Consider the following 72,089-nt stretch of genomic DNA (forward strand, 5'->3'; position numbering starts at 1 on the left):
ATGATGGCTTCACACAAAAAAGCAGCTAAAGTTTATGAGCCCTCTTGACATACCCACTGTGGTAAACACTTTACATAATTTCTAATTCTCACAATTCTACAAAGCAGATATGAATGTCCCCATCTCACAGACGAGGGAAAAACTCAGAGCAAACTGACTCAGGCCCACGTGGCTCAGTGGCAGCACGTGCACGCAAACCCAACTCAAAAATCTACACCCCTTCGTATATGTACCAAACCTCCTACCACCAATTAACACACAGCGGCGGAGTCAATACTCAGGGAACTCAATACACTTTTCAGCTTTAAGGTGCTCCAGAGGCCGCTTCTAGCTGTTTTATAAAATCCCGGCTCACTGACTTCTAACACTGGAAGAAAAGACCGATTTTGCCATTGTTTGCACAGCAAGTCTGAAATGTTCACAGCGAGATGACAGAATAAGTCTAAGACATAAGCAGTATAATTTTTCCAGGTAGACAGACATAATGGACATTGTGCTATTCTGAAGCACTAAGCAACGGAATCAAAACAAAATAACATTTGTTAAGCCTTCTTTTGCAAAAGGAATATTAAGACTGTTAGAAGGTGCAACAGCGCCACCTATGGCTAAAATGACCTTCCAGGTTGCCGGGAAAGATGCAACACAAAAATTGCCTGTAGGATCAGAAAAGAGAATCAGATAACTAAAAGCTTATGTAGCACATACTGCACTTTGCTTCGGGGGAAGGGAAGGGTATTCAGTATTTAATCTGATATTGCTAATACTCCTGAATATAAACAAAAGACATAGGTTCATGGAAACTCATCTTAGAAGAGGAAAGAATCCAGTCCAGCCACTTCATTTTACAGGAGGGGAAACTGAGACATGGGTTCTGTCCTGCAATCGGCAGCAAAGCTCTCCCAGGCCTCATGTCTTGCACTGTAGCATAAACCAACAGATCTGTACTAGGCCTATATTCATAACAGTCACGTTTGTATTTTTCCAACAGTAGGTTATCTAAGTATCTTGCAAAATAATTCTCAAAGAGCCAGGATATCATACAAGATTGATGAAATACAAAAATATTTATTTACGTAATAAAACAGCATGAGCTTTATTCTATTAAAAAAGTGACTTGTTAAATCAATGTTTTGATATTTTAAACCTGTTAAGAGTGCAGGAAAAAAAATCAAAATTTTGCTTAATCACAAAAGAGAGAAGCTTATTCCCTGAAAATGATCAATGTGGATTTTACTAAACTTAATGAATCTGGTCAGAATCCCACGAATTTAAATGTCTGTGTGGATGGTTACACGGCAACATGAATTCTGAGTTGTAACAATACATATTCTGTGTAAGTAATATTCAAGGTCGTCTGATTAAGGCAATTTAACTAGTCCCTGTCTCACTAGTATGATACAGATTTCATTAAAACTTCATACTACACTAAAAAAAAAAAATGAATCCTTGTTACTTTAAACCATATTCAAATATATCATATATATAAATATTATAAATATTAAATATGCATCAGAAATAAGCGACACTTTTTAGTATTCAGAGTTGATACTTCTAAAATATCTGTCATTCTGACAGCACATTTTTATTAAGCACCTCTTGGGTTCTTTGTATACAAGGCGTCTAACTCTCACAGTCAGACAAGTTAAACGATATTACTCAAATTTCACAAATGAGGAAATGTACTTAAGCCATGAAAACAACTTACATATTCACCATCAGGAAAGAAAAGAGTAAAGATTTTACTTATAATATTCACTGACAATCTTTTCTTCCATATTAAGACTACATAAAACCAATTCAGTCTTTGTAAGTATTTCTGTCAATAAGGGCCACTAGAGAAAAACAAGTAACATCATTAACAGTGGTCGGACTTTCAAAGCCCACTTCTCTTTGGCACTATAATTGCTTTTAATGTTTTGTTTTTTGTGCTAACAGACCACTAAATTAAAAAAATTAACTTTTTAAGTAATTACCTGAGAATTAAACATTTGTGAAAATGTACAATTTTAATTTGACACTCTGTCTCACATTCTCACTGGTGTCTCTCCTTTGAAGGCCTCATAAGGCTGAGATCACTAAAATCGGCCATTTATGGAGTCACAGCAGTTCGGGTAACCACTCAACGGGAGGCTGATTAGAGGAGCAATTAAGAATGCATCCTGTGCAGCCTGGGTTCCAGCACCGAGCTAGCCACCGCCAGCTGCGTGTGATTTGGGACAAGCTGCTCCATCTCTCAATCCCTCAGCTGCAAAAAAGGAGACACTGATACCTACCCTCAAACACCTGCTATGAAGTAAAACATGAGGAAAGCATTTTAGTGTTAGGTAGGTGTCCACTCAGAGCGAGTTTGGTCATTATGATGATGAGGATGGCTGTTAATAAATTAAGCTAGACCAAAAGGGAGAAATCACCTTAAAGGAGAAACATTTTAATTCAATCAGCATTTCCTTTTGGATGGATTGCAGAATGTTCTATTGATGTTTTTAATAAACCAAGTTTTGTCCATTAATTATAGATTTACAGGTTCATGGACAAGTCTCCAGAAAAAGAATTAGAGGCCTCTAACCTCTGAATACTAAGAAAGTAAATTAAAAAAAAAATCATTTGGGAGATTATACCTCATTTGGGAGAGTATGTGCTTAGCATGCATGAGGCCCTCAGTTCAGTCCCCATAAACTCCATTTAAAAACTTTCTTTTTTAAGAAATGGAGAATTAAAGCAAAAAGATGGAGGAATACAGAATTTTTTAGAGACTCATCTCAGATTTAAGACGGGGAGAAAACATCCATTTCTCAGAGGAAATCTTCAGAACTATGTAAACAGGATCTGAGATGTCTAGTCTTCTAACATTATTCATGAATTCATATTACCAAGTCTTAAAACTACCTGATAACCCACAGAGGTGATACTGATCGTAACACCTGCCAACACGGATCGAGCTCCCGCTAGGACTGCTCTGTTCTGACATCTCTGCTCCTGAGGCCTGACCAGGCTGAGAGCACTAAATTCGGTCATTCATGAGCATCTCGTGTAAGTCCTCCATGTGTGCTTCTAACTCTCCCCTCACCAGCCCCTCTGAGGGAAGCACTGTTATCATCATCCCCACCCGCAGATAAGGCCACTGAGGCACAGAGTCTAAACCCTTTCCAGGTCACATTGGCATTAAAGGACGTCTGTATTTCTGCTGTTTTGCTTTTGACAAAGTAATCTGAGATATCAATTCAAGGGAGACTGTTAAATAGTCAAGTCTGTCAGGTCTTCACCTCAAAGAGCAGATACTATAAATTCCTGATGTAGGATGAGGCTGCCGCCACAAACTGACTCAGCTTGAAATTAATATCCAAGATGAAGCAGCGGATTCACGTAAATATTCACGACTGTCAACTCCGCTCTCGGGTCTGGGCCCTTCACTGCCTGAACGGGGGTGAAATCCCCACCCGTGTCAGGGAGGGACGCGCAGCTCTTCCGGGACTCACCCAGGATTCACGGGCTGTTTCCCCCCACAGGCTGTCCTCAATGATTAAAAAGCTCTCAAGATTTTTACACCATGCAAAACTAAAAGACATTTCTGCAGATGGAGCACTTTCTCAGGCTTAAACCTTTTTTGCCTACACTCAGCAAGGGGCAAAAAAAAAAGAAACATGACTCTACAAAGTCTCTGACCCTCACCACTCACGGGAGTAGAACGGCCACAGCAGCAGATGAGTCTTCTCATTGCACGATGAGAACAAAATAAAGCCGCCCCAACCACAGGCACTCCCAGAGACAGAGCTCAGCAGTCTTCTGCACACTCACAGTTGTGCAGCCCTCACCACCATCTATTTCCTGAACACTTCATCACCCCAGAAGAAACCCCCTGTCACTATCAGTCATTCCCTAATCCCCCTCCACCCAACCCCTTTCAACCATCACCTGCTCTCTGCCTCTGCATGTGCCTTTTCTGGGCATTTCAGATCACTGAAATCAACAATATGTGGCCGTTTGTGTCTGCTTCCTTTCACTTAAAATGCTGTTTTCAAGGCTTGTCCATTTTGAAGTGGTATCAGCATCTCTCTCTCTCTTTTTTTTTTTTTTTTTTTGAAAACGTTAAAGTTTATTAGAAGGTAGTAAGTACTATCAAAAAGAGTACGGTGGAGCATAAGTGATTGGGTTTCAAAGGGAAAAGTGCGGGTTGAACAGTCAGGGAGGAGTTCCCAGAACAGGTGGCCTTTTTCATTTTCCTCTTTATTTGTTTTTTCTTTTTTATTCACTCTTACATGTGAATAATGTTCCACTACATGGAGATACTACATTCTGTTCTTCCATTCAGCAGCTATTTATGAATGAAGTCCAGTAGAATGAGTGTAAGTAGTGACTACCATGGATGGCATTTAAGCAAAGGGCAAGACGTGCTTTCAAAAAACAAGCCAACAAACAGAGGCACAAGGAAATTCAGTGCGTTTCTGAGCAAAGAGCATGCTTGCTTCGGCAGGACTACCGTGCAGGGCTGGGGCGGATACTGGCAAGTATCACGGTGAGGGAGTCACCTGATAAGACTCCCCACTGCAAGCAGCTCAGCCAATTCTCCCTCACACTGTATTGTTAGAGCCATGTTTCTAGGTTACTCTTATTTCAAGTAATAGTAATTTAACTACACATCTGATCATCTGCCTCAGACCACATTACCTAGAAGCCACAGAAAATCATTCACTGACCGGAGCAGCTCCAGGACATAACGGTGATGGATCAGGGAGTCCAGCAGCATTCCAGCCTGCAGGCACAAACCCCACATGTGCCCTGGTGATGTCTGGAAAATAAAATGCATGGAAATATCTCATTGCTGGTACACGACATCTGCCCTCAAATTGCCCCAAAATCATGCTGGCAAAGCACTACTCAAACTTTTCACTCCAAAAAAAAAAAAAAATGCTAAGAAGGCAAATTTAGGCCCTTCCATTAAAAGCCAGCAACCATCACTGCCAGTATCTGAGCTGGAATTCTCCTGACTTCAAAAACCACCGCGCAGTTACATTTCAAAAGTGAAAGTCATATATGTATTCCACGTAGATGATATTACAGTAGGATTTTTCTTTTCAAAATTTCCAGTTGCAACATTAGCACAAGAAAGTTTATGTTTCAGCTTTAAAAAAATCAATTATCCTCCACTTTCTTAATTTTGAACATATTATTATTTTATAAAGGGAGCTATGCTGCATATTATAAACCAACTGTTTGGTTTCTGCAAATAAGACCTTTATGACCTCACTATTTCAGAGCAAACTTTAATGATGTTTTGAGAGGTGGGGCCTGGGGCGCTCACAAACAGCTCTTTAAATACTGACAAGTATGTGCTCTTAAGTAATGCAAAGGCTCTAAATCCACACTAGCTCAGAAAGCAAAGAAACTGCACCAAAGACTTACTTTAACATTTTAATATATTCCTATTGTTTTGAATATTAAAGTTCTTAAAAGATATGATTTTTTTTGAGAAAGCCAACAGCTGTATTAAATTTCCTCTCACCAAGAAAGCAATCTTTATCAAGAATAAAAACCCCTATAGAAATCGAAATGACGGGACGTTTCTAGCTAAGTGAACATGCAGATCTGAACACAAACCTAAATCCTATCAGATCTCACTCGAACGAGCTCAACAAAGTCCTGGGCTACCCTGGAACTTAGCTCTTCTTTTCCAAAAGTTGGCTGAGCTAAGATCATCACACAAGGCAGGGAAGGAGAGAAGAGGAAAGTCCACCTGGCAGCCTCCATCTGTTTTCTTCCAGCCAAAAGTCGCCTCTAGGGTCGCCCTGCTAACAAGCCCTCCCCATAAGGAAATCCGGCATCCACACTGCCCCTGCCGTCCCCAAGCAGTCCCGACGCCTCTCTCCCAGCCTGTGAATGTTCTTCTAATGACACCCCCTGTTGGTGGCACCCTTCCCCTCTTCCCTGCTACACACACACACACACAGAGCCACAGCAGTCTTCCCAAATCACAAATTTGATTACATCACCCCCACTTCAAACCCTTCAGAGGCTCCCTGGTGGAATTCTAGCCCCACCCCAGACACTGCTTGCCCAGCCTCACCTCAGTACACAGGTCCCCAGTGACCTCAGGGGCCCCCTGACTTGCTCCTACTTCCCACTTGTCTCCAGGCTCATTTTGACTGTTTCCCAAGGAAGCCTTCCCTCCTTCCAACTACCACAATTTGTTCCTCTATTCCTAGAACATTCTAGGCTAAGTCAACTTCTGACAATGCTAAGCTCACAAGAAGCAAATACATTTTGCTTACTAATGTGGCTCCACCCTCTCTCCCCTAGACACACAGAAGTGCACGTGTTATGAATAAATGATTGACGGGGTGGGTCTCAAAGAGACAGATATACCTACTCTCACACGTCCCGACCCTTGTGTCTGTAGAATATCAGAAGAAAAACCAGAATTACCTTTCCTGAGGGTCACTTTCTGATGACACCCTTCACTGACTACTGTGTCAGTTCTAGTAAAACCCAAGCTCTTCCAAAGCCCTCCATCCCGGACTCTCTCCAGTGTCCTCACCAGCAGGGGCACCTTCCACCCTGGACCACACAGGGCACTCTCCCCGTTTCCCCAAGCCAAAAGCCTCCAGGCATCTGCCCGGGCTGCACCTGCCACCTGAGCCACATTCTTGACTACTTCTCCTGGCTGACACTCTGTCCTCACAAATGAATGTAGAGTCCATTTCTTCCAGGAAGTCCTCTCTGATAATGTCCTTTAGGTCTTGGTTGGGCTTCATCTATAGCAGCAGTACATGGTGACCAACTGGGTGTTTGCCCGCTCCTTTGAGACCACGAACTCTTGGGGGCCACGTGGGAAGGAGTGAGAGATTACAAGAGGGGTGCGGGAAGCAAAAAGCAAAAATCACAGCCCAAGTCCCAAATTCAAGGATACTTTCTCAGGAAAAATATAAACAATTTCACACGTGTGCAATTTGGCTACTGTTTTTGTGGCTTGTGGACAGCAAGAACTTGGTGTTCTAGTCCAAAACCCAGATTACATGCAAAGAAATGTATATATTCATATCCAAAGGAAACCAGAGCTGCTCAACAACAGTTTGCAGTTAGAATTGAAAGGAACTTTGATAAAGGCAATCTCTCTCTCTCTCTTCCTTCTTTTCTGGCATCATATAATTTTAGAAGTATTTGCGTGACCAAGAGATGGCTACAGCCCGTGATTCTTCACTGGAGTGTTTGGGGCTGAGGAAGATCAGATTACATTCACTGCGTAAATGCAATCACACCAACACACTGATAGGTGCCGTGGTGGTGGAGATGATGTTCCAAAACAGGCAACATTATTCTGTAAGAGAACTCTAAATAGAAAGTAAGAAATGCAATGTTCTGTAGTCAATTTCATTTGCTATATGGGTCATTAATTGATAGTATATCTTGTCTAATGAAACCCAAAAATAAATTGTCAACGTCGATTTTCTTCATCTGACCATTTTATGCTAACTTTGGATATTAAACCCTCACTCCATAAGTAAAACTCAGGCCTACACTGCAGCACAGTTACATCCCGTGGAAGAAAGCCGATCAAGGGAGAACTGGAGAGTTTCCCTTCAGAAGCTGCTAAGTCTGGTTTTGCACCTGTACGTGATTTGCAACCACGTCATCGAGAATGGAGAATACCTAACAACTGTGGGGCGAAAAGCACTGCGGTGCTTCAGAAAAATCAAAGAACGCTGAGCTTTGTGAAACAGTCCTGAGGCACTTAAATCGTACTTTTTCTGAAAGGCTCCAAAACTGACCCAATTCATCATTCCAGGTTCAACAGGGAGGTACCGGAATTAGTAGAGAAAACATGCCCTTGAAGTCTGACAAGGCCTTGCTTGAATTCTGCTGCAGCATTTACTAGCCACTAAACGGACCAATTCCTTAACCCTCTGAGAAGGCTTCCCGATCTGCAAAAGGGGGCTGCCACCGCCCACCTGGGAGGCATGGATGTGAATTCAACACGCAAGTAGGGCGGCCGACTGGTACCTGACACGGGGCCTGGCTAGTTTCCCTCCACTGCCCTTCTCCCCCTTTAAACTTGCACTGTTCCCCCGGTAAGGATCAAGACCACGGAACAGAATGCCCGATTTTTCTGTGTATCCCCGGATACATGACTTACCCTTAGGAGGCCAGAAAAACTGCTTCCTCCCCAGTCACTATCAACGTTCTTAAGATTCTGGGTATTTTTAACTCTATTTTCCAGGGAGACTATTCCAGAACTTTCCAAGCACCATTCTCCAGGTTGGCTCCCCTCCCAGCACCCATCCTTTCTCACTTCAGATACTCTGTATGATTGCCTTCTGTTCATGGGAAAGCGAGTCCGGTAGGGTGGGGACTCCCAAGGACTCCCCCCTCCCTCACAGGTGAGTGTGACTACCTTCTGCCCACTCCTCACTCCAACTCCAGCTTCTAAGAAGTCTACCCTCCAGGACCCTACAGACTCTGCATCTTCCCAAGACACACACGTGGCCACGACCCTCCCTTCAGATTTCTTCCTGGCTGGCCCTGCACACCCCCCGGCCCCTTAAAGATAAATGGCATTAGGCTGAAAATCGCAAATGCCGCTGACTGACACACCAAAGCTGCATGGTCTGGGCTTTCCTCCAACCCAGGCAGGGCCCTGCCCCCCCTCAGCCTCAGTCTGCAGCTCTCGAGATGATCTAATTCACATGCAAGGCTATGAACACCAGCTAAGAATGACGACTCCCAACGTGTATCTATAGTCCGGCTCCTTCACCTGAGCCACAATCTCATAGACACGAGTGCCTCTTTGAAGTCCTAACTTGGATGACAAATGGCATCTTAAAAATGCCTCATGTTCACCATTTACTCTGGAATTCGATTCCTGGCAGGTACCTCCCAGACTCCCCATTTTAGTAACAGCCCCAGCACCCAACTATGTGTTTGAGGTCACATTCAATTTCCAATGTTCCCTCCCCTAATCCCTGGCCTGGAATCAGTCCTATTATTTCCGTCGCTAAGCCCATCTCAAATGTGGTTCTACAGGGACCATGGCCGTAACCCCCCAAGTTCACAGCATGGTACACTGACTAACAGTCCTCCGTAGGGTGCTCCCTGGAGGGGGAGGCATCTCCTGCCACTGGTCACCTCAGAAGGCACTGTATTCTCACAAAGGAGGCCCAGGAGAAGGGACTCAAGGTTCTCCCGTGGTCTGAGCTTTGAAGGGCCCGAGGTCTGGGGGAGCTCCTAATTAGCAGACACACTTGCCAGTGAGCAGATGAGGATGGAGGAACCCAGGCAAGGCTGTTCTCACTCCAACCCCTGGGCTCTCGGGAGCCACGGGAAAGGCCTGTGTCCAGGGCACAGCCCGGCCATCACAGATCCCAGCCAGCATTATCCAACACGGACAGCCTAGACTCCATCTAATTGTGACACTTACTTCTGTTCTGTTCCCCATCCAGAATGTGATGGACTCATTCAGATATTATGGCCTGTCTCAAGCGATACAAATTCAGTGATAAATGAAGTGTCCACATTTGGACCAGAGCATGAAAGGAGAAACAAGGCCTCATGTTCAGCATGATGGTGGTGGCCAAACCCTTCCACCGAGTGAGATGAACCATGATGGGGGTGAGAATCCAAGGTCCTAGGTCGGCCAAAACTTCTTCCTTCAAGGTTGGCTGGGGTGTTGCAGACTCCCTACCGCAAACTAACTACACGGCCGTCAGTGGTGGACATCAGCTGCAACAGACACGGAGTCAGCTATTTATGCCAACATGGGTTAAAAGTAAAGGCCGGGGCAGGGAGGCCTGCACGGCTGCTGAGGCAAAGCACAGACCCGGCTCTGAATGCCCACTGGCTGGAGAAGAGAGGAAGCTACGGTCCCCTTTAGCGGTCGCTGTGTCAACAAGATCCAGGTGAGCCAGCTACTTAGGAGAAGGCCATGTTTTCCTGATACTCAGAAAAACCAGCCTCGTAAAGGGAACACAAGAGTGGCATGGATTTTAGACCCCCCTAAGCCACTTTATGAAGGCAAAGTAAAGTAAATGGCACAGGGATGTTGAATGCAAAAAAAAAAAAAAATTAAATAAGTAAACGGTGACTGCTTCCTCCAACAGCGTCCCCTGCAGCTGCACACCCATGAGCCTGCCACTTTCTCACCAGTGACCGCTGGCCAGGAAGTGCCATCACGCACGTCACACTGTGACAGCCAGGAACCGCGTGAAGAGCACGTTTGTGTAAAAGCAGGAATCGAGCAAGATGCTGCAGACTTTGACTTGACAAGATTAAATACTCCATGAAAAGAATCCCTCAGCAGCCGCCAAAATCAATTCGCATCTCACTTCTTCAAAACAATCAAACAAATTGAATAAGGGCGCATTTGTCACCAAATATAAGGAGGACCAAACAGGTTCCTCAAAGCAAGGATTTTAACAGGTATCAAACACCAGTGGGTGATGTGCTAACAAAGCAAATATTCCAAAAAATTAGAAAATAAAAAATGACTAGGATAATACATGGATCAAGGTAACTGTTAAGTTTTTGCTCTTTAAAGCGATGGAGAGAGTACGGAGGGCAATCTGGATATTTCCAATGCAGGGTGTGCACAGCCCACATTTTCAGACGCAACAACATGCTCACTGGGCAGTACAAGAGAAAAAGAATAAAGAAAAAGGAAAAGAGGAACAAGAGAAAATTAGAAACACACAAGAACAAAAATGATTTTGACAGCATGTACAAGAATTTATGTGAGTGTGTGAGGCCAGGGATGCTGGGACGGTGAGACCCACACTCACCTCCTGCTCCAGGGAAGGCAGGGGCCTGAGGGGAGCGGCGCTGCCGGGGGACCCCAACGTGATCAGCGCCCCTAACCAAAACTCCACCTATATGCGTCTAGGCAGCTTTTGAGCTACAAATTGTGGTCGCATTTCAGGCTGGACAGTTTTACTCACTTCCACCAAGAGTAGCAGGAGAGAATTAGACTGTTCCTGTACCAAAGCATTGTTTAAAAAATTAATGACTGTGGAATAGTAAAAGAAAAAATTGAGTAAAAGTGACTGGAGGAGAATGTGGTTGACCCGAGCTCACTGGCCACGTTATCTCACTGACGTTAAGATGCTGGCTGAGCCCTTATGGTACCAAAACAGACAGACCCACCAGGAGGGAGGTTTAATGCGCTGCTGTATTTTGATGCCGGGAGCCATGCCTGGTACACGAGGTTCTGGGTAAACAATGGTGACAGTGTCAACCACTATGGGCTAAGCACACATCCAGCTACTCCGCCAAATCCCAAGGGCAGACTTCAAAAGGCAAAAACAAGTTGGCATTCTCTGGTGGGTCTGCAGAGTCAGAGCCAAGCAGTTGCTGAGCAAACATGTCACCAGTGCCTCCTATGACAAAAGAGGAGGCACTGGCCTGGGGCTGGGGCAGGGCTCTAGGCTTCCACTGCTCACCAACCAATCTGTCCAGGGGGAGAACGTGGTCTCTGCGTATGTTGCACCTATGCACCTACCTTGACTGACGCCTGGGGGCTCAGCAGGAGGTGACATGTGAGGTGAACGGAGCCAGCCTCGGTGTAGCACAGTGCTGGCAGCTATGCCCTCAGCAGTGCCCAGGCTCCTAAACCTGACACCTCATCTCCAAGGAGCAGAAGGGGAGTGCGGGCATGAAGATCACAGGGCCCTGTGAGGACAAGTACAGGCCATGACATGCCTTGCCTCTTCCTTAAGCCATAGAGTTATGTCCGGGAGGAACAGAAAATTCATCCAGAGCCCGCTAGGCACCTCACACACGTGGGGGACTCGGGTCACCTCTGCCTATCACTCACAGGGCTGGTCTGGACATTCTTTTTATCAATTCTCTGGCATCTTCTCCTCCAACTTACCAACAACCAGAAAGTAGAATCTGATCTTAGTTAATTTCAAGAATCACAGAGCACCGCCTCCACAGTGGGCCCGGCAGCCGTGCCAGGTCCTCCGACCGTCACCTGTCAGACCGCCATGAGTTCTCTCCAGACTCAAGGCCTGAGGCCGTAGGCCGTGGGCACACAGCTTCCCTCACTCTCCCCAGCAAAGGGGGACCACCTCTCGGCAAAGGCATGTCACCCTCTTCTGCACGAAGGACAGCACTATAGATACACGGGGAAACAGAGCAGATGGTGGGGGGGGTAGGCAGCCCAGAAGAGCTCGTCTGTAATTCCGAGACAAAATGGGGCCGTTGACTTAATCACAGGGACAAATTGAGGATGAACATTTCCCTGTTCTTTCCCATACTCCGTGATATGCCTTTCCCTGCATAAGGAGTTCATTCGGAGGTCCCTGGCGGTGATTCTGATGTCCCAACATGGCATGCTGGCTGTCGGGCAGGAAGAGAGGGCCTGAGCCGAACAGGTGCTGGGCCTGGGAGGCAGGAGACACCGGCTCCAGCCCCAACTCAACCAGCGCCTCGTTCTGCCTCTCGGGATTCAGCATCTCATCTACAAGCAAAGGGATGAGACTATCTTAAGACAGGCTGCCCAACATAAATGAAATGAGAGCCATGTAAAGAAAGTTTCCCAGTTGCCACATTTAAAACAGTAAACAAAGAAACAAACCAACAAACAAAAAACAAATACTAGAAAATGATTTTAAGAACAAATCTTAACCTACTGTATGTAAAATACTATCATTTTGACATGTAATCAATATAGGAAGTGATAAGATAGTTTACATTCTTTTTACTAGACAAGTCTCAGCGTCTGATGTTCATTTGACCTACAGCAAATCTCAGCTCAGAGCAGCCTCCTCCCCAGCTCTCCTAGCATCAGTGGCTGTGGATACTCTATTGGACAGCAACTCCAGGGGTCCCACCAGGGTCCTGGCTGAAAAGCTGGAGTAAGTGTCCACAATAACCCTAAAAGGATCTCTCTGAAACAAAGGCAGATTCACTTTTAAATGTCTGTAAACCGGCGGGCTGCACCTCCCTCCACCCTTGGCTACAAGAGAGTCCTCTTCCTTGCTGATCCCTTTCTGGATGTAGGGAAGAAACCCGGCACACAGCCAGGGTGGACTGGCCTCCAGGTAAACTTACCTGCTTTCTGTGTCCAGTCCCATGATGTCCTCCTTCTCAAATGGGATGCAGAGAAGGAGGATCTTGTCCCCAGAATTGTCGGATGCACCGTCCAGCCACTTGGACTTGGGCAAGATGAAGAGTGACTCAGTGAAGTCGTCGATCCTCTTCTCCACCTCCCTGCAGTCCTCGTAAATTGAAGGCCACTTCGGTGCGCGGCTGCTCGGCCACCTCCCCATGCAGCAGAAAGTCAAAGAGCTGAGAGTCATAGAGCGTGGTGCCATACAGCTCCTCTGCACGTGGAGCTTTTCGAAGCCTTGGCCGAGAGGCAGTCAGTAATGATGACAAGGCCCAAGACCTTGCGGTGGGTCTGGAAGTCGCTCCACCCATTCTTGGGCGCATAGTGGTGACTGTAGTGGATACAGTTTGCCCACTGGGAGCTGCACGGACTGATCTGACTCACCAAGGTGATTCACTTATAGATGCAAAAGAAATTCTCCTCTGAGATGATCCCCACGTGTTCGACCACCACGGGGAAAGTCTGGTGGTCCTCAGCACACTGCACGTAGTCAGGGATGCTCATGTTGCAGGCCCTGACGAGAGGGGAGAGGAGATCGAAGTACATACTGTACTGTGGGCTGCAGCCCATCTGGGTTGCGGTGACCTGGTGTGTACCAACCAGAAGGCAAGGGAAGCTCAAGTAAATCCGGGGGTACAGTTTGTCCTCAGAGTCTTCAAATGGCTACCGTAGCTCGGATCACATTACCCAGCTTTTGGTCTAGGCTTCCTGCCCTGCAGAGAAGGGTCATTTCTTGTTTTCTGTTTCCAAGCACCTACCAAGGCCCTGATGCAAAGTCACTGCTGAAAAATGCTGAATAAGGAAATGAACAAAGGAAGTGCTTTCCCCATCCTCCTTCAGCAGAATATAAAGAAAAGTACTACAGTGGGATCAAAAGATCTGGTTTTCTATCCAATTTATTTGAACTCCTAAGCTTCAGAATAATGGATAAGAAAACTTGCCTTGGGGAGGAGGGTACAATTCAGTGGTAGAGCACGTGCTTAGCATGTACGATGTCCTGGGTTCAAACACCAGTACCTCATTTTAAAAAATGAAACAAATAAATAAACCTAATTACCCTCCTGAAAAAATATTTTTTAATTCAAAATTCAAAAAAAACCTTGCAATTGACACAACATTGTAAACTTGACTATACTTCAATTAAAAAAAAAATCTTTCTCTTACATGAATATATCTGGATTACAGAAGTTTGCAAATGTAAAATGCCTAGGGTACCACCTGCATAAAAAGGGGTGACTGTACAAATTTAGTATCGCTCCTTTATGAGCTATATTTCCTTTGGGGGGGTTATAACTTCTTAGAGCTAATTTTCTCAGATTAAAAAATATAAACATTACCTGATTCTCAGGACTGCTGAAGAATCAGATAACACTATTAAAGCATCTGACCCACAGAGGTTACTCAATAATGTTTGTTGAATGAATGAATAAACCAGCAAAGTGAATGCTGCTCCCTGCCACAGACCATCATAATGGTACTGCATGGAAATCCCAAGCCCACGTTCCACCCGTCTCGACACTAACAATGTGGGTGACCTGGTCAGGCCTGTGTGATTCTCTAAGCCCCAGTTTAATCGTGAATAAAATTAGGGCAATAAAACAAACCTCAAATTGTTAGTGAGTCAGTAATGAATTGTACCCCAAACTTGCAAGTTGGAACCATTAAGGAAAACTATACAAAGGGTCCATAGGCCCTCTCCATATTATCTCTTACAACTACATGGGAATCTACATTATATCTCAAAATAAAAAGTCTAATTTTTTAAAGAGGCTATTGAGGTTAAATGAGCTCACTGTCTCAAATAAGGAACACAAAGCACAAATAGGACAATGCCAGCACATGAGATACACTCAGTTAACATTCCCACTCAACCCATTGGTCCCTCCAACTTCAGAGCAAGAGGATGGGTCCTCGTGGCAAGAGGCCACTGCACCTGAAGCTAACAAAACTAATGGTGCCCACTTCCAAGAGCTCCTGTCATCACCCTTGTTCTAATTTTCTATTTGTAATTTTTTTCTTTTTATTAAATAGAAACTCCCAATTGCATAGCCTTCACCTGACTAGATATCATGATGGCAGCCCTTCAAAACCTGACCACAGAGATCATGATGGCAGCCCTTCTTGGTGAAACAATAAAATGAAAAGCCATTTCCACAAGACCTCTGTGTAAATCTACTAGGGAACTTAATCCTGGACTGAGGAAGAGGACTGGGGAGGAGGGGGCAATCAGGCGCACAGAAAACTATGGGCCACCTGTCCCACGATGGACTTTAGACTCAACCCTCACCCTACAGGAAATTCAAAATACACACCGACAGATTGCTATGGACAAGATTTTTTTTTTTTAAACAAATCCCTGAATCCCTAGCAGGTCTTATTTCTACCGAAACACAAATGGATTATGTGTATAATGTTTCACAAAAGCCCTAAAATATTATCACGCCAACTTGACACATCAAGAAAAACTGAGGTAGAGAAGTTTATCACATTGTACATGATTAGAGAGAGGCCACGTCAGACACCGTATTTAAATCCAAGCCACTGCTCCAGTGCTCACACCAGAAAGTGTGACATACTGCACCTTTCCTGCCCTCTCCCTGCAATAAATCTCTGAAGAGTCTTTTCTGTGCCACCTGGAATCACAATCACATCAATTTTCCACAAAGTGCTATGTCACTCCTTGGAGGCTGTATCAAAATCTAAAGGGTTGGGATGGGAGGAGTGATTTGCATTTTCTGTTTCTCAAAGGAAACATGGCTTTAAAGGAAACTGAAAAGCACATATCTAGTCTAAGCCCTCATTGTGCAGAGAAAAAAATGGAGGCTCAGAAGAGATGAGGAAAGGTCCTTATTAATAAATATATCCTCAGCGCAGCACCAAGCCAGCCCTGGGCACTGCTGGGGGAGGATCTGGGAGACCCAGGAGAATGAGTGTTAGAAAAAGGAAAGAGAATAAGCATAAAAGGCCCTGTCTCTACACCACCATACCATGGAATTCCACCAAATTACCAAGTAAGGGTGCAGCCAATATTAAGGTGGGCTAAGCAGGTTATAGAAACCTGGAAGTCTCAACCATATTGGAAATTCCAACATTTACTATGTTTTTTTCCCAGTTCAAGCATCAACTCAGTGGGAACTCTGTACCAGGGACTACACGAGGCCTGGAGTTCTCCCAAATACAGACCTCTATTACCACGTGTACAAACCACATAAAGGCCACCAGAAGAAAAGCACCCACAGATGGAATTACTGAAACTGAAAGCAGCCAACCAGCATATATTACTAAGAAAAATGGTGCTCCTAGAAATGGACTCATGGACATAGAAAGCCAACTGTGGTTAGCAGGCAGGAAAGGGGGGATTAACAGATACACGTTAATAAATATAAAATAAATGACAAGGACCTACTATATAGCACAGGGAACTATATTCAATTTCTTGTAATGAGTTGTACTAAAAACAATCTAAAACATATTTATACACATATGCATATGTTCATAACTGAATCTCTGCTGTACACCTGAAACTAACATTGTAAATTGACTACACTTCAATAAAAATTAATTTAAAAAAATAAGTAAAAATAAAAGCAACGCCATTAAGAAAAAATAAAAGAACACTCTAATCCCCTTAGCTGTAGCTACTGAAGAATTTTGGTTGCAAGCACCAAGTCCACTGGATCACTCCAGCACTGGCTGTCACTCTTTCTGACCATCAGAGAGTCACTTGGCTTCACTGAGGTTAATTTTCTCTTATGTGAAAGCCTACAGTTGCAACTAATGATGTATAGAATCTCATCATTCACAAGCCCAAAAATTAGTGAGGACTTCCCATGGGCCAGGCTCTGGAGAGATGAAAATATAGGGTCCCAGTTATATTCATGAGTAGAAGAAGTTTATGCCATAAAGACAATAATTCTTCCTATTTTGATAGACAGATTCATTGCAATTCTGATTAGAATTCCTACCAGATTTTTCATGGAATGTAACAAGTTAATTTATGGTCAAGAATAGCCAAGAAACTTCTTTAGAACCACCACTGGGGAGGGGTGGATTGGTCATTCATTTCCACTGGTCTTTCTGATGTGATGAAAACGTTTAGGATAATAATTGTTGCACAACTGTAAATATGCTAAAAGCTGCTGAATTGTACCATTTAAATGAGTGGACTTCATGGTGTGTGAACAATATCACAATAAAGCTGTTATATGAAAAAATATTTCTTGACAATTATTTTTCCCTCTATACTACTTAGTCTGCCCCACAATTTAAGAAAAACAAAAAACCAAAACAAACCAAACTGTGCCAGGAGCTCTTTAGGACTGCAATGTCCCTGGGTCTCCAACGCCTCTGGTGGTGCTGTTCCTGTTAACACACCAAGCTGGGCTGGGCTAGTTAGGGAATGTAACTGTCTTTTTAAAATCGATGGTCACACGTTTCACCCTGGGAGAGGGAAGGAAGGAGGATGACACAGCCTTATGCCTTCAGCTCAATTTTAACTGAACCAAGCCCTGCTTTCAACACTGTAATCCCTCTCACTATAAAAACACATGACACCAACAAGCACCGCCATCATAACACCTGAAAGTGTTCAAGGTACTTACCTGGGGCAGAAACACTGAGGGAGGAGACAGAAGCTCGCTTGGCACTGAGGATCCCTTTTCCCGACTCCACCAGTAGCTGGGCTTTACAGCCGGAGGCTCTCAGCCCAGGGAGCAGCGCAGACGCCACTGAGCTGTTCCTCAGGGAGCGGGAAAGGAAGACCAGGGCAGCCCCGGAGTCACGGGGCAGGGAAATGGGTGGAAACGCGGGCTGCAGCCCCGCTCGGAGGCCATCCCCAGCCCCAGCCCCAGCTGCCCCGTCCGGGTCCGCAGACCCCGTCCGCCTGGGACGCAGCCCGCCCAGTTGTGGGGACGGGCCGGTGGCCGAGGAGAGGAAGCCCGGGAGGAGAGGACTCGCGGGCGAGAGAGGGGAAGGGGACGCCAGCAGCGGACTGAGGGGAGCCCGGCTGGGTGAGAGGCGGCAGGTGCACACCTGGCCCCGGGAAGCTGTGGCACTGGGGCACTGGGGCAGGTGGCGCGGGCAGAGGGGTCTGGCCAGAGCAATTCAGCTGAACACAGGCTGACTCACGCCCTCGTGGTCTGTGACACGCGGACCGCCCTCCCGCAGCCACCTGACCCCTTTCCCGGGAGACCCCACATTGCACTTCCACAGCCAGAGGCACCGGCCCCTGGCAGGAGCTAAAGGCCTGCCGAGCGACAGAGCTGAGAAGCCTTTGGGGCTAATCCCCGGCTCGGAGATGGAGCTTCCAACCCGCGGTCCAGCTGACACCGACCGCCCATGCGCAGGAGGGCCAGCAATCCGCCCTGGGTTCTGCAAGAGAAGGTGGGGCAGTGAGGGAGGGAAAAGATGGGAGGGGGAGGAGAGGAGGGAAAAAGTGGAGGGAGACAGATGGACCGGAAGAGCAGAGAGAAGGGAGGGATCTGGAAAGGGTAAGGTCCTAGCGGGGATGGAGAGAAAAAGCTTTACCTCTGGTGGCACCCTGAAGAAGGCGGCAGTCCTGCCTCTGTACCCTTCTGTAACACTTCAAGGCCCGCAGCTCAAGTTTTACCTCCCTGATCCAGCCCTCCATCCGATGCTGCTGCAGAACCCCTACGGTTATCACACCTGTTGCCCCCAAGCAGAGCAGGGTTTTCTGTTGGTCTGGGAACCAAGCACCCGCAGGTGTTGTCGCTCAGAACTACCTTGGGAAGAGTACATATTCCCCTTTTACACGCTGGGAAACAGGTAGGCACGATCTTTGCCTTAGCTCCACTGTCCCAGGTGTTGGGCTGGCAGGGAGCGGGGTGGTTCAAGATCAGAGCCCCAGACAGAGCAGACTGCCTGAGTGTTGGTGCATAGTCCCCATCCGTCCTGGGTAAACCACACTCCACCCTAGTGGAACCATCAAGGGCTCACAGTAGTTCCCTGGGTGTGGGAGAGCTGTCCTCATGTGAAGGAAAAGCCCAGCTGGGCTAACAAGCTAAGTCACAAATCTAAGTGTGATAAGTGTCGGTTTACTGATCTAAATTCTGCTGGGCTAACTCGTAAATCTGAAGTTTAGTGTCAGTTTACTGGGCTAACAAGCTAAGTCGTAAATCGAAGCTCAACAAGTGTCTATTACAAGTTGACAAGCACCAGTGTGCTGATTCCTTCCTTTTTGTTGCTTGAGCCTTATTGGCTAATACACCCTTACTTGTAATTAACCCTTTAAAACTTCATGTGTATGTCTTGGAGGTGGGTGCTCAGAACTTCGGAGCAGAAGCCCCTCTGAGCCCGCCGGCATAATAAATCTGAGTACGCCAACACTCCGAGTGGTGATTGTTCCTTGGCTGGCCTGTTGTTTCCATAACACTCAGTTCCAGTGCCCAGCTTGCTAGGTATATTGGAGTGCTACCAAATCCAAATTCATTCTCTTCAGTGCAGGACAGGCCAATAAGTTGGGAGACCAGGTGTTGGGGCATGGAATAGCAAGTTTCTGTAGACCTAGATGGCAAACTAATGTCCTGGAAAACCATCTCCCCAAGTCAGAATTCAGGCTCCTTTCCTACGTGCTTGGTTGTTGCAATCTTCTTGGTGTAGGAATTCCTTCTTGTTAGAATCCTTTGTTCTTGCAGCTATCTGCCTGGGTCAAATCTCTGTAAACCTCTAACAAAACAAACGTTATTTTCTATTCTGCAATTTCTTATCTTTTTATGAATGAAAATGTGTTAAATATACTTAAAGATCAGAGCCTTCAGAATAGGTTCTCCTGTATATTTCAGGCTCTAAGCAACATTGTTTTACAAGCAAGATGAAGCCTAGGAGACAGAGCATAGGGTTAAAGTCAAAGGAAAAGATCTAATATGGAGTCAGATTTGTTCTGTTCTATTACCCAGGCAGAAGCCACTTGAGGATTTAAATCCCTTTAAGTTAAAAATAACTAAAACTTTAAAGGAATTTACATACATATGTGGGAATGTGCATAGCATATCTGGAAAAGCACCCAAAGGATAGTAAACAGTGGCATCTCCAGGGAGGGCTGAAAGAAGAGAGGATGAGGGAAAACTTCTTTCAATTGTGTATTTTTGTGCTCTGTTTGAATTTTTTTAACCATTTGCATGTATTTCTTTTTCAGTTAAAAAATGTGTAATGGAGCAAAGGAGTAACTAGCTCAGCAAATACAGCAGCCATGGAATCACTGAGTCATCACTTTTGATTTAAGCCAGGAAGCATTTATTGACTCACCTATGTGCCCAGTGCTGTTTTAAGACTTCTTTTATTATTATTATTATTATTATTATTATTATTATTATTATTATTAATATTATTATTATTATTACTATTTTTATTATTACTATTTTTATTATTATTATTATTTTATGAATTAATAACAAGGTATCCCTCACCCCTGCCCATGGCTGGTGGAAAACCAACTGAGTTTTTATTGAGTTGTTTTCCAAGGAGTAGAGATGAGTTATAAACTGAACACATCTTAAGGCAAAAGAGTCGGAGTGGTTTTCCAGCAGGCCAGACAGCTATGAAGGGTTTTCAATAGAGGCCCCCAGAGTCTGAGAGAGAAAGCCTCGAGGACCCTACAAAAAGCTGCCCAAACTGTCTTCTCCATGGCAATACTGAAATAGGAAAGAACAAATCTGACTCCATATTAGATCTGTTCCTTTGACTTTAAAAAAACCAAGTTAATACTCTCCGGTCTTTTCATGGGTTATGATGTCACAGAGGAGATGGACAGGTCAACAAGGAACCACTCTGCCGTGATCACGGAGCCGGGGAGCGGGATGGGCGGCAACATGTGTGACGCAGTTGTAGCCGTGCCCGCGTTTCTAGGCAGGTACCCAAAGTCGCCTCGACAAGGTGTCAAACACTTGTGCCCACGTCCTCATCACCTGACATGTATTAAAGAGAAATGGAAATGTATAAAAGGCCAATACCCTTGGTGGGTACACCGTCCAAAGAGCAAAGTCACAGTTTGACAACTGGCCATCTCGGTTCCCTGGGCTTCATTCTTGGAGAACCTTAAAAACCACTCCTCTGTCCTTAAGAAGTGCTGCATATTTGTCCTATCTTTGGCTCAGGGATGGAGCACGTTCAAGTGAACTTAATGTCTGCACAGATTTGACTGTCTTTCTCCAGGTTCACTTGTCCATTCTAAAGAGACCTGAGCTAAGTCCATCCTCCGTAAGATCTATTCCCTCCAGTGACTGCTCATTGAGCCTGCAATTAAGAGCCAGCAGAACAAGAATGTCCTTAGCTAAAAAGTTCACCCACCCTTCACTGCTTTCTTAATCTCCTCTCCTGGCTAATTGCAACAGACTATCACCTCCCTCCACCAAGCTCCCCAACTATGTCAGTTTGTCTCCCCAAAGAGAAGGTAAGGTCCATAAAAGAGGAGACAACTCCATAGTCACGTCTGAATTCCTAGCATAAAGTAATGTTAAGAAATAGAACTATGATTATGGCTTCTTTCCTTTAAAACCTTTCTGGTTATTTGATTGAGACCTTGGAAGACAGGTGTTTGCATTCAAGTATCTTGATCCTCAAGACTCTGGAGGCCTTTTTCGGAATGGCTGCTCACTGATTCATTCAAACCACAGCTTCTCATTCCAGGAGTAGCTGTGATTCTCTGCCAGGAGTTTGTGGTTACTCTCATGCCAGAAGAGCTTTAAACTATATCCTTACTTTGGATTTGTTATTTTTCCCCTCTTCCAAAAAAATTGACTTTCCTTAATGTCTTACCTTGAGGAATTTTTTTTCATAGTTAACCCTTTAGTAAACCATGCTTCTCGGGATGGGCTTGGCCTTACATATGATCAGTCATCCAACTCCCATTGTGAGAGGACTCGGGCTCACCTCCTACCCTCCAGTCAAGGCAACTGAAACTCAGTACAGGAGCCAACAGGCACCCCAGGGCTTCTAAGGCTTGCGTATCACCCAGAATCCCTGCTTTCTGGTTTGTCTTGGCTTCTGAGGATTTCCCCTCACTTTCTTCACAATTAGCTGTGCAGCTTGAAAGATGAAGAAGGAAGGTTTTATTTCTTAATCAGCATTTTAAGAAACTTGTGTAATGAAGGTTTTCACGAGTTTCTAGAACCCTCCGTTGCCGAGACAGAAAACACACTAGATATTTTCTAAGTTTAGCTATCATGTGTATTTTTTCTTTTCTTTTGTTTTCTTAACTGCAAATAGACATTTTTTAATTAAAAAAAATAAGGCCCCAAATAGGATAGAGACTTGAAGGGGCATACAAAATTAAAGGGCAAAGACAGAAAAATGATAAATACTCTACAAGGTTAATATAATACTTACACTATGGATCAGATCAGCAATTCTCAGTAACAGCTAATTGAAATATGTCCATGAGGTAAAACGTCTCTCCTGTCAGGAGATGGCTAACAGAAAATAGAATTAAAACAACAAACTAAAATTCTAAGTCTGGCGAGGTACAGAATTCTACCAGCTAAATGTGTCTTCTTCTGGAAAAGAGGGAGGCTCACCAGCTCTTTACTGTGGAGCCTGAGCCCAGGGGATGGCGGTGAAGTGAGCTCTGTAAGTACCCAATAGCAAACTTGTGATGAATAAAGAGATGTGAGCTTTGATGACAGAGATGATACTACTATTCACTTGTCCTGTAAAGTATGTCTTCACGTTCAGTGATCAATACCTCAGCGTCCTCAGGGATTAAGATTATAGGAAAATTCACAGCCCGGGCCCAGACCTCCTCTTTGAGCTCATGACAATGCACTTAGATATCTCAAAGGCAACTCGAGCTCCACCTGCAAAGAGCTGACTTCACGGTGCTCCTCCCATAGCCGTCCTACCCAGGGCCCCTGGTCGGGGGGCAAGGTCTCCCTTCCTCTCCCAGCTCAGGCCCATCACTCACAGATGTGACTGGACCCCACCTTCAGGGCCCAGATTTCCTCAGTCACCGAGTCCCACCACCCACACCTGAACTACCAGGTACTCACTGGCACTCACTCAGCACTGACTGTGTGCTGGGGACCACGCTGCACACTGTGAACACGTTATCTCACTGGATCACCACAGCAGTCCTGGGAGGTCGGTACATCACTTCTTCAATTGATTAGATAAATTGTTTACTTCCTTGAGTGCATCATCCAAAGTGACACAGCTACTCAGCCACAAAACTGGGACTGAAAACCACTTGAAAATTCTACACTCCTACACCTGGCAGCCACCCTAATCTGACTCATCACATCACCTCCTGCAGAGCCTTCTAAATGTTTCTAAGCATTCTACAAGACAAAAGTGATCTACGAGAGCACCCCACTCCCCTACTAAAAATCTGTCAATGACGGTCCACTGCCCTTAGGAGAAAGCCCCACCGGGCCTGAGCACAGCCCAATGGCCCGGCATCCGCGTTCCCTGCGCGGCCTCGCCGCCTCACCCACCACACAGATCTACACGTGCCGTGTCCAGGACAGGGATGCTGACTCCGTACAACCCGGGGCTCGTCTCACTCAAACAATGATCACCTTCTTCAGTGTTCACCCTCTTCACTGCTGACGGTCAGAAAAATATTTTCTCAGGATGAATCAATATCTTTTTCCTTACAACTTCCTGTCATTGATAATGAGCTCCATCCAAAATACAGAAGACCTAATTCTCAGTCTCCTTATCTGTAAAGTGAGAATAACAAGGAAATATATGAAGTTTTAAGTGAAATAATATACATGTGAGGCTGAGGGACAATTCCCAACATACAGTAAGCACTCAATATGTGCTTACTTAATATTAATAGGAATATATTGCATTCCAGCAAAATTAACTCAATGTTTTATGGCTTTGTCCAACAGACTACAGACAAACATTTGGACGAACACCTTTGAGCAGATCAGCCCAAGCGTGCTGGGAGAGGTAAGCACTGACTCCAGTTACAGCTGCAGCCAACCAGCACTACGGGGCTGGGGCAGTTTGCTCAAACTCTTACATGTTGCTTGAGAATTTAGTTGTCATTAATGAATAAAGACAGGTGTTCTTTAGTCAAAATTCCTGAAACATATATCTTCAAAGATTGATGCAAATTTGATTTCAAGTACAACACTCTCACTAGAAATTATTTGAAAATGATAGTCTTAGCTCCTATGCACATCAAAAGGGCATGATCTTAATGTATCTGACTACACCAGAAGTGTTGTTTAAAGGAATTTAAGATGAAGCCATCCTAAATAAGCTCTCAGTATCATCTTCACAAAGCCCCACCCAAGGGTCTCATTTCTCACTTCCACATAGGTGTTCAGGTAGCTTAACCTGGGTCTTGGTTTCTTATAACACGGGGGTGGGAAGAGTTGTGGATAGATTTATGTAGCAAATATAAACCTAGAGTATTTGCTGTGTAGAAATCCTAGAAATAAACAAATTAATATATAGTCCTACCCTCAAGAAGCTCAGCCTTTCCATTTACAACAGCATTAAAAATAAAATGAGAGATAAATTTAACAAAAATTTACAAGATTTGTACATTGAATATTTTGATGTATCACCGAAATAATACTTAAAAGATCTACATATATGGAACACATCCCATGTTCATGGAATGGTAGACAATATTGTTAAAAACGTTAAGACTCCCCAAAGTGAGTTACAAATTCAGTGGAATCCTTATCAATATTCCAGCTGACTTCTTTGCAAAAATTGAAAAAGTGATCCCAAAATTCATATGGAAGTGCAAGGGGCCCAGGTCAGCCAAAACAATCTTGAAAAAGCAGAGCAAAGTTGGAGGACTCACTTTAAAGGGTACTAAAAAGCTATAGTACTAAGTCAGAATGGTACTGGCATAAGTTTGGATAAATAAATCTATGAGACATAATAAAAACCCAGGGGGAAAAACTTACATTTACAGTCAGTTTTCCACAAGGGTGTCAACAACACTCCATTGAAAGAATAGTCTATTCAACAAATGGTGCAGGGAGTGCTGAGTATCTGCAGGCAAAAGAATGAATCTGGAATCTGGACCCCCATATTTTAAATAAATAAAAATTAATTCAAAATTGATCACAGACAGAAACGTAAAAACTAAACCTATAAACTTTCTAAAAGAAGACACAGTATAAATCTTTGTGGTCCTAGGATAGGCTTTGGTTTCCTAGATACAATACGAAAAGCACAAGTGATAGAAGATAAAAGCAGATAAACTGGACTTCATCAAAGTTAAAACCTTTTTGTTACAAATTACATCATCAAGAAAGTGAAATGACAGGGGAAGGGGGTATATCAAGTGACAGAGTGCATGCTTAGCAAGAAAAATAAAATAAATCAATACATCTAATTACCTCCCCTGTAAAGAAATTGTTTTAATGCTTAAAAAAATAAAGTGAAAGGACAATCTGCAGAATAGGAGAAAAATTTTGCCAAGCATGTATCTAAGAAGAGACTAGTATTCAGGATATATAAAAAATGCTTACAACTGAACAATACAAAGAAAATCGACCCAATGTTTAAATTTGCCAAGGATTTAAATAAATACACAAATGGCCGATAAGCACATGAAAAGAAGCTCAGCATCACTAGCCAAATCAAAATCAAAATGAGTTCTCATTTTACACCCACTAGGACGGTTTTAATCAAAACATGGACAATAACAAGTGTCGTTGAGGAGGCAGAGATACCTCATTTGCGGCCAGTGGAAAGGGACAATGGTGCAGCTTCTTTGGAGAAGTCTGGTGTTTCCTCAAAAGGTTAGAGTTATATGGCTCAGCAATTCCACTCCTACATGTAGAGTCATCCCTCAGTATCCTCGGGGGGTTGGTTTCAGGAACCCCCCACCCTGGATACCATAATCCAAGGATGTTTGAGTCCCTTTACAATCAGCCATCTGGATCCATGAAGTGGAAACTACAGATATGGCGGGCCAACTGTACAGCCAACAGAATGAAAACATATTCTCACAAAAACTTGCACATCAATATTCATGGCAGTATCATTCAGAGTAGACAAAGGTTACAAACAATATCCATCCATCAATGAATGGATAAACAAAATTACCAAGAATAGGCCCACAAACTTTTGGTCATTGAATCTTTGACAAAGGAGGTGAGAACATACAATGGAGTAAAGACAGCCTCTTCAGCAAATGGTGTAGGGATAACTGGACAGCTGCATGTAAATGAATGAAGTTAGACTACTCCCTCACAGCATACACAAAAATAAATTCAAAATGGCATAAAGACTTAAACATGTAGACAAGACACTATAAACCTCTTAGAAGAAAACATAGGCAAAATATCTGACATACATCTCAGCAATGTTCTCCTAGAGCAGTCTACTCAAGCAATAGAAATACAAGCAAAAATATACAAGTGGGATGTAATTAAACTTACAAGGTTTTGCACAGCAAAGGAAACAGTAAGCAAAACTAAAAGACAACCTATGGAATGGGAGAAAATAGTTGCAATAAATGAGACTGACAAGGGCTTAATTCCCAGAATATATAACACCTTTTACACTTGATAAGAAAGAAAAACAAACAATTCAATCCAAAAATGGGCAGAAGGCCTAAAGAAGCTTTTCTCCAATGAAGACATACAAATGGCCAATAGGCACATGAAAAAATGCTCAATATCATTATCAGAGAAATGCAAATCAAAACTGCAATCAAATATCACATCTCACCAGTCAGAATAGCCATCATTCAGAAGTTCACAAACAATAAATGCTGGAGAGGCTGTGGAGAATAGGGAACCCTCCTACACTGTGGTTGCAGTTTGGTGGAGCCATTGTGGAAAACAGTACAGAGGTTCCTCAAAAGACAAAACATTGACCTCCCATATGACCCAGCAATCCCACTCCTGGGCATATATCCAGAAGGAACCGTAATTCAAAAAGATACCTACACCCCAATATTCAGAGCAGCACTATTTACAATAGCAAGACATGGAAACAACCTAAATGTCCACTGACAGATGACTGGATAAAGAGGTTGTAGTATATTTGTACAATAGACTACTATTCAGCCATAAAAAAATAATAAAATAATGCCATTTGTAGAAACATGAATGGACGTGGAGAATGTCATTCTAAGTGAAGTAAGCCAGAAAGAGAAAGAAAAATACCATATGAGATCGCTCACATGTGGAATCTAAAAAAACAAACAAACAAAAAGATAAACTTATCTACAGAACAGAAACAGACACACAGACATAGAAACCAAACTATGGTTACCAGAGGGGAGAGGGTGTGGGAAGAAATAAATTGGTAGTTCAAGATTTGCAGATACTGAGTATGTATAGAGTAAACAGCAAGTTTATACTGTATAGCACAGGAGAATATATTTAATAACTTATAGTAACTTATGTTGAAAAAGAATATGAAAATGAATACATGTATGTTCCTATATAAATGAAATGTTGTGCTGTACACAAGAAACTGATGCAAAATTATAAACTGACGCAACATTATAAACTGACTAGAATTCAATGAAAATATTTTTAAATAGAGAAAAAACGAAAAAAAAAGAAAAAGGATATTATAAAACCAAAACAATAAAGTACTGACTGAGGCTACAACATGGATGAACCTTGAAAGTTTATACGAAAATAAGCCAGACACAAAAGGGCAAACAGTGCCCTTTTAGGTGAACTGTATCTAAGCCTTTATTGTACTATTCCAGTAAATTTTCTGGAAGTTTGAACTCTCAAAATCAAAATAAAATGTATTATTCATTAAAAACCTAAAATGATTCCTCACAGGAGGGCTTTAATTATTAAATGCAGAAATGCATGTAAAGCTCCTGGAACAACACTTTGCACGTCCACACACAGTCACTGCTGTCACTGCCACTCAGAGGGTGGTGCCAGCGCTGATGAGGGCTGCCTCCAATTGCTCCCCTGCAGACAGGAGTGAGGGCCTGGGCTCTGACAGGAAGGGTGACCGGGAACATGGGTTAGACAGAGCCACGCCCCAGACTTTGTATTACCCAACTTTCTTATACAAACTGCTCCATGTAACATAAACACGCTACAGGGATGTATCTTACGACACAGGGAATATAGCCAATGTTTTACAATAACTATAAATGGAGCATAACAATAAAAATTGTGCAACTATTGTACACCTGAAACCTATATCATATTGTAAATCAGCTATACTTTTATAAAATGTTAAAAAATAATTTTAAAATGTTATCACTTCAGTATTCAATTCGGTTTTTAAGTAACTAATAAACAGCTTAGAATGTATAAAACATTTAAGTGTGATAAGTTTGTTTACATATTTATTTACTTTCAGCCTCCTGCTAAAAGAGAAATTAAACAATTTTTAACACAGCTTAACAACCATAACAACAAAAAGACAAAAGTTAGAGTGAAAAGAAAATGGAGATTCAATACTTAAATGAAACCAGGGGGAAGTAAACTCATAAAAACGAATGCCATGAAGTCAGGGTAAGTGTTAAAGGCCGACTAGAAATTCAGCCGTAAGATTCTTGGCAGCTAAAGCAAAAAGTAAAAGATGATGGGGCGGGTGGTAGAGCTCAGTGGTAGAGCGTGTTCTTAGCGTGCACGGGGTCCCGGGTTCAACCGCCAGGGCCTCCTCTAACAGATAAATACACCTAATTACCTACCCCCCCAAAAGAGCCCCAATGAAAAGAAAAAGAGATATTTCTTTCCTAAGAAAACCTGATGTTAAATTTAGATTAAATACTTGAAAAAAAAAAGAAAGAAAAATAGAAAAAGATGAGTGACACAAGCGATAATGCCCGTGAGATAAATCTGCGGTGGCTGCTGGCACGTCCCCATGTCCCACGTGGGAAAATCTGAAACATCCTTCTCACCACTCAGAGTCATCCTCAGCCCACCCCACCCCTCTCCCTGTTAAATGCAGGAGCACAGGCAGGGCCCGGCCTTTGCTCTCTCTGTGTCAACACAGTGAGACAGGATGGAAGGGGCCAGAGCACAGCCATTCAATGCAGGCCACAGCAATTAACATCAAAATGGTGAAGGATTCAACCCCCAGTAGGCCTTGAGGCTCAGGATGAAGAGATTTTACTTCTAGCAGATCTTGAGCTTCATTATACACCCGTTGTAATAGTAACATGGTGAATAACACGCCCCAAGGCACCATGGCCATCCCAAGGCTAGCCACAAAAGGTCACAGTGTGGGAAATGGCCAACTCCCTGGGAATCCCAGCCCCTTGCCCTTAGGCTGCTCCTTCTAATTATTAGCATATAAAACAACCAAGCCCATGAAAACCAGCAACACAGCGCCACCTCGCGGTCATCACTCTCTCTCCCTCTTCGGAGAAGGCCCACACTTTGTCTGTGGAGTGTGTAACTACTTTTAATATGAGCACCCAACCCCCACACCTCGTGGCATTTCTCCTGCCTTCCAATGTGTCTCTGTGAATAAATCTACCTTTACTCAACAGTGGCTTGCTCTTGAAATCTTTCCTGCATGAAGCCAAGGACCCACGTCTGGTGGGGCACATTCCAGGGGCTCAACCAAAGCCTGGGACACAGCCCTTCCCATGCCCCACTTATGTTTTCTTGTATCAACAGGACTGGGATGTGAAGGGAGTTCTGAGGCCCCAGCTAAGGGACAGAAGTAGCCCCCAGGACCAAAATGGCGGGCAGCCCCTCCCCCAGCAGGGGCCCTGAGGTCAGCCCGGTTCTCTGTGGTTCTCTGTTGTGCTGACTCCCCAGCCAGAGAGCGTTCTCCTAGGCCTGTCCCCACAAAACCCTTTTCTCCAAAATGCAAGCACATCATTTCACAGTCCTCTTATTCAACCAGGAAATTTTCAGCCCACTTTTTCCTTCCCTAGTAAAGAATCTATCTGTCCTCCCTCCCATCCCACCACTTCTTTTTTGTGAGAACTCTGTACTCCCCATACACCATCCTGAACGCAGGTGCCTTGCTGGCTGGGACCGAGATGTTTCAGTCTCACACAGCCTGCATCCTTTCACTTTCCCCTTTCTACCTTAAAAAGCCTTTCCTGTGTCTCCCACCCCTCTGATTCTGAACTTCACAAAGTGCTGAGGTTGCATGCAGTCACTGTGTGCAAACCTCCCAGGTTTTGACTAGGTTTCCTTCACAAGATCTTCATTTAGGAGCTTCATCAAGAAGTTTAAAGAGTCTTTTCTTACATCGGAGTGGAGGAGCCTGCATAAAATTTAAATGGCCTTGAAGAGAGAGTTAACCAGGGACAGAGAGGTCATAGGTCTTAGTCAAAAGTGTCACGAGGCAAAATGTTCTTCGAAGGCTCAGAGTGGCTTCTGAACACGGAGTCGGGAGGGAGGAGGTGCCAGGCTGTGAGTGGGATGAGTGACACTGGGTACGCTACCCCAGCTGGGGAAGTATTGGATTTTGTTCTAGTTTTCCAAAGAATTTCTTACCACCTTTTCTCTTATTGTTACATACCATTTCCTACGGATTAAGAAAATCAATGTCAGTCATTTGGGCCACTTGGTAGAAGCTACACGATGCCATTCACAGGGCTGGGATGTAACAGCCACACCAGTCTAGGTTGAAAGACCAGTGGGGGTATTTCCAAGGTAATCACGGGCATGCAGCAAACTCCCCAGCTTCAATTACCTCATCTCAAAAGTGGGGCCAATAAAACTACCAAGCAAAGTGCGTGATGATTATGGCCGACATCTGTTTACTAGGTAAGTGCCCGTGACAGCTGACACTGGATTAAGAATGAATATGATCAACGAGGCACAGTCAGCCTGGTTACATGCACCCTGCCTTCATGCCTTGGTGCAGGAGCGGAGTTTGTTTAGCTGAAATGAACGCCCCCAGAGCAGCCCGGAAGGGAAAGCTCCCAGCTCTGCACGGCGAGGCGTGTTCCTTTCCTTCTCTGAGCTGATAACAGTTTACAGTCGTCTGTTTTTACATTTATCCCTTTAGTACCTGCCTCCCCTCCGGAGTTTTTGCTTAAGCAGAACAGGTCCAGGTTTGTGTTGCTGCCTGCCGGATATTCTGGGCTGGGAGACAGGCGACTCCACGTCTGGCTCTGGTGCTGAACGGAGAGGGCAGAAAGCCCAGGGGCCCATGCTGAACAGAGGCCCCTGCACCCAAAATTATGGTCTGACTTTGGGCAAATTACACCGTCTTCTTTACCCTAAGATTCCTCATCTGTTCATGAAAATAACTGCCCATGGCACGTAGAGTTTCAAGGATTAAAGGAAATCACCAAATTCACAACCTATTCAAGGGGCTACCAGTACGTCCTCAACAGGCACATGCTACCTTTACGGCTGTAACACACGCTAAGCGGGGCGGAAGGACACAGTGAACACTGCTAAGTGCCTGTTAAGTGTTTCATGTGTGTTATAATACTGTTTAAACTTACAACAAACCCAGGAAGAAACGAATATTATAATGCATATTTCACAGATTCACCAACAGTTTAATGGAGGTTACACTCTAGTCCAAGGTCCTTTGGTGAGGAAATGGCGATTTAAACCTGAATCTGAGCCCAGGCCTGGGCTACACCTCTCTCCAATCCACCTCACCACTTGCCTATGAAATCCACCTGTCCAATACACGTTTGCACAGGTCAGCTCTTAAATGCAAAGTGTGCCACCGTTTGTCAATGTTTGTTAATTACCATAAAGTGCTCTCAGAAACCGCTACAGAAAAGACAGGTTGACCCACATCCCTGCCAACAAAGAAGAGATATTCTGCCTTGCGTTCTCCTGTAATGTGCAGAAACCCTTCCCTACACCACCAAATTCAAATGTATGCTTCCTCCATGTTTATGTTTGCACACGGCTTATTAAAGTAGAAGGTACCTGCAGTAATTCCATCTCGTTTCCTTTGCAAGTTTCCAGATTATCCACAATCAGTCTGTGAATGAAAATACTACAATGTGAATTAAAATACTACAACCATGTCAGTAAACAAAGAATGCTGAAACCAAGTCATCAAGGCTGCCGCCACCCCCCAGTGCGGACAGACCTGAAGCCCAGCCTCTACAGCCACTCACAATGCTGCCCTCTGAACAGACTGAGAATAAGAAGACAGGATAATTGCCCTAGATAGCTAGGTGCTTGTCTAAAGAATGAATCCAGTGAGGTCAAATGATACATACAAAGGCACTAAATTCTTTAACTTGAGATGCCTGGATTTCTTTAGATAACAAGCAATCTTTTATTGTTCCAACTCCCTGGTCTTTGTTGTAAAGCTCCTATATAATCCTAGTTCCTCCCCTACTTCTTGGGAGCAGTCCCTCAGACAGATTTGAAGGCTGTCATCCCGCCTCGAGTCCTCCCGCCTAATAAAGTGTAACTCTAAACTTTCAGGCTACACATTTCTCTCAGTCTACAAGTCCCAGAATAGACACAACTCATCAATTCTGTAATGGAACACACTGGATCAGGAACCAAAAGCGTGTTCTAGTCCAGAAAAACTACGGGTCCCTCTTTCTTTCTGTCATTATACAATCCCACCAGAACTCATTAATTTGCTGTCTGCTCATCTGGCAACCAAACTCAGAGAAGAGTCAACTCAGCAGAGTGCTCTACTCGGGAGAACACCCCGCAGCAGCACTGCAGGCTACCTGCCCTCCCGCACGCTCTGCCGACCCCTAGTGTCCTCCGTGGAGACCAGGCCAACAGAGGTGTTCCCAACAGCTGCAAAGTCCCACAGATTAAATAAAAGCATTATATTTTCTACGATATGTTATATATATTACCATCTCTGAAAACAGCTTTGCCAGAAGCCCAAATTTTCCACATTAATCTGCATAGGCAATTCTGGCCCCCAAGGGAAAACAAGTCTTATGACGATGCTAAAGCGTCCAAAGTCCTCTCCAGGACCATCAACCAAACTGCCTGCAGGCCTGCAGCTGCAGGCGGCTACATGTCTGTTTTTAAAGCAACCCCTTCCTGCCCTCGGGCGCTACAAAGTCCCTCTATGCCCTCCCATCTCAGGGTAAGAGCAGCCACTGCAGAAACTTGCAGGGCAGCACTGACAGGACTGGACACAGAGGATAAGAGCTAAACTAAGCCTTCTGATGACACGAGCTTGTCACTGTGTCATTTTACAGATGAAGGTATATATAGAGAGGTGGGGTAATCTTGCTCAAAGTCACACAGCTAATAAGTGGCAAAGTCTATAACTCAGCTCCACCCTCTGGCGTGACGCTCCAGCTGGGACACCCACAGGGTTCTCTCGTGCCTGCCTGACCAGTCCTTTACTGTCACTCATAACCCACCACAGTGTCTGACACTAGCCTGACTTTTCAGCCTCTTCTCCCTCTAGTTTCTCAGGAACAAGGCTGCTCTGGCCACTGTGTGACTTCCGGCTCCCCAAACCCTCAGTGCTCAGGGTGGTCTTGCCTGTGCAACCAGCACCCTGCTCAGAGGCTCTTCCTCCCCTGCAAGAGGATGTTTCCACTCTCCGCAGGGACACCCCCTCAGGGAAGCGCTCTTCTCCCCCTCAGCACGGCAGGTGTCCCAGGCCACATCCCGAGCTGCCCAATTAGGACTGCCTGTGCCCAGGTCTGCTAGTCAGACCAGCAGCCTCAGAGCGAGGGATTATGCCCGGGTCTCCCTGCAAACCTACTGCCCGCCTCACAGCCCCCAGCCAGTAGGTCACCTGGAAGTCACAGCAAGTGCCCCACCCAATCCCGAAACCTCTTCATTTGCCAGCACCGCTGATGACTGGTCTCCAAAGTTTGGTCAGTTTCACACAAAACAGCAGCTTCCACTGAAGCTGAGGGTTTTCACTTCTGCTCCCCATCCTTAATGGAAACGTCAATGGAAACCAAAAGACCTTTTCTCAACCCTTTTCTGATGACACATTCCCACCCACAATACTCACATGCTCAAGAGCTTTGGGTCCACGTGATTTTGTTTCCCTTATGCTAAGTGGCTCAAAACACTGCAGGATTCTTTCTCTTTTGAGAGTATTTGTTTGTACTGAGTTTATTGACTTTAATCTCTTTTTGTCTCTCTCTTAAGTGTCCCTAGCAGTTGCCACTTCTTACTCCCTTCAGCAGCCTCCCTCCCATCATCTAGTCTAGGAAATCATCTGTGATGAGGGGCCCGGGGGCAGTAACAGAAGATGGAACAAAGGTACAGAGAGGCTACATAATTTGCCCAAGAAGATCAGCTTCAAGCCCCAAAACTGTGTGTCACGTCCCTCTGTTTAACACTTATGCTAAACTAGTTAACTTTTTATAGATTATGGTTATAAACAGATGAGGTATCAAAATACATAGAAGGACACACATCAACTCTAAGATGTTTATTAACTCCACTATTTTGTTTCTATTTATTTTATTTCTATTAAAAAATATTAGGAACCTCTGCAGTCAATATAACAAAATGTTAATGGGTGTTAAATCCAGAATATAGAGGCGTAAGTGTATCATTACTCATAAGTATTTGTATGCTCACAAGACAAAATGACTTGAACGTCTCTCTCCCCTCCCCCTACTCGCTACTGGCTCTCACCTGAGCTCCCAGACCACACATTTAACAGCCTTTCACTTTATCCACAGCTGAACTCATCAGGGTTCCCCCAAAGCTCCCTCTGCAGCTTTCCCTGCTCAGAGCACAGCAGGACCATCATTTACCTCATTAATCCACCCAGAAACCTGGGCCTTACTCCATCCTACCTTCACAGACATCATTCATCCTTTCCTTTTTACCATCTAAACATGCCTAAAATCTGTTCGTTTTTTCCCGGTGACTGTCCCACTGACTGTCCCACCGCTCAGGTAGAAGCCACCAACACTGCCCACCTGGACTCACGAGTCTCCCAAGTGGCCTTCCAGCTGTTCTCCCCTACTTGAGACAAATTAGATTTTGTCACTCCCGTTCTTTTATGACTCTTTTCAAACCTAGTGTTCTTAGAAGAAACTCCAAGTTCTTCACATTGTGAAGGTGTTTGCCATGAAACTGTCAGCTCAGGGAGGGCAGGACCCCCCTCCTCCTTGGCCCTCCTCTTTCCCTAAGCCCCGCCCTCTCCCTCGGCCCCGCCCTCTGGCACAGCGCTGGCTCAGGAGGACCTGCTGAGCTACACCAGCCTGTATTCTAACCTTGGTGTTCAATTCTTAGCAAATTGCTTCACTTATCCATACAAATCCAAGGTAGATTAGAAAGATTTTAGATGTTGAGCTAGACTATTGATTTGGGGATTTTGCACTAGCAACCTGCAATTACATGTTCTAATGATTCTGTCTTCTTAAAACCACACCCAGATTTAAGGAGTTATTTGTGGAATGTCTTCGGAGTAAAAGGGACTGTACTTTTACAGACTTTATGTTGTATAACATGAACAACCCGGACAGGGTCACAAATGGAACTGCCTCACAAGTGACAGAAGACAGGTGAGAGGCACAAAGCAACAGGTCGCAAAGACGGTAAGAGCAAATTTGTTTTGCCAACCCCCCCAAAAATGCCTGAAAGAACCAAAAATTCTGAATTTTGAAAGTAAAAGATTATCATATAGTGAAATAAAATAAATAATCCTCTTCATCAGGGTTTCAAGATCTGACTCCAGATTTTTTAGCAGGCCGTACTGAATCCTAGCACAGAAAAATCAGATGGACTAGTGGTGAGTAAGTTCCAGGAAAACTGCAGTAATTCCTCCACTTGTGTAAGGACATACACTCACTTGCCGAAGGTGAATGTAGACTGCATTCTGGAGAAATTCGGAAGCTTCCAGGCTCCGCTTCTGGATGCCGAGGACACGCACAGCTTGGAAGCATGCTTCTAACTCAGTCACCGGAATTCTTACACTGCAGGGGGAAAAGGAGGCCCTCAGTCGATAGCAGAGATGTTCCTGTCGTGTATCACAGGCCGTGCCTCAGGGACTCAGTGCCCTGCAGCAGCCCGGCCCCAGGCGAGGACCCGAAGCGTGGCCCACCGAAGCAGGAGGTGCACTGTGCTTGAGAAAGCCCATCCCCGATGGGGGCAAGAGTGGCTGGTGGGGTTGAGTGAACATATAAATGCCCACAGAAATATGCCTGCATTCATTCAAGTGATACAAGCAACAGTAGCAGGCTATTTAACAAAATTTCAAATTTCAGTGGAAATTTTGCCATTCCTTTCCGCTTGTCCCCTGCACTCTGAAACAGGCTTAGGCTCTCTCACACCTGCAGCTCTGAAGCAATAGTTGTGAAGTCATTTTACTTTGCTGCAAGTATCCTCGGTCCCCTTTTAACTGTGTCTGTCCTCTCTTAACACAGTCGGATATCTTCCTGGATCTCTATCTGAGTTCCTTTCTCCTCCTCCTCAGATCCTGAGATAAAGGACAAGTGAAGGCACATGACCAGAAAAGGCACTGTGGACTTGACTGAAATCCACAGTGACCCCCTAGGTGAGTGCTGCCCACCCCTTACATTCGATTTTCAAGGTTCTGCACAGGGTGACATCCAGCCCAGAGAGGTGGCCCAGGCCCATTGGAAGCTATGTGGTTGGGCACGGGGACAGGTGCAGGAGCTGGTTCCAAGGTCAGGCCCCTCCCCACCTCTGCTCCCCTCTCTCCCGAGGCCCCGCTGCCAAGCACTCAGGCTCCGTGATCTTATGTCCTTCTCTTCTACTCTACTCCAAACCCTTTTCCTTTTCCTTTTTTCCCTAATTATCCCCAGCTGGAGTGATTTTTCAATCGCAGTATCTGAAAAAATTTCCTGCAGCCGAAAATGAGGTCTCAAGAAGTCAAAGCACATATGCTACTTCCTGAAGAGTGCCGCTGGCTAGGGGGACCCTCACCAACACTCACGTGGCATCAGACATGTTTCAGGGTCGGCCACCCCCAACAAGAGTGTGCTGTGACCCCTATGCCCGCACAGCATCTCTGCTCACAAAAATATAGTTGGCCCACTTATCGGTTATTAAGAAGCAAAAATACAAAATTGCTCATGTTTCTTACTAAAATTATCTATGAAGCAGAAAAGGGAATTGTAATAGAAAAGAACAATTTTGACCCCATGTTAGGTCTGTTCCTTTGGCTTTAAACCTGTGCCCTGTTTTCTAGGCTCAGACTTCCTAGCTCTGCACCATTTGTAAAAGAAAGTTGCCTTTAGACTGAAATATCCAGGACAGCCTATTCTCCTGGCCGTGATCTTGAAGGATGCTAATTCATCTGCACTTATGTAGAGATGGCAAGTTGCAAAATAGAGAATAACCTTTGTTTTTTTTTTTGGAGTTTTCACAGGGGCAACATGATTTGATCCGCATGGACAGCTGCAAGAACAGCGGATTCAAAGGACAAGCAATTCATACAGCAAGAAGTTTCCAACAACCAATCAAAACCCCGCCCCTTTTTAGTATAAAAGAAGACTCAATTCTGACTTGTGGAAGATGATTCTCCAGGACATCAGTCTGCCATCTTCTGGATCTGCCAGCTTTGCAAATAAAGTCACTATTCCTTGCTCCAACACCTCATCTCCCGGTTTATTGGCCTGTCATTTGGTGAGCAGAATGAGTTTGGACTCGGTAACAAAATGACTGCATTGGAGGTAGTATGTCTCCACTGTTTCCTCGTTTCCAATATGTAACATGCACATTACTTATGATCTAGTGCAAATAATTCATCAAAGACAACCACAAAAAGAAACTACTCACCCAGATATCAACACTGAACACAAAACCTGTCAATTTTATATGCTGTTTAAGAACACAACCGAAAAACCTAACATAGGGAGTTGATTCCACGGAAATAAAATTATTTCTACTCCTTCAAAACTTTTTCTTTTCTTTTCTATTTTATTTTGTTTTGCTTATTGAAAAGAAAATAAAAGTCAGATAATTTTATTTCACGTATTTTTGTTATAGCTACATACTTTAAATACTACAGAGACTTAAATTGCAATAAAAAATTGTTCATATATTAGTATAAAGATATATACACAATCAATGGGGATTAGGAATGGAGTGGACATTTACTAAAAATCCACTGCAATCCAGTCTTTTACAAGCATATCCTGGAATATAAGCTCTATTATCCAGGGGTCCTCACCCACATTCTCACTGCTGAGTCCCTTAGTAATCAACTAATAAGGCACCAGCATAGAACCATGTGATCTGTATTTTAGGAATAAATGAAGGAATTGATTCATTCAATTCTAAAACAAAAACCCTAAAATAAATACTGAACTTATTTACAGACAAAGAAAATTGGTCCCTCACAAAGTAAAGTTACTTCCTCAAGGTCACAAAGCTAATAAATGGTAAAGGCAAGATTTGAACTAATCTGCCTGATTCTAAAAACTAAGGTGGAAATCCCATTAGATTGGGGAGGGTCCAGCTGGGCAGCCTATCACCCTATATTTGTTCAGATCTAGCCTTAGACAGCCTGAGACAGCACTCCATTCCTATGGAACTCGAGGGCAAACGATAACATTAAGGATTTTATATCCAGCAATTTCTTAAGTCTCATGTATATAAAGTGTCAGCAGGTCAGCAGAAAATCTCTGGGAACCATTAGTGGGTCCAGACCTTTTTGCTGATTAGAAACTCAATCTATCAGGACATAGTGACCTTCCCATGAGAGGCCACATGGACATAAACTAAAGGCAGCTGAACAATGAAAACTAGCAAGACCCTGGAACTCAAGCAAGAAGGATCCCTGCCATCCCCCACCCAGTTGCCTCTTCATCCACGTGGACACGAAGACAGAAGACCCGGGTTCTTGTCCAAGTTACACTATCATGGATTCTCACCCATAAAAAGTTACAACTCTATGCTGTCATAAATCCTTTCCAACTCAAATATGATGGCACCAATATCTCAGCAGAATATCTATGTCTCCACTTCCCCTCTTCTAATAGGAGAATATTTCTATGGACACAAAGCAGAAATCCAATTTAAAAAACCATGCACGAAGCCAGGTGAATTTCTGCTTAAGAGACTTTCCTCTCACGCTCAGTGAATGAAAACTCAGAAAAAGTGGTCCTTCTCCTTCAGCAAACGGGAGGCATCCTGATTGTGTGTGTGTGTGTGTGTGTGTGTATAAATCAAATATAATCGTCTGGGATGTGTACAGATTTTTTTTAATGTCACTGTAATTTCATGGGGATGAGCCAACATTTAAAGTAATTTGAATCTAGTGTTCTCAGACAGTCTCAGTCTCTTTTGGTGGAGGAGGTGAAAGGGGAGAGTAAAGGAGGAAAGAGGTAAATGAAACAAAGAATTAAGAATACTGCTAGGGAAAGGCAAACGTTAATTTTGTTCCTCATTGCATCACAACAAATTAGGGACTGGCTTTCCCCCGATGTCTTATCGAGCACTGAGTTGCAGAAGAAGAGGCGACAACCCATTTCTCACTGAGATTGTGGCTGTACGTGGCATCTTATAGACACAAATCATTTACACTGATCAAACACTCTAGCAGCAGGCCGTAATTCTCCTGTTTTGAGAGACAAGAAAACAGGAGTTCAAAGAGGATGTATAACTTGACAAAAGTCAGAGGACCAGTAAACTAAAGAGGATGAATTCAAACTCAGATCTGAATGCAGAGTCTGCTCTTCCCACTCCCAGGACTGGAAAATCCTTAACACACAGGCTCCCCAGCTCCCCTGCAGTGTTCCTGGCGCCAAGCATTTCCCATGGTAAGGTTAGCCAGTTCTCACAGACACAGCGTTCTGTGCAGCCAATGACCTCCATCGGACCTTGATCATCTACCTGCCACGCCCACCAGGCTTCACCATACAGGCAGGAAAGCTGGCTTTCAAGTGCATACAAAGCCACCCCCGGTCTAACCTGGGCTCTTCTGCGGCTTCTCCAGCCTAAAGGCAGCCATGAAACTGCTCACAGTCTGTACATGAGCCACACTACCTCTCTCCATCTGTCTCCCCACCTATACTACTACTTAGCTATGACCATTTTGAGAATCTTGGAAACAAATTTTTAAAAACAGAAAAGAAAGGATTCTGGAACAAGTGCTTAATACTTACAATTTTAAATGACAAGTTACAAATTGAGTATTGACAAACCGAATCTTCCTTTCTAAATGTCAGTTTTAAGCATTTAAATATATAATAGCAAAAAATTCTCACAAAATTAACAAAAACATAAACAATAAACTGGAATAAATTCAAAAATAATGCCCATGTTCTAAATGGAGAAACTTCAGGACTATACTGAGTGTTAAAGTAAGAGGTATGAATGTAGAGACATAAACATATTGCATGGAGGAAAGCAGTTTTGTAAAGATGTAAGTTCTCCTAAGAATAATTCAAAACTTACTAAAAACTCCCATGAAAATTCCAATCTGATGTTTTTTAACTTGAACAAAATATTTTGGAACTCTTCAGGAATAATAAAGTCATAATACTAGACAAGAAAATTTGGGATGGAAGAAAAGAATCAAAAAAAATCAGACTGCCAGTGATTAAATAAATTTTTACAATATGTAAGATATGGTGCTGGAGTAAGGAATGGAGATTGACAGAAAGGAACCATGAGTTCAAAAAGAGACTCTAGTGTATGTAAATATTTTGTACAGGTGGGATTTCAAATCAAAGAGAAAAGTATGAATTCAATAATTGTCCTGGGACAATCAGAATCACCTAGAAAGAATAAATTCTATTCCTGTCATAATGACCACAAGATAAATTGCACATAGTGATGTAAATATTAAAAAGTACTAATAACAGCAAATACAACCCTTTGCTCTTATTAACTCAACTTCTCCTCACTATAACAAGTACTATTACAATCACCACCTTAGAGATTAAAAAAACCTACAGAAGAGATTTATTCCATTATAAGGAAGTATTTCTAAGAATGTCAAAGATAAAACCCATAAGGAAGACATTTACTATCTTAAGAGTAGTTTGAGCCACAACAAGAATAAAAAACTTTCTGAACAAAATGAAAGGAAAGAAATGACAAGAAAAAGCTCTGTGATACATGTTGATGAAGTCACGAAGTAAATTTTCATAACATACAAAGAGCTGTCACAAAGCAACAAGAAGCTCCCTCACTTAAATGTTTGCAAAGGACAAAATGAATCATTCATTTTAAAAAATTCAAAAGGCTAATGAGTGAAAAAAGCTCAAAACTTCACTGGTCATCAAATGCAAACAAAAACAATGAAAAAGCAGTTTTGCTTATCATATTGGCGAATATTTTTAAGATATTCTAGTTAGTGTCCATCTGTGTGAGAACAAATCATAAGCGACTTTTTCAGAGGATGACATATCAATGGATATGTAAACTCTGAAAAACGTACATACACACTGACTCAACTCCACTTCTAGGAATCGTTTCCTTTAGAAAAAAAACAATCAGTCCAAACAGATGTATCCATCAGGGCATTTACACAGCACTGTTTACAAAGGTGGGAAGAAAAACTGAAGTGAAATCATATCCAGCGATAGAGAATTGGTTACATAAGTAATTGCGCATTTTTTCATTCCCCAATGGAGAAGGAATTTCTAGAGTCACTTGAAAGGAGTCTGTGATGAATGTAAGTGTCACATCCAGGGACTAAATTTCCAGAAGCCTTAACTAAAGGAATATCCATACAAGATCACAGGAATGTCTGTACAAGAAGGATGCAAGTCAAACATTCTTTCTGACAGTGGAAAGTGGAGAAAACTTAACTGTCCACAATGAAGACAATGTTACGGTAATTCAAGGCGAGCTGTGGGCGCTGAGGGAGCCGGCGTTTCGCCGTGGTCCAGGGCCTTGTCCACAGCACTCTCCCACCAAATGTGTCCGTGGACAAGAGACGACACCCGCACATCAGGAGACCCCTCCAATCTATCTGAAAGGACCGGGTGAGTCTGGAGTGGGAGGACGTCTATGATATACCCCTGAGTGAATAAAGCGAGCTGCAGAAAAACATATAGTATGGTCTCATTTTTAAATAAATCATATATACACACACCTATACATTGATTTCTCATATGTGTATATATATGTATCTCATAGGCATAAAGGTCATGAAATATATATACCAAATTTTCCACAGCTTTTACTCTCAGGAAATAATGAGAAGGGAGTTAGGGGCCTTCCTGTACCACCACAGTTCTCTTTTCAGTATTTCAGTTAAGTATACTTGGAATTTAAAAGTTTATTTAAGTCCGAAGTAAAATGGACGATGCATTCCTTAAGACAGAATGCTACACTGGTCATTAAAAATCATGCCAGGGGAGATAGAATATTGTAGAAAAACATGTAATAAGACGAATGGAAAATGGAGATCTCCGCACAGTAAACAGGGACAGAGTGCTCACTGGTTTTTATGACAGAGCTGATACACACTGACGAAAAGAACAGAAAATAAATGTTAAATTGTTAATTATTATCTCTGAGTAGCGGGACCAGGATAGACTATTTTGCCCCTTTTTTCAGACTTATTATATTAAATGCAAATTATTTTTCATCTGAAAAAAGCATTTTTAGGCGTGTAGTAACACGCATTGGGGAATAATACATGAATACTTACAGAAACAAGTAACTAGGAGAAACCGCAGCAGCGCTACACAATGTAGAACGGGCGATCCTGATTAACATCGTGCAGTTACATAAGGACCCACAAAGTGAGAGCACCTGCTGTCATAGGGTGTAGCCCCCTTCTATTTGTCAGTTGTGTCTTCAGGGCTGAGGCAGTTCTGAGCACGGCCAGTGTCAGTGCTGGTGTCTGGATGGATGCTACTGGAGGTGAGGGCACCTGCAAGCGGAGAGGAAGAACAGAAACCATCCTCTGCCTTTTCTGTCTTGTTTCTTTGTTACTTTAAAAGAGAGGAATAAATAAGATAAACTGTGTATCTTCCCTACAGAAATTTCAGTAATGAAACCGTTTTTAAATTCTTCACAGCTTATATTCTGCCTATAACTGTCTTTTCAACAAAGCATCATATTTATTAAATGTGAATTGACTCAGTTAATTAACTCCCTGTTGAAACATTCTAGTAAAGAACATGAAATGCCGTATGAAAAAGAACCACACCTGCAGTGACTAGCACAGCTGTCTTGACGGCAGTGCATTCAGCCCGCACCATCCTGTGGTCCTGAGCTCCTGATGCTGGTAAGAGAGCACGCTGCCTCCTCAGATGGAGAGATACTGTGAAAGAGTTTGAACTCTACAGTACTGACAAAACATAACTGACAAATCCCAGGCTCCTTTGAGGCTGTCATTTTCTGTTTCTGGCCAACCCCCGTCAATGAGCAGAACCACCCCATTCCCGAGCCATGGGACTCATGTGGGAAGCAGTTTTGGAGAAATTTCCAGGTATAGAATGTAACAAACTATACATAGATCTCTGAAAAAAGAAAAGATGCAATATTCTGATTTTGGAAGAAACTCAAAATATTCTCCTAAGCCTTAGTAGCTGGAAAGGCTGGGCATCTCCTAAGCCACTTATTTATTTCACAACCAGTGAGCATCTCCCACAAACCCTGTTTCCCTGTGTCTGCTGGGAGCCTCAGGCACACTGTTGCTGTCAATCTTATAAGTCACAGGGCAGACGCGTGTCTCTCATGCCTGCAACCCTAACACAGGCTTGCCTCCTAGCCTCACTGTCTGAACTTGGCCCCAATTTCTCACCTGTTTATTTGGTATCTGTTCTTCTGTAAGCTGCCTGAAATGCTTTTTGGAACATGTCAGAAGATTCAGTGGGTAGATAAATGGACAGATGGACAGGTGAGAGATGGGCAGACAGACAGAGAGACTCCAAGAAAAGGGGAACAAAGAAAATTTCCTATGCAGAACCCTCTTCTAGTCAGGGAAGAAAACCACCACGGAGAAGTGTGAAGAGGCAGGTGGCTTAGGACTGTTTCCTGGATTCCATGAAAAGTCACACCAAGAGAGAGGGTAGAACTATAAATAATAAAAGAAAAAAGCATGCATGCTTGAAAAATATATCTACATTATGTACTTTCTAAAGAATAGATTCAAATCAGCACGGCCCAATAACACAATCCTTGGGTATTTACAGAAGTGAGAATCCCATCTCCAAACCACAAGGCATCCCTTCGGAGCACTAAGAGTCTACACGGGACGGTCATAAAGCTGTCACCGCAAAAGCGATGCTATCCTGCCCTTACGAGGAATGAGCAGCTGTGCTCGGGCTGCCCACGCGCCATTTACACCCCACAGCACCTCTAAGGGGGAGGGACGCCTAGCAAGCCCGTCTTTGCAGGACAGCAAACAAGTCCGGGAGAAGTTAAGCTGACCTAACATTTCTCCATCTCTCAGGACTGGTCACTCCAGAGCAGGACTCGAACTCGGACCCACGTGTGTAATCACGTTACTACCGTTCTTTGTGTGCTTTTTGTGTGTATAATACATTTGTTTCTGGCATGAAAGGATATTTAATAAATGATCGGTTGTCCTGTCTATCTCATTAGCTCACAATCAATGTTTATAGTGTTGAATTGTACTCTTTTTCCCTGGAGAAAGGAATGGAACGAGCGGGTGTTAGAATGAGGTGGGGCTCCATTCTTTATCTGGTACCTCATCTCATCCAAGTCCCCAACCAGGGAGAAGGAGCAAATGTTCTCTTCATCTTTTAAAGAGAGGGCTCCACTGATGGTGACTTAACTCCAAAACCAAGTCTGGGGAAAGGGCACATTCAGCAACCAGAGCAGTATCACCTGTAGGAAGGCGAAAACAGCTCACGGGAGGGCTCAGGGGGTCAACCTGATTTAATTTCAATCGATAAAACAGTAACACACTCTAAAAATACTAGCATGCAATCGATTGGCTCTTTCTTGACATCTAGCAATTTTCCACAGCCCACATGTAAAATGATCGTGAACCAGTGAAAGGTAGTGTCTACAGACAAGAAAAATCAATGCCACAGGTAGACTGAAACCCAGGCTGGAGGAAAGGAAGAGAAAGGGCATAGTAAAGAATTGGGGAAAGGCTGGGGAAATAAAATCATCACAAGGACTCTCAAGCATCATCCAACAATCATACAATCATTCAAGAGAGAGAGAGAGTTACTGAGGTCCTATTTTGTGCAAGATTGTAGAGCGGGTGAAGCAAGAGCGCAGCGACCATTGTGGCAGCAAGTGGCGGGGCTCAAATACACTTCTGATTCTGGTACCTTGCACACTTGTCCTCAGTATAAAGGCAAAAAACAAAAAGTAAAATAAAACTCTGTAAACTCAAAGCATTGTTGAAAAAAAAATTAAAGAAGACCTAAATAACTGGACAGACACACCACGCATATTCCTGGATCAGAAGTCAGAGCTCTTGGAATGGCAGTGCTCCTCAAAGCGATCCGTATATTCAACATGGTCTCGATCACAATCCCAGCGGGCTCCTCTGCAGAAACTGACTAGCTGCTGCTACAATTCATATGGGAATTCAAGGGTCTCAGTAACCAAATCGTACTTGAAAAAGAAGAACAATTTAAGAGGACTTGTAATTCTCAATTTCAATCCTTACAACTGTATCTCCAGGTGAGATTAGAGGCCATTGTGAAGTTATTACTGTGTTTATCCTTATTTTCTAAATTCTCTACAATGAATATAAGTGTTACAATAAAAAGAATAAAAAGTAAGGTTTCTTTTAAAATATACACACCGATTCACTCATTGGGAAAAAATATTTTAACTATAAAGAGGTAAACAAATATCTAGTGAAAAAGGACTACTTAAAAACAAGAGTGTATTTACATTTTTCATTAATTGAAAACTGAAAAGCACAAACACATCAAGTTTCTAGGGAGACCGATGCAACAAATTAAGTTATTTTCAAAAATTCTAATTGAACAATGAAAACTCAAGAAAGGGAAAATTGTGATTGACATCCAAGTGCAAACACATGGAAAGCAAAGGCCTAGAAATCACAGTTCCTTTAACTCTGATACTAACACAATAGAAGAGGAAATTCCTCACTAAGGGGACAGTGGAATCCCATGCATAAGACAGCATACACAGTACAAACTGCACTAGAATCTGAGGTGATTTTCTTAGAAGAATTGCAAAGTTACAACATTGCTGAAAAACTATAAAAACACTGACAGACAGATTAAAACACACAGTCATATATATTATATAGAAACATATGAAGTCTACTCCCATGTTGCATAGAAACACAAACATATTTGTTCATTTATGGGCACTGAATATTTTATCCCAGCTAGAATATTTCAACTAAAACAAATAATCAATAATACACTCCTCTTGTCAAATCTACTTGATAAGTTACTCTGCTATGTAACCATAATTTGTCTAAGATAGATCTAAAATTAGTGAAAAAGATCTTTGTATGGTTTCTTGAACTCTTCTCAAATTTCTAAACTTAATTTTAAAATAGATCTGAGCAGTATTTCTATAATAACTTTTCCCCCGTGAAATGAACAACACAGTCTGTTGTCAAAATTCTGTCCTTAGAATGATTCACAAGCACCATATCCTAACAAAACTGCTGGACAGCAAGGCACTATCCAGACACTGTGACCAAACAAATGAAACACAAGGAAGACAGTGACCCTATTCTGGAGGGCTTACCGTATGTTTCAACACCAGGTATTTATTTGATTGGTTTGATTGGTTAGCAAAATAAAATCAATCAAGTACATTCTTCTTTAAGCATTCTGTAAGTCATGACTCTGTTGTTAGTGTCATGAGAAGGAAAGACTAAAGCAAGACTTCATTAGGTCAACTAGCAACAGCAATCACTGGGGAGTGAGTAATAAAGAAGTTAACTGATAGCAATGCTTCTGCCTACAAGAGACCTAAAATAAACCTACACTGATCTCTTTAAGGAAATGAGGAGATGAGGCCCCAATGAGAAAAACAAAAACTAACAAGAAATCAAAAAAGTAAAGGCTTTTTCATTAACGGTTCCAGGAAGGAGTGGAGCATGGTGGTGAGGATCACAGATACTTGGGACAAACATGAGGGTCTGAATTCCAACAGCACTGTGTAGCTTTGACACTGATAAGTCAGTGAAATTTTCTGAATCTCAGTCTCCTATCCATAGACTGGGGACAACAACAGCACCCGTCTCCTAGAACGGTCCTAATAATTAAGTTATTTTATATATAAAAGGTTAAATAAAATACCTCAGATATTAAATATTACCACAAAAGCACAAGGAACAAAGAAAACAGAGATAAATTGGAGTTCATCAAAATTAAAAACTTTGCTTCAAATGACACCATACAGAAAGTGAAAAAACAACACACAGGAGAAAATTTTTTCAAATCATTTATCTGATAAGGAATTTGTATGTATAAAAAAAAAAAAAGGACCTCCTACAACTCAACAATAAAAAGGCAACTCAATTAAAAAATGAATAGAGGATCTGAAAAATATTTTTCAAGGAAAATATACAAATGGCCAATAAGCACAAAGAAACGATGTTCAATATCATTAGCTGTAAGGGAAATCAAGTCAAAACCACTAGGAGAAACCGCTTCACACTCACTACAATAGATTATAATCAATAAAAGAGTAACAAGCACTAATGAGGACACAGAAGATGCAGAGGTCGCAGCCGTTGCTGGTGAGGATGTAACACAGACTGGCCACTTTGGAAAAACGCCTGGCAGGTCCTTAGAGAGTTGAACATTTGGTTTCTGAATGACCAGGCAATTTTGCTTCCTGAGCACACACGTAAGAGAACTGAAAACAAATGTTCATATAAAAACTCCTACAGGAATATTCACGGCTCCATTACTCATCACAGCCAAAAAGCAGAAACAACACAAATGTCTATCACGTGATGAATGGGTAAACAGAGGGGCCCAGACATACAGTGGAATATTATTCAGCAATAGCAAGGCATAGAGTACTGACCCAGGCCACAACTTGGACAAATATCGAAAACGTTACTCAGTGTGAAAGAAGTCAGTCACAATAGATGGTTCCACTTACATGAAGTAACTAGATTTACATGAAATTTCCAGCACAGGCAAATCCACAGAGAGAGAAAAGTGGCTTTCTGAGGCTGTGGGAGGATGGGGAAGATGGGGATGTCTGCATATGCGTAAGGGGCTTCCTGTTGGGGGTATGAAAATTTTCTAAGATTGACTGGGATGAACAATTCTGGGCATAGAGTAAAAACTGCCGTACATTTTAATGGGTGAATTGTTATTAAAACTGGTAAGAAAAAAAGCACCTCCAGCCAGTTACCTTCCCATAGTAAATGCAAATTGCTAAATTTTATTACAGGAAGAAGAAACTGCCCTCAGCATGAAAGCAGGAGTTCAGCAAATGTGAGTTAACAGAAATTGGAAAAGAGCATTTAACTTGAAACAGTTGATGAGTGTACACAAATTATTAAGACATGACAAGGAAAATCAGTTTGACATCACGAAGAAGCATTCTGCTTCAAATGCAGATCAAGGATTCGGCAAGCCCACCTGCTACAAATGACCAGAGAAGTAACCTGGTTCTTTAAACAAGCGCCAGAGCCAAAAAGGAAATAATGGTGAGGAAAGCAGGCGGCCGAAAATCTGGAACAGTTTCCTACAAATACTTTCTCCACTGAAAATTCAAAAACAAAATTAAAGTGATGTGATGTTGTGTTGACCTCACGTGAATGGGCTTCCTCCGGTGCTCGACAGATTTGTAACCCCGAATGAGAGACTCAGGAGAATCATCATGGCTCCTGGGAGTCACCAAATGACTGCCCACCAGCTCGCTGACCACCATCACATCTGCCAGGGTTGAATTGCAGAGAAGAGACCAACTTCTGAAAGGCACAGGAAATATAGACAAGGGAAGAAAAGGCTGCAGTCAGTCCTGGGACAGAGGCCTTCTGAGCAGAGGCCAGAAGGCTGCAGGTGAACATGAGTGGCCCTGGGGCAGAAAGGGACCACGGGGGAGCAGACCACAATTCTTTCCTCTCTCTCCCTCGGGTAGGAGAGATAAAGTCTGCATCCTTCTCACCTGGAACTGTGGATTCTGGCTGGCAAAAGTCTTACCAAAATGGAATGAATTACTCAAGACTGTGGAAAAAGGAAAGAAAGCGAGAGGGATTAGGGAGCCAACTCCAAGAACCTCTCAAATGCTCCCATATTTATTGTGTATAATCAAAGGAAATAGTCTTTAACAGTTGTGTGATAGTAAGGAGGAACTTCGTGAAAGATGGGATGAGGCAGAGATTGTAGAATCCGCAATGAGTAAAAAGGCTTAGTTTACCTTTAGGGGAGACATGGGGAGAGGGGAACAAGATAAATTCTTTAGATATCTTCATTACAAAGCAGACCACCAGATCAGCCAGGTCCCTGTTTTGGGAATAATGTACTATCTAACAGCAAGAACGCCCAGCGTTTATAGCTGAGTGCCTGGGTCATTGCTGTGCAGAAATCTTCCACGCAGGTCCGCACAGGTAGAAGTGCCACAACGTGCTCAGAAATTATACCGTCATCACCCCTGGGCTCCCATGGACTGGTTTCAAATTAACCAAACTCATGAGAGACCGATGCAAGAAAACCAGAAATTTAATTTATTAATGTAACAGGAGATGTGAAACTACAAACCAGACTGAAATATCAGAGTTCAACCATGAGTACAGATTCTCCTCAACAGCCCAATCACAGGCAGGCAGTCACATGACAAGAGTGGACAGAAGCAGAGCAGGAAGGGTTTCTAGATTAACTCAATGGACTAAATTTCTGTTATACGAAAAGATCTGCTGCCCAGAAGACATTTAACGCCAATCACAGTGCACTGTCCGTGGACTGTGGCTGAGACACCACTGTGAGCACCTGTGTATCTCTCCTTTCCCTGTCCTTTCTGGGCTAAGTGATGCACAGAGGTACAGAGATCCAGGGATGCAGATACCTCTAAACACCCAAAGCCCATCCCTGGGAGCCTGGAAACCAGACAGCCAGGGTTTAAATACCAGCTCTGTCACTTACTAGCTCTGTGACTTTGGCCAACTTACTTACTCTCTCCGTGCCTCAATTTCCACATTGTAAACCTGGGATAACTATCAAACCTTCCTTACTCACTTGTTGTGAAGATTGAAGGATTCATTTCTGTAAAACGCTCAGAAAAGAATGTAGCACATTTCTGGTGCTCAACAAATGTGAATTTAATAAGAAAGTGATTTACAAATCTCCCTTCTAATCATCTTCTGTGTTTCATGGCTAGTCTGAGTCCCAAAGGAAATCCTTATTTCCCCTCTTATAAACTCTTGGGGAGCACCCTTCTGTTGCATCCCACCACTTGTTTAAACTGAGGGAAGGGATGCCTCCTCCACAATCTGGTCCATGGAGAGTGTTTTTCCCTTCACACCCCTGACCTCTGGACAACGGCTAGCCCTCCTCACACTAACAGATTGAGGTGTGAGTCCGGATCGACAAGCAGGGCATATGAAACCTTTCCTTTCCCTCCAGTGTTGGCCACCATTGGGAAGCACCCGGGATGCTCAGCTCCATGGCAGGGCAGCCCTGTGCATGATGGGGCAGATCCTCTTAAGGGAAGGCTCACTGTGGCCCAGAGCTAACTAGGACTGCATGAGTCTCTAGTTCTGGGGCACAGTATCATGACACGCATTTTCCCACAGCCCTGAAGTTCATGGAGAACGTGGCTTCATCAGTAATACAGGAGACATTTATCGCCTGCCTGTTCTTCTGTGTCATCTCTCAGTTGGCTGCTGGAGAAAACATGTGTATAGGTATTGGGTCCCCTTAAGCCCCAATATATATGAAGTAACAAAAAATTCTGTGGCTTAACATTGGTTCAAGGCGACTGTGTAACTGTCCTGACCCTGCTGATGCTAAATTATGGGTATAGGAACTATGGAACCTCCTCAAATATCTTTCAGCATAAAACCAGCTTTTCTTATTTTCCTGTTTCTTAGTAACTGCCAAAGACTGTAAAATGATGGCTTCATACAAAACAGGAGCTAAACTTTATGAGCCCTTTGACATTCCCACTGTGCTAAACACTTTACATAATTTCTAATTCTCACAATTCTGCAAAGCAGATACGAGCGTCCCCATCTCACAGACGAGGGAATAACTCAGAGCAAACTGACTCAGGCTCACGTGGCTCAGTGGCAGCACGTGCACGCAAACCCAAGACAAAAAACTACACCCCTTCTTATATGTACAAAATCACCTCCCAACAATTGATACACAGCTGCTGGGTCAATACTCAGGGAACTCAGTACACTTTTCAGCTTTAAGGTGCTCCAGAGGCCGCTCTTAGCTGCTTTATAAAATTCCGGCTCACTGGTTGCTAACACTGGAAGAAAAGACCGATTTTGCCATTGTTTGCACAGCAAGTCTGAAATGTTCACAGCGAGATGACAGAATAAGTCTAAGACATAAGCAGAATAATTTTTCCAGGTAGACAGACATAATGGACATTGTGCTATTCTGAAGCACTAAGCAACGGAATCAAAACAAAATAACATTTGTTAAACCTTCTTTTGCAAAAGGAATATTAAGACTGTTAGAAGGTGCAACAGCACCACCTATGGCTAAAAACACCTTCCAGGTTGCTGGGAAAGATGCAACACAAAAATTGCCTGTTGGATCAGAAAGAAGAATCAGATAATTAAATCTTATGTAGCACATAGTGCACTTTGCTTCGGGGAAGGGAGGTGTATTCAGTATTTAATCTGACATTGCTAATACTCCTGAATATAAACAAAAGACACAGGCTCATGGAAACTTCTTAGTAGAGGAAAGAATCCAGTCCAGCCACTTCATTTTACAGGAGGGGAGACTGAGATCTGGGATCTGTCCTCCTGGCAATCAGCAGCAAATCTCTCCTAGGCCTCATGTCTTGCACTGTAGCAAAAACCAACAGATCTGTACTAGGCCTATATTCATAAAAGTCACGTCTGTATTTTTCCAACAGTAATTAATCTAGGTATCTTGCAAAATACTTCTCAAAGTGCCAGGAAAGCATACAAGTGTATTGAAATTCAAAAACATTTATTTGCACATTAAAACAGCATGAGCTTTATTCTATTAAAAAAAGTGACATGTCAAATCAATGTTTTGATATTTTAAAACCTATTAAGAGTGCAGAAAAATAAATCAAAATTTTCTTTAATCACAAAAGAGAGAAGCTTATTCCCTGAAAATGATCAATGTAGATTTTTCTAAACTTAATGGTTCTGGTCAGATTCCTACGAATTTAAATGTCTGAGTGGATGGTTACACGGCAACATGAATTCTGAGTTGTAACAACACACATTCTGTGTAAATAATATTCAAGGCCGTCTGCTTAAGGTGATTTAACTAGTCCCTGTCTCACTAGAATGATAAAGATTTCATTAAAACTTCATACTGCACACACACACACAAAACCCTGAATCCTTGTTACTTTAAGCCATATTCATATATTCATAAATATGCATATTGAATATGCATCAGAAACAAGCCACCCTCTTTAGTATTCAGAGTTGATCCTTCTAAACTATCTGTCCTTGTGACAGCATATTTTTATAAGCAGCTCTTGGGTGCTTCATATACAAGGCGTCCACCTCTCACAGTCAAACAAGGTAAAGGGCATCACTCAAATTTCACAAATGAGGAAATGTACTTAAGCCATGAAAACAACTTACATATTCATCATCAGGAAAGAAAAGAGTAAAGATTTTACTTACAATATTCACTGACAAAACTTTCCTCCATACTAAGACTACATAGAACCAATTCAGTCTTTGTAAATTTTTCTGTCAATAAGCACCACTAGAGAAAAACAAGCAACATCATTAGAAATGGTTGGACTTTCAAAGCCCACTCCAATTTTGCACTATAATCATTTTTAATGTTTTGATTTTAGTGTTTACAGAGCACTAAAATAAAAAAATATAAAGTTTTTAACTCATTGCCTGAGAAAGCAACATTTGTGAAAATGTACAATTTTAATTTATGCCACTCTGTCTAACATTCTCACTGGTGTCTCTCCTTTGAAGGCTTCATGAAGCTGAGATCGCTAAAATCGTTCATTTATGGACTCACAGGAGTTCGGGAAACCACTCAACTTGGGGCTGATCAGAGGAGCCATTGAGAATGCATCCTGTGCAGCCTGGGTTCCAGCACTGAGCCTGCCAGCGCCAGCTGCGTGAGATTTGGGACAAGCTGCCCCATCTCTCAACCGCTCAGCTGCAGAAAAGGAGACACTGATACCTACCCTTAAACACCTGCTATGAATTAAAACATGAGGAAAGCATTTTAGCCTTAGGTAAGTGTCCACTCAGAGCAAGCTTGGTCATTATGATGATGAGGATTACTTTTAATAAGTTAAGGCAGACCAAAAATTAGAAATCACCATAAAGGAGAAACATTTTATGTCAATGAGCATTTCCTTTTGAATGGATTGCAGAATGTTCCATTGATTTTTTTAATAAATCAAATTTTGTCCACTAATTATAGATTTACAGGTTCATGGACAAGTCTCCAGAAAAAGAATTAGAGGTCACTAACCTCTGCATACAAAGAAAGTAAAGTTTAAAAAAAATCAGGGGGGAGATTATACCTCACTTGAGAGAGTATGTGCTCAGCATGCATGCGGCCCTCAGTTCAGACACCAGTAACTCCATTTAAAAACTTTTTTTTTGAGAAATGGAGAATTAACTCAAAAAGGTGGAGGAATGCAGAATTTTTTTTAGAGAATCAACTCAGATTTAAGATGGGGAAAAAAATATCCATTTCTCACAGGAAATCTTGAGAACTATGTAAACAGGATCTGGGTTGTCTAATCTTTTAACATTATTCATGAATTCATATTACCAAGTCTTAAAACTGCCTGATAACCCACAGGGGTGATCCTGATCATAACAGCTGCCAACACAGATCGAGCTCCGGCTACGAATGGTCTGTTCTGCCATCTCTGCCCCTGAGGCCTCACCAGGCTGGGAGCACTAAATTCGGTCATTCATGAGCATCACGTGTAAGTCCTCCCTTTCTACTTCTCACTCCCCCCTCACCAGACCCTCTGAGGGAAGCACTGTTATCATCTTCCCCAACCGAAGATAAGGCCACTGAGGCACAGAGACTAAACCTGCTCCAGGTCACATCGGCAATAAAGGACGTCTATAATTCTGCTGTTCTATTATTGAGAAAGGAATCTGACATATCAATTCAAGGGAGACTGTTAAATAATCAAGTCTGTCAGGTCTTCACCTCAAAGAGCAGATACTATAGATTCCTGACGTAGGATGAGGCTGCCGCCACATACTGACTCAGCTTGAAATTAATATCCAAGATGAAGCAGCGGATACATGTAAATATTCACGACTGTCAACTCCGCTCTCGGGTCTGGGCCCTTCACTGCCTGAACGGGGGTGAAATCCCCACCCGTGTCAGGGAGGGAAGCGCAGTTCTTCCGGGACTCACCCAGGATTCATGGGCTGTTTCCCCCCCACAGGCTGTCCTCAACTATTAAAAAGCTCTCAAGAATTTTACACCATGCAAAACTAAAAGACGTTTCTGCAGATGGAGCACTTTCTCAGGCTTAAACTTTTTTTGCCTACACTCAGCAAGTGGGAAAATAACACATGACTCTGCAAAGTCTCTGACCCTCACCACTCACAGGAGTAGAATGGCCTCAGCACAAGATGACTCTTCACGGATGAGAACAAAATAAACCCGCCCCCAACCACAGGCACTCCCAGAGACAGCGCTCAGCAGTCTTCTGCACACTCACGGTTGTGCAGCCCTCACCACCATCTATTTCCAGAACACTTCATCATCCCATAAGAACACCCCTGCCACTAGCAATCACTCCCCAACCCCCCTCCACCCAACCCCTTGCAACCATCACCTGCCCTCTGCCTCTGCATGTGCCTATTCTGGGCATTTCAGATCACTGAATTCAACAATATGTGGCCGTTTGAGTCTGGTTCCTTTCACTAAACGTGCTGTTATCAAGGCTCGTCCAGGTTGAAGTGGTATCAGCATCTCTCTTTTTTTTTTTGAAAGTGTTAAAGTTTATTAGAAGGTGGTAAGTACTATCAAAAAGAGTAGAGAGGAGCATAAGTGATTGGGTTTCAAAGGGAAAAGGGCTGGTTGAGCAGTCAGTGTGGACTTCCCAGAGCAGGTGGCCTTTTTCATATTCCCCTTTATTTATTTTTTCTTTTTTATTCACTTTTACGTCTGAATAATGTTCCACTACATGGAGATACTACATTCTGTTCATCCATTCAGCAGCTATGTATGGACGAGCTCCAGACGAATGAGTGTAAGAGGTGACTAGGCAGGGATGGCATTTAAGCAAAGGGCAAGATGTGCTTTCAAAAAAAAAAAGCCAACAAACAGAGGCACAAGGAAATTCAGCGCGTTTCTGAGAAAGTGCATGCTTGCTTCACGATGACTGCCGTGCAGGGCTGGGGGAGGAGTGACAGGAGACACAATGAGGGAGTCACCTGAGAATATTCCCCATGCAAGCAGCTCAGACAATTCTCCTCCCTCATCCTGTATTTTAAAGCCATTTTTGATAGGTTTTCTATTTCAAGTAACAGTACTTAGTTACACATCTGATCATCTGCATCAGATCACCTTACCTCTAAGACACAGAAAGTCATTCACTGACTGGAGCAGCTCCAAGACATAAAGGTGATGGACCAGGGAGTCTTGCAGCATCCCGGCCTGCAGGCACAAACCCCCACATGTTCCATGGTGATGTCCGGAAAGTAAAATGCATGGAAATATCTCACTGCTTGTGCACGATATCTGCCCCCAAATTGCCCCAAAATCATGCTGGCAAAGCACTACTGAGCCCTCTCACTACAAAAAAAAAAAAAAAAAAAGAGAGAGAGAGAACAGAAAAGAATAAAGCTCAGAAGGCAAATTTAGGGTCTTCCATTGAAAACCAGCCACCATCACTGCCAGTAACTCAGCTGGAATTGTCCTGACTTCAAAAACCACTGCGCAGTTACATTGCAAACGTGATAGACATATATGTATTCCACGTAGATGATATTACAGTAGGATTTTTCTTTTCGAAATTTCCAGTTGCAACATTAACACAAGAAAGATTATGTTTCAGCTTTAAAAAAATCAATTATTTTCCACTTTCTTAATTTTGAACCTATTATTATTTTATAAAGGGTGCTATGCTGCAAATTATAAACCAACTATTTGGCTTCTGCCAACAAGACCTTTATGACTTCACTATTTCAGAGCAAGATTTAATGATGCTTTGAGAAGTGGGGCCTGGGGCGCTCACTAACAGCTCTTTAAATACTGACAAGGATGTGCTATTTAAGTAATGCAAAGGCTCTAACTCTACATTAACTCAGAAACCAAAGAAACTACACCAAAGCCTTACTTTATCAATTTAAAATTTTGCTATTCTTTTGAATATTAAATTTCTTAAAAGATAAGATTTTTTTTGAGAAACACAGCAGCTGTATTAAATTTCCTCTCACCAAGAAAGCAATCTTTATCAAGAAAAAATACCCCTATGGAAATCCAAAAGACGGGACGTTTCTAGCTAAGTGAACATGCAGATCTCAACACAAGACTAAATCCTATCAGATCTCTCTCGAACGAGCTCAAAAATATCCTGTGCTACCCTGAAACTTAGCTATTCTCTTCCAAATGTTGGCTGAGCTAAGATCATCACACAATGCAGGGAAGAAGAGAAAAGTCCACCTGGTTGCATCCGTTTTCTTCCAGCCACAAGGTGCCGCTAGGGGGTCCCCGTTAATAAGCTCTCCTCATGAGGAAATCCGGCATTCACACTGCCCCTGCCGTCCCCAAGCAGCCCCGACGCCCCTCTCCCACTGGTGGCCGCCCAGCCTGTCAATGGTCTTCTAATGACCCTCCCAGTTGGTGGCACTCTCCCCCTCTTCCCTGCTTCACACACACACACACAAACACACACACACACACACACACACACACACACACACACACACACACACACACACACACACGGAGCCAGGACAGCCTTCCCAAAGCACAAATTTGATTACATCACCCCCACTTCAAACCCTTCAGAGGCTCCCTGGTAGAGTTCTAGCCCCACCCCCGACGCTGCTCGCCCACCTTCACCACAGTACCCAGGTCCACAATGACCTCAGGCGCCCCCTGAACTGCTGCTACTCCCCACTTGCCTCCAGGCGCATTTTGACGGTTTGTCAAGGGAGCCTTCCTTCCCTCGAACCTCTACACTTTGGGTTAGGTGCCCCTGCTGTGTTCCCAGAACATTCTACGCTAAGACAACTTCTGACAATGCTAAACTCTCAAGAAGCAATACATTTTGCTTACTACTGTGAGTCCACCCTCTCTCCCCTGGACACTCAGAATTGCATGTGCTATGAATAAATGAATGAAGGGGTGGGTCTCAAAGGGACGGGCAGAGCTGCTCTCGCCCACCCCGACCCCTTCTTTCTGTAGAACATCAGAAGCAAAACCAGGAGTACCTTTCCTGATGGTCACTTTCTGCTGACACCCTTCACTGCCTCTTCTGTGTCAATTCTAGTAAAAAACCAAGCTCCTCCTAAGCCTTCCATCCCTAGGCCCACTCCAGTGTCCTCCCAAGCAGGGGCACCCTCCACCCTGGACCACACAGTGCACTCTCCCCGAGTCCCCACCCCACAAGCCTCCAGGCCTCTACCCGGGCTGCTCCTGCAACCTGAGTCACCCTCTTGATTCCTTCTCCTGGCTGACTCTTACTCTGTCCTCATAACTGAATGTAGAGCCCATTTCTTCAAGGAAGCCCTCTCTGATGAAGTCCTTTAGCTCTTGGCTGGGCTCCCTCTACAGCAGGACTGCTTGGCGACCAACTGGTGTTTGTCCACCTGCTCCTCTGAGACCATGAACTCTTGGAGGCCACGTGGGAAAAAGGAGTGAGACGATAAGAGGGGTGGGAAGAGCAAAAAGCAAAATCACAGCCCAAGTCCCAGATTCAAGGATTCTGTCTCAGAAGAAAAGAATAAAATGTTTAATACGTATGTCATTTGGTTATGATTTTTGTGGCTCATGGAAAGCAAGAGGTTGGTGTTCTAGTCTAAGATCCAAGTTACATGCAAAGAAATGTACATATTCATATCCAAAGGAAACCAGAGCTGCTCAACAACAGTTTGCAGTTAAAATCAAAGGAAATTTGATAAGGCAATCTCTCTCGCTCTCTCTCTCTTTGTTTTTTTTTTTTTTGTATCATATAGTTGTAGAAGTATTTGTATAATTAAGTGATGGCTACAGCCTATGATTCTGCACTGGAGTGTTTGGGGCAGAGGAAGCCCAGATTACATGCACTGTGTAAATGCAATCACACCAACACACTGACAGGTGCCCTACTGGCTGAGCTGAAGTTCCAAAGCTGACAACATTACGATGCAAGACACCTCTCATTAGAAAGTAAGGAATGCAATGTTCTGTACTCAATTACTTACGTTATATGGGCCATTAAGCGATAGTGCATCTTGTCTAATGAAACCCCAAAATAAATAGTTAACGTCGATTTTCTCCATCTGACCCTTATTTGCTAACTTTGGATATCAAACCCTCACTCCATACAGAAAGCTCAGACCTACGGTGCAGCAGGTTACATCCCGTGGAAGAAAGCCTATCAAGGGAGAACTGGAGAGTTTCCCTTCAGAAGCTGCTAAGTCTGGTTTTGCACCTGTACGTCATTTGCAACCACGTCATCGTCAAAAGAGTAAGACCTTACCTCTGTGGGGCGAAAAGCACTGCGGTGCTTCTGAACAATTAAAGAACACTGAGATTTGGGAAAGAGTCCTGAGGCACTTAAATCGTACTTTTTGTGAAAGGCTCCAATACTGACCCAATTCACCAATCCAGGTACAACATGGAGGTACCGGAATTAGTAGAGAGAACATGCCCTTGAAGTCTGACAAGGCCCTGCTTGAATCCTGCTACAGCATTTACTAGCCGCGAAGTGGACCAATTCCTTAATCCCTCTGAGAAGGCTTCCCAATCTGCAAAAGGGGGCTGCCACCGCCCACCTGGGAGGCACGGATGTGAATGCAACACGCAAGTAGTGAGGCCGACTGCTACCTGACACGAGACCTGGCTAGTTTCCCTCCGCTGCCCTTCTCCCCCTTTAAACTTGCCCTGTTCCCCTTGGTAAGGGTCAAGCCCCGGACCAGACTGCCCGATTCTTCTGTGTATCCCCGGATACATGTCTTACCCTTAGGAGGCCAGAAAAAGAACTATCTCCTCCAACGTCACTATCAATGTTCTTAAGAGTCTGGGTTTTTTTAACTCTATTTTGCAGGGAGACAATTCCAGAACTGTCCAACCACCATTCTCCACTTTGGCTCTTTCTCACCTCAAATCTTCTGTCTGCTGGCCTTTTGTTCATGGGAAAGAGAGTCCGCTAGGGTGGAGACTCATTAGGCCTCTGTCCCTCCCTCACAGGTGAGTGTGACTACATTCTCAACACTCCCCACTCCGACTCCATCTTCCGAGGAGGTTCCCCTCCTGGAACATGCAGCCTCTGCTTCATCCCCAGATGCGCACGCGTGGCCACAACCCTCCATTCAGATTTCTTCCTGGGTGGCCCTGCCCACCCCCAAGACCCTTAAGGATAAATGCCATTGCTCTGAAAATCCCAAACGCCACTGAGTGACACGCCAAAGCTGCATGGTCTGGGCTTTCCTCCAACCCAGGCACAGCCCTGACCCGCCTCAGCCTCAGTCTGCACCTCTCGAGATGAACTCATCCACCTGCACGGCTGTGAACACCAGCTAAGAATGACGACTCCCAACGTGTATCTCTAGTCCGGCTCCTTCACCTGAGCCCCGGGGCCATAGACCCAAGTGCCTCTTTGAAGTCCTAACTTGGATGACAAATGGAATCTTAAAAATGCCTCATGTCCACCATTTACGCTAGATTTCGATTCCTGGCAGGTACCTCCCAGGCTCCCGATTTTAGTAACAGACCCAGAACCCACCTAGGTGTTTGAGGTCACATTCAATTTCCCCTGTTCCTCCCCCCGGCCCTGCCCTGGAATCAGTCTTGTCATTTCTATTGCTAAGCCAATCTCAAGTCTGGTTCTGCAAGGACCACGGATGGAACCCCACAAGCTGACAGCAAGGTGCAGTGCGTCACAGTCCTCCGAAGAGAGCTCCCTGGAGTGGGAGGCATCTCCTGCCTCTGGTCACCTCAGAAGGCACTGGATTCTCACAAAGGAGGCCCAGGAGAAGGGACTCAAGGTTCTCCTGTGGTCTGAACTTTGAAGGGCCCGAGGTTTGGGGGAGTTCCTAGTTAGCAGACACACCTGCCAGTGAGCAGATGAGGATGGGGGAACCCAGGCAAGGCTGTTCTCACTCCGACCCCTGGGCTCTCGGGAGCCACGGGAAAGGCCTGTGAAGGGCACAGCCCAGCCTTCACAGATCCCAGCCTGCATTTGCCAACCCAGAGAGCCTAGACTCCTACTTGCGATTCTTGTGTTCTGTTCCCCCCCAGAATGTGATGGGCTCTTTCAGAATGTCTGGTCTGTCTCAAGCGAGACCAAGTCAGTGAAGGATGAAGTGTCCACAATTGGACCAGGGCATGAAAGGTAAAACAAGGTCTCATGGCCAGCATGACAGTGGTGGCCAAACCCTTCCCCCGGGTGAGATGAACCAGGGTGTGGGTGAGAATGCAAGGTCACTTCACAGCTGACTAGGGTGTTGGAGACTCACTACCGCAAACTAACGACACGGCCGTCAGTGGTGGACGTCAGCTGCAACAGACACGGAGTCAGCTATTTACTGCCATAATGGGTTAATAGTAAAGGCTGGTGCAGGGAGGACTGCATGGCTGCTGAGGCAAACCACAGACCCGGCTCTGAATGCCCACCGGCTGGAGCAGAGAGGAAGCTACAGTCCCCTTTAGCGGTCCCTGTGTCCACCAGATCCAAGTGAGCCAGCTACTTAGGAGAAGGCCATGTTGTTCTGATACTCAGAAAAACCAGCCTCGTAAAGGGAAAATAAGAGTGGCATGGAGTTTAGACCCGCTCCTGCCTCTCTATGAAGGCAAAGTAAATTAAATGGCACCGGGAAGGTGAATGAAAAAACAAAAAACAAAAAACCGGTGACTGCTTCTTCCAACAGCATCCCCTGCAGCTGCTCACCCCCGAGACTGCCACTTTCTCACCAGTGACCGCCGGCCAGGAAGCTCCGTCACGCACGTCACACAACGACAGCCCTGAACCGCGTGCCAAGCACGTTTGTCTAAAAGCCAGAATCAAGGAAGATGCTGCAGATTTTGACATTCCAATTTTAAATACTCCTTGAAAAAAAATCCCTCAGCAGCCGCCTAAATCAATTCACATCTCACTTCTTCAAAACAATCAAACAAATTTAATAAGGGCGCATTTGTCACCAAACATAAGGAGGACCAAACTGTTCCCCAAAGCAAGGATTTTAACAGGTATCAAACACCAGTGGGTGATGTGCTAACAAAGCAAAAATTCCAAAAATCTAGAAAATAAAAAGATGACTAGGATAATATATGGATCAAGGCAACTGTTAAGGTTTTTGCTTTTTAAAGCGATGGGGACAGCACGGAGGACAATCTCGCTATTTCCAATGCAGGGTGTGCACAGTCCACTTTTCAGACGCAACAACATGCTCACAGGGCGGTACAAGATAGAAAGGGAAATAGAAAAAGGAAAAGAGGAACAGCGAAAATTAGAAACACATGAGAACAAAAATAACTGAGAGCAATTACAAGAATTTAGGTGAGTTTGGTGAGGACAGGGACGAGGGGACGGTGAGACCCACCCTCACCTATTGTTCCAGGGAAGGCAGGGGCCTGAGGCGAGCGGCGCTGCCGGGGGACCACAACGAGGTCAGCGCCCCAAACCTAAACTTCACCTAGATGCGTGTAAACAGCTTTTGAGCTACAAAATGTGGTCGCATTTCAAGCTGGACAATTTTACTCACTCCCACCAAGAGTAACAGGAGAGAATTAGGCTCTGTTCCTGCACCAAAGCATTGTTTAAAAAATTAATGACTGTGTAATAGTAAAAGAAACAATGGAGTAAAAGTGACTGGAGGAGAACTTACTTGACCCGAGCTCACTGGCCGCGTTATCTCACTGACGTTCAGAGGCTGGCTGAGCCCTTACGGTACCAAAACAGACAGACCCACCAGGAGGGAGGTTTAATGCCCTGCTGTATTTTGATGCCGGGAGCCATGCCTGGTACACGAGGTTCTGGGTAAACAATGGTGACAGTGTCAACCACTATGGGCTAAGCACACATCCAGCTACTCCGCCAAATCCCAAGGACAGACTTCAAAAGGCAAAAACAAGCTGGTATTCTCTGGTGGGTCTGCAGACTCAGAGCCAAGCAGTTGCTGAGCAAACATGTCACCAGTGCCTCCTGTGACAAAAGAGGAGGCACTGGTCAGGGGGCTGGGGCAGGGCTCCAGGCTTCCACTGCTCACCCACCATTATGTCCAGGGGGAGATGTTGGTCCCTACTTACGTTGCACCGATGTACCGACATTGACTGACGCCTGGGGACTCAGCAGGAGGTGACAGGTGACGGGAATGGAGCCAGCCTGGGAGTGGCACGGTGCTGGCATCTGTGTCCTCAGCTTTGCCCAGGCCACTACATCTGCCAGCTCATCTACAAGAAGCAGAAGGGGAGAAAGCCGTGTAGATCACGGGGCCCTGTGAGGACAAGTACAGGTCATGGAGACGACAAGCCTCGCCCCTTCCTTAAGATATAGATGTATGTCCGGGGAGGAAGTGAAAATTCATCCAGAGCCCGCCAGGCACCACAAGCAGGTGGGACTCGGGTCCCCTGTGCCTGTCACTCACAGGACTGGTCTGGACTATCTTTTTATCAATTCTCTGGCATCTTCTCCTCCAACTTACCAACAACCAGAAAGTAGAATCTGATTTTAGACTCACAGAGAATCGCAGAAACCCTCCTCCACATCAGGCCCGGCAGCTCGTGCCAGGCCCTCCGACCGTCACCTGTGGGACCGCCATGAGCCCTCTCAATACTCAAGGCCCGAGGCCGTAGGTCGGGGTGGCACAGATTCCCACACTCTCCCCAGCAAAGGGGGACCACCTCTCGGCAAAGGCATCTCACCTTCTTCTTCCCGAGGGACATCTCGATAGATACACAGGGAAACAGAGCAGAATGTGGGGGGGTAGGCAGCCCAGAAGAGCTCGTCTGCACTTCCAAGGCAAAGTGGGTCCGTTGACCTAATCACAGGGACAAAGTGAGGACGAATCTTTCCCTGCTGTGCCCCATGCTCCGTGACACGCCTTTCCCTGCGTAAGGAGCTCATTTGGAAGCCCCTGGCAGTGTTTCTGTTGTCCTAAATTGGCATGGTGGTTGTCAGGCAGGGAGAGAGCTCCTAAGCCGTGCAGGTGCTGGACCTGGGAGGCAGGAGACACTGGCTCCACCCCCAGCTCAACCAGCACCTCATTCTGCGTCTCAGGATTCAGCATGACATCTATAAGCAAAGGGATGAGACTGTCCCAGGACATGCTGTCCAACAGGAATGAAATGACAGCCATGTAAAGAAAGTTTCCCAGTTGCCACATTTAAAAATGTAACCCCCCCAAAAAAAACCCTAGAAACTGATTTTAAGAACATATCTTACTTATTGTACAGTATGTAAAATACTATCATTTTGACATGTAATCAATAAAGAAAGAAACAAGATAGTTTACATTCTTTTTACTAGACAAGTCTCAGCATCTGATGTGCATTTGACCTAGAGCACATCTCAGCTCAGAGCAGCCTCCTCCCCAGCTCTCCTAGCATCAGTGGCTTTGGCTACTCTATTGGACAGCAACTCCAGGGGTCACACCAGGGGAATTGGCTGAAAAGCGGGAGTAAGTGTCCATAATAACCCTAAAAGTATCTCTCTGAAACAAAGGTGGATTCACTTTTAAACGTCTGAAAACCGGCGGGTTTCACCTCCCTCACGCCTTGGCTACAAGACAGCCCTCCTCCTTGCTGATCCCTTTCTGGATGTAGGGAAGCAACCCTTCACACAGCCAGGGTGTCCGTGCATCCAGGTAGACTTTCCTGCTCTCTGTGTCCAATCCCACAAAGTCCTCCTTCTCAAACAGGATGTAGAGCAGGAGGATCTTGTCCCCAGTCTTGTCGGATGCACAGTCCAGCCACTTGGACTTGAGCATGATGAAGTGAGACTCAGTGAAGTCCTCGATCCTCTTCTCCACCACCCTGCAGTCCTCGTAAATTGAAGGCCACGTTGGTGCGCGGCTGCTCGGCAACCTCCCCATGCAGCACAAAGACAAAGAGCAGAGAGTCATAGAGCGTGGTGCCATACAGCTCCTCTGAACGTGGAGCTTCTCGAAGGTCTTGGCCAAGAGGCAGTCGGTAATGGTGAAAAGGCCCACGACCTTGCGGTGGGTCTCGAAGTCTCTCCACCCATTCTCGGGCGCATAGTGGTGACTGTAGTGGATACAGAGTGCCCACTGCGAGCCGCAAGGGATGATCTGCCTCACCAAGGAGATTCGCTTATAGATGCAAAAGAAATTCTCCTCTGAGATGATCCCCACGGGTTGGACCACCACGGGGAGAGTCTGGTGGTCCTAAGCACACTGCACGTAGTCAGGGATGTTCATGTTGCAGGCCCTGACGAGAGGGAAGAGGAGACCGAGGTAAATACTGTGCTGCAGGCTGCGGGCCTCACTGGGTTGCGGTGACCTGGTGTGTACCAGTCAGAAGGCAGGGGGAGCCCAAACAAAGCCGGGGGTACAGTTTGTCCTCAGCATCTGCACATGGCTACCGCAGGTCGGATCACATTACGCAGCTTTTGGTCTAGGCTTCCGACCTCTGCAGAAAGGGTCATTTCTTGTTTTCTGTTTCCAAGCACCTAGCCAGGCCCTGATGCAAAGTCAGTGCTCAAAACTGCTGAATAAAGGAATGAATAAAGGAACTGCTTCCACACCCCTCAGCAGGATATAATGCAAAGAAATACAGTAGGATCAAAAGACCTGGATTTCAACTCCAATTTATTTGAACTCCTAAGCTGCAGAATACTTGATAAGAAAACTTGCTTTGGGGAGGAGGGTTCAGTTCAGTGGTAGAGCACATGCTTAGCATGTATGAGGTCCTGGGTTGAATCCTCAGTACCTCATTTTAAAAAAAATGAAACAAATAAATAAACCTATTTACCCCCCTCAAAAAATATTTTTTGAATTCCAAATTCAAGAAAAAAAAAACACCTTGCAATTGACACAACATTGTAAACATGAGTATACTTCAATTAAAAAAAAATCCTTGCCTTACAAGAATATATCTGGATTATGGAAGTTTACAAATGTAAAATGCCTAGGGTCCCACCTGCATAAGAAGAAGGAACTGTACAAATTTACTATCCCTCATTTATGAGCTATATTTCCTTTGGGGGGTTTATAACCTCTCAGAGCTAATTTTCTCAGATTAAAAAAAAGAAGGAAACATTACCGGATTCTCCATACTGCTGAAGAATCAGATAAATCTATGATAGCATCTGACCCACAGGGTTTACTCAATAAATGCTTGTTGAATGAATGAATAATCAAGCAATGTGAATGCTGCTCCCTGCCACAGAGAATCATGATGATACTGCCAGGAAATCCCAAGCCCAAGTTTCACCATACTCTACACTAACCATGGGTGACCTGGGCAGGCCTGTGTGCTCCTCTAAACCCCAGTTTAATCATGAATAGAAATGAGGGCAATAACACAAACCTCAAAGGGTTAGTGAGTCATTACTGAATTGTATACCAACTTTGCAAGATGGAACCTTTAAAGAAATTTGGGCAAAAAGTCCGTAGGCCCTCTCCATATTATCTCTTACAACTACATGGGAATCTACATTATATCTCAAAATTAAAAAGTCTAATTTATTAAAGAGGCTATTGAGGTTAAATGAGCTCATTGTCTCAAATAAGGAACACACAGTACAAATCGGTCAATGCCCAGCCCATGAGATACACTCAGTAAACATTCCCACTGAGCCCACTGGTCCCTCCAACTTCAGAGCACGATGATGTGTCCTCATGGCCAGAGGCCCCTGCACCTGAAGCTAACAAAGCTAATGGTCCCCACTTTCAAGAGCCCCTGCCACCACCGTAGGCCTAATTTTGTACTTGTAAATTTTTTCTTTTTATTAAATAGAAAAACGTAATTGCATAGCCTTCAGGTCACCAAAACCTGACCACAGAGATCATGATGGCAGCCCTTCTTCATGAAACAATAAAATGAAAAGCCATTTCCACAAGATCTCTGTGTAAATCTACTAGGGAACCTCATCCTGGACTGAGAGGAAGAGGCCTGGGGAGGAGGGGGCCATCTGCGGCACACAGACCCATGGGCCACCTGTCCCACGATGGACTTTAGACCCAACCCTCACCCTCAAGGAACTTCAAAATAGACACAGACAGAGAGCTGTGGACAAGATTTTATTTTTTTTAAAAAAATCCCTGATTCTCCCGCAGGTTTTGTTTCTACCGAGAAACAAATATCTTATGTGTATAATGTTTCACAAAAGAGTTAAATTGTTATCACCCCAACTTGACGCATTAAGAAACTGAGGGAGAGAAGTTTATCACATTGTGCAAGATTAGAGAGAGGCAAAAAAAAAAAAAAAGATTAGAGAGAGGCCACGTCGGACACTGTATATAAGCCCAAGCCCCTGTTCCAGTGCTCACACTAGAAAGTGGGATATACTGCCCCTTTCCTGCCCTCTCCGTGCAGTAAATGTCTGAAGAGTCTTTTCTGTGCCACCTGGAATCACAATCACTTCAATTTTCCACAAAGAGCTATGTCACTCCTTGGAGGATGTGTCAAAATGTATATGTTGAATGGGAGGAGAGATTTGTATTTTCTGTTTCTCAAAGGAAACATGGCTTAAAAGAAACTGAAAAGCACTTTTCTAGTCTAAGTCTTCATTGTGCAGAGAAGGAAACGGAGGCTCAGAAGAGATGAGGAAAGGGCCTTATTAACAAATATTGCCTCAGCGCAGCACCAAGCCAGCCTTGTGCTCTGCTGGGGGAGGATCTGGAAGGCCCAGGAGAATGAGTCTTAGAAAACGGAAAGAGAAGAAGCATACAAGGCCCCGTCTCTACACCACCATACCATGAAGTTCCACCAAATTACACAGTATGGGTGCAGCCAATATTAAGGTGGGCTAAACCGGTTATAGAAACCTGGAAGTCTCAACCATAGTGGAAATTCCAACATTTACTATGTTTTTTTTCCCAGTTCAAGCATCAGCTCAGTGGGTGCTCTGTACCAGGCACTACACGAGGCCTGGAGTTCTCCCAAATACACAACTCTTATATCACGTGTGCAAAACACAAACAGGCGCACCAGAAGGAAAATGCCCACAGATAAGTTGGAATTACTGAAACTGAAAGCAGCCTACCAGCATATATTACTAAGAAAATCGATGCTGCTATAAATAAACTCATGGACATAGAAAGCAAACTGTGGTTAGCAGGCAGGAAAAGGGGGGTTAACAGATACACATTAATAAATATAAAATAAATGACAAGGGCCTACTATATAGCACAGGGAACTATATTCAATTTCTTGTAATGAGTTGTACTAAAAACAATCTAAAACATATGTAGATACATATGCATATGTTTATAACTGAATCTCTGCTGTACATCTGAAACTGACATTCTAAATTGACTACACTTCAATAAAAAATAATTTTAAAAAATAAGTAAAAATAAAAGCAACGCCATTTAGAAAAAATAAAAGAATACTCTGATCCCCTTAGCTGTAGGTGCTGGAGAATTCTGGTTACAAACACCAAGTCCACTGGATCACTCCAGCACTGGCTGTCACTATTTCTGACCATCAGAGAGTCACTTGGCTTCAGTGAGTTTATTTTCTCTTCTGTGAAAGGCTTCAGTTGCAACTAACGATGTATCTCATCATTCACAAACCCAACAATTAATGAGGACTTCCCATGGGCCAGGCTCTGGAAATATGAAATTATAGGGTCCGAGATATATTCATGGCTAGAAGAAATTTATGCCATAAAGACATTAATTCTTCTTGCTTTGATAGACAGATTCAATACAATTCTGTTTAGATTTCCTACCAGATTTTTTATGGGTAACAAGATAATTTATGGTCAGGAACAGCCAAGAAACTTCTTTAGAACCAGCACTGGGAAGGTGTGGATAGGTCATTCATTTCCACTGGTCTTTCTGAAGTGATGAAAACGTTCTGGAATATTAATGGTTGCACCACTGTGAATATGCTAAAGCTGCTGAATTGTAGCATTTATGTGGGTGGACTTCATGGTGTGTGAACAATATCACAATAAAGATGTTAAATGAAAAAATATTTCTTGACAATTATTTTTCCCTCTATACAACTAGTCTGCCCCACAATTTAAGAAGAACAAAAAAACCAAAACAAACCAAATTTTGCCAGGAGCTCTTTAGGACTGCAATGTCCCTGAGTCTACAAAGCCTCTGGTGGTGCTGTTCCTGTTAACAAACCCTAGCTGGATTGGGCTAGTTAGGGACTGTAACTATTTTTTTAACATCGACGGTCACACGTTTCACCCTGGGAGAGGGAAGGATGGAGGATGTCACAGCCTCATGCCTTCAGCTGATTTTTAACTGAACCAAGCCTTGCTTTCAACACTGTAATCCCTCTCACTATAAAAACAGTGACATCATCAAGCACCGCCATCATAACACGTGAAAGGGTTCAAGGTACTTACCTGGGGCAGAAACACTGAGGGAGGAGACGGAAGCTCGCTCAGCACTGACGCTCCCTTTTCCCGACTCCACCAGGAGAAGCTGGGGTTTACAGCCGGAGGCACTCAGCCGGGGGAGCAGCGCAGACGCCACTGAGCTGGTCCCCAGGGGGCGGGAAAGGGAGAGGAGGGCAGCCCCGGGGTCGCGGGGCAGGGAAAGCGGGGGTGGGTACGCGGGCTGTAGCCCCGCTCGGAGGCCGGCCCCAGCCCCAGCCCCAGCCGCCCGCCCCCGTCCGGGTCCTCAGACCCCGCCCGCCCGGGACACAGCCCGCCCAGGGGCGGGGACGGGCCGGCGGCCGAGGAGAGGCAGCCCGGGAGGAGAGGACTCGCGGGTGGGAGAAGGGAAAGGGACGCCAGCCACGGACACAGGGGAGCCCGGCTGGGGCGAGAGGCGGCAGGTGCACACCTGACCCTGGACAGCTGTGGCCGGGGCGCCGGGGCAGGAGCAAATGTCCTACCGGGCGAAAGAGCTGAGCAGCCTTTGGGGCCGATCCCCGGCTCGGAGCTGGAGCTTCCAACCCTCATTCCAGCTGGCAAAGACTGCGCATGCGCAGGAGGGCCAGCGATCCTCTCCGAGTTCTGTGAGAGAAGGTGGGGAAGCAAGGGACGGAGAAGATGGGAGGAGGACGGGAGAAGGGGAAAAGTGGAGGAAGAGACATGGACAGGAGGAACAGAGAGAAGGCAGGGATCTGGAGGGTGGAGGACAGTAGCAGAGATGGAGAGAAATAGTTTTAACTCTGGGGGCATCCTGAAGGAGGCAACAGTCCTGCCTCTGCACACTTCTCTAACCCTTTAAGGCCCGCAGCTCATATTTTACCTCCCTGGTCCAGCCCTCCACCCAAGGCCTCTGCAGAACCCCTATGGGGATCACACCCGTTGCTCCCAAGTGGAGCTGGGTTTCTCTTGCTCTGGGAACCAAGCACCCGCAGGTGTTGTCGCTCAGAACTACCTTGGAAAGAGTACATATTCCCCTTTTACATGCTGGGACACAGGCAGGCAAGATGTCTGCCTTACCTCCACTGTCCCAGGTGTTGTGTTGGCGGGGAGCGGGAGGTACAAGGTCAGATCCCAAAAGGAGCATACTGCCTGAGTTTTGGTGCTTAGTCCCCATCCTTCCTGGGTAAACCACTCCCCACCCTCGGGGAACCATCAAGGGCACACAGTATGTCCCTGGGTGTGGGATAGCTGCCCTCAATTCCAGTGCCCAGCTTGCTAGGAAGATAGGAGTGTTACTGAGTCCAAATTCATTCTCCTTAGTGCAGGACAGGCCAGTAAGTTGGGAGACCAGGTGTTGGGGCATGGAGTAGCAACTTTCTGTAGACCTAGATGGCAAACTAATGTCCTGGAAAACCATCTCCCCAAGTCAGAATTCAGGCTCCTTTCCTACGTGCTTGGTTGTTGCAATCTTCTTGGTGTAGGAATTCTTTGTTGTTAGAATCCTTTGTTCTTGCAGCTATCTGCCTGGGTCAGATCCCTGTAAACCTCAAACAAAACAAACGTTATTTTCTATTATGTAACTTGTTATCTTTATATGAATGGAAAAGTGTTAAATATCCTTAAAGGTCAGAGCATTCAAAATAGGCTCTCCTGTATATTTTAGGCTCTAGGCAACATTGTTTTACAAGCAAAATGAAGCCTAGGAGACAGAGCACAGGGTTACAGTCAAAGGAAAAGATCTAATATGGAGTCAGATTTGTTCTTTTCTATTACCAGGGCAGAAGACACGAGGTTTTAAATCCCTTTAAGTTAAAAATAAGTAATAATTTAAAGGAATTTACATACATAGGTCGGAATGTGCATAGCATATCTGCAAAACACACAAAGGATTGTAAACAGTGGCATCTCCAGGGAGGGCTGAAAGAAGAGAGGATGAGGGAAAACTTCTTTCACTTGTGTATTTTTGTGCTCTGTTTGAAATTTTTTAACCACATGCATGTATTTCTTTTTCAGTTAAAAAAAATGTGTAATGGAGCAAAGGAGTAGCAAGCTCAGCAAATACAGCAGCCATGGAATCACTGAGCCATCAATTTTGATTTTAGCCAGGAAGCATTTATTGACTCTCTCCTATGTGCCCAGTGCTGTTTTAAGACTTCTTTTATTTTTTTTTTATAAAATAATAAAGTGCTATTCCTCACCCCTGCCCATGGCTGGTGGAAAACCTACTGAGTTTTTATTGAGTTGTTTTCCAAGAAGTAGAGATCAGTTATAAACAGAACACATCTTCAGGGCAAAACAGGCGGAGTGGTTTTCCAGCAGGCTAGATAGCTATGAAGGGTTTTCAACAGAGGCACACAGAGGCTGAGAGAGAAAGCCTCCAGGACCCTACGAAAAGCTGCCCAAACTGCCTTCTCCATGGCACTACTGAAATAGGAAAGAAAAAATCTGACTCCATACTAGATCTGTTCCTTTGACTTTAACCCTGTGCCCTGTTTCCTAGGCTTAGTCTTGTTGGTTCTGCACCTTTTGTAAAACAATGTTGCCTAGAGCCTGAAATATACAGGAGAACCTGTTCTCAAGGCTCTGACTTTGAAGGATATTAACACTTTTCTATTCACATAAAGATAACAAGTTACAGAATAGAAAATAACATTTGTTTGTTGGAGGTTTACACGGATGTGACCCAGGTGAAGAGCTGCAAGAACAAAGGATTCTAACAACAAAGAATTCATACACCAAGTTTGCAACAACCAAGCATTCCCACTTCCCATTTTTAATAAAAGAAGAGCCTGAAATCTGACTTGGGGTGATGGTTCCTCAGGACATTATTCTACCATTTCTCAGCTGGCTTTCCAAATTAAAGTCGCTATTTCTTGCCCCAAAACCTGGTCTCCTGATTTATTGGCCTGTAATGCACGAGCAGAACAAGCCTGGACTCGGAAACACAGACATTGAAAGTACCCATTTGGTATATTAAATGACCTGCTTCTACTCATCTTCCTGACGTTTTATTCTCTTGAACACTCCTGCTATGTTTATGAAAAACCTGTCATGTGGACACATTTCCACCTCTAGCCACTACCCTTCCAGGTAAGAACTGATGCCAAGAAGGCAATGGAAGTTGCTAGAAGGTATTACCTGGACAAAATAGAGCAGAAGTGGGTTCTGGCTGATGTTCAGGAGCAGGCTGGAACACCTGACAAGATGTTATAAGTACGGATAGACAGCTGGGCACCAAAGGAGAAGCTTCTAAACTTCCATGAGGGACTTTTTGGATAGGAAGGAAAAGTCCCAAACTATAGCTAGGATCCCACCACGAGCTTCCTGGGTGAGTCTGGGCAAGTAATTTAAAATCTCTAGGCCCGTGCTGTCCAACATGGGAGCCACCAGCAACATGCAGGATTATGAAGTTATTCTGTAGCCAGACAGAATTATAAAAAGACATTTTATTGCAAAGGCCCAGCAGGTAAAATACTTAAAAACGTTATTGGTTATCTTGACCTAACGAG

The 72,089-nt window shown here is 44.1% G+C and overlaps 1 long non-coding RNA gene across 1 annotated transcript; it reads right to left on the minus strand.

Moving 5' to 3' along the window:
- Positions 1-22,256: 22,256 nt before the first annotated feature.
- On the minus strand, positions 22,257-26,139 carry LOC135320915 (uncharacterized). The gene is made up of 2 exons (XR_010380290.1): positions 24,985-26,139; positions 22,257-23,769 (listed from the first exon to the last, which is right to left on the minus strand). It is a non-coding gene; the product is annotated as an uncharacterized LOC135320915 (long non-coding RNA).
- Positions 26,140-72,089: the final 45,950 nt, after the last annotated feature.

The sequence above is a fragment of the Camelus dromedarius genome, unplaced genomic scaffold (genome assembly GCF_036321535.1).
Source record: "Camelus dromedarius isolate mCamDro1 unplaced genomic scaffold, mCamDro1.pat HAP1_SCAFFOLD_164, whole genome shotgun sequence".
NCBI lineage: Eukaryota > Metazoa > Chordata > Mammalia > Artiodactyla > Camelidae > Camelus > Camelus dromedarius.